This window comes from Populus alba, chromosome 14, assembly GCF_005239225.2.
Source record: "Populus alba chromosome 14, ASM523922v2, whole genome shotgun sequence".
NCBI classification, from domain to species: domain Eukaryota; kingdom Viridiplantae; phylum Streptophyta; class Magnoliopsida; order Malpighiales; family Salicaceae; genus Populus; species Populus alba.
Window position 1 is genome coordinate 13483073 of NC_133297.1, and position 52748 is coordinate 13535820.

At 31.9% G+C, this 52748-nt stretch overlaps 5 protein-coding genes and 1 pseudogene across 5 annotated transcripts; 4 read left to right on the forward strand and 2 right to left on the reverse strand.

Moving 5' to 3' along the window:
- Positions 1–2493: 2493 nt before the first annotated feature.
- On the reverse strand, positions 2494–9953 carry LOC118058328 (beta-galactosidase 16). Its single transcript, XM_035071066.2, is given in 20 exon segments — positions 2494–2758; positions 2901–3252; positions 3403–3548; positions 3637–3741; positions 4057–4161; positions 4301–4410; positions 4620–4711; positions 4816–4997; positions 5106–5270; positions 5393–5511; positions 5587–5671; positions 5748–5853; positions 6291–6398; positions 6505–6514; positions 6651–6798; positions 6901–6993; positions 7087–7153; positions 7277–7389; positions 7597–7692; positions 9466–9953. Coding segments are annotated over 20 exon segments (2478 nt in total). The 5' UTR covers positions 9631–9953; the 3' UTR covers positions 2494–2647.
- Positions 9954–11510: 1557 nt separating this feature from the next.
- LOC118058247 (proteasome subunit beta type-3-A) lies at positions 11511–14908 on the forward strand. The gene is made up of 7 exons (XM_035070992.2): positions 11511–11670; positions 11780–11961; positions 12290–12397; positions 12639–12728; positions 13338–13422; positions 13998–14092; positions 14243–14908. Exons 1-7 carry the CDS (start codon positions 11665–11667, stop codon positions 14289–14291), a joined length of 615 nt encoding a protein of 204 aa, XP_034926883.1. The 5' UTR covers positions 11511–11664; the 3' UTR covers positions 14292–14908.
- Positions 14909–18711: 3803 nt separating this feature from the next.
- Positions 18712–20086, forward strand: LOC118058157 (uncharacterized). The gene has a single exon (XM_035070891.2). The coding sequence runs from the start codon at positions 19322–19324 to the stop codon at positions 19952–19954; it is 633 nt and encodes a 210-aa protein (XP_034926782.1). The 5' UTR covers positions 18712–19321; the 3' UTR covers positions 19955–20086.
- Positions 20087–33030: 12944 nt separating this feature from the next.
- Positions 33031–34868, forward strand: LOC118058059 (NAC domain-containing protein 2). Its single transcript, XM_035070797.2, has 3 exons — positions 33031–33299; positions 33400–33674; positions 34111–34868. Exons 1-3 carry the CDS (start codon positions 33137–33139, stop codon positions 34546–34548), a joined length of 876 nt encoding a protein of 291 aa, XP_034926688.1. The 5' UTR covers positions 33031–33136; the 3' UTR covers positions 34549–34868.
- Positions 34869–39674: 4806 nt separating this feature from the next.
- Positions 39675–43692, forward strand: LOC118057961 (protein CELLULOSE SYNTHASE INTERACTIVE 3-like; annotated as a pseudogene).
- A 406-nt stretch (positions 43693–44098) lies between these two features.
- Positions 44099–47705, reverse strand: LOC118057875 (replication factor C subunit 3). Its single transcript, XM_035070636.2, has 9 exons — positions 47396–47705; positions 46929–47145; positions 46510–46589; positions 46275–46434; positions 45641–45722; positions 44949–45078; positions 44788–44851; positions 44644–44712; positions 44099–44403 (listed from the first exon to the last, which is right to left on the reverse strand). Exons 1-9 carry the CDS (start codon positions 47583–47585, stop codon positions 44304–44306), a joined length of 1092 nt encoding a protein of 363 aa, XP_034926527.1. The 5' UTR covers positions 47586–47705; the 3' UTR covers positions 44099–44303.
- Positions 47706–52748: the final 5043 nt, after the last annotated feature.

The window sequence follows — 52748 nt, forward strand, 5'->3', positions numbered from 1 at the left end:
AATAATCAGGAAATAGCAAATGATTCACAGCCCACGTCCATTTTGAGTTTTCCTTTTCCTATTTTAAGTGCACTTTTTAAATTGAATGTTTTTTTTTAGCCTCACTATTTCAATTTTTTTCTATCTCAAAACAATAATCACGATGACTTAGATACTTTTACAAGGTGGACTAAATATATAGCTTATTATTGAACCATCTCTCTATTGAGGTATATACAACCATTGCTGAATTTTGAGACTTTAACGTCATATGAGAAAATCTTACGAGATAATCTAATGAGAAATTTTATGGTATTTAAAGATTAATTAATAATTATTCTCTAGGGCTTAAGAAGAAGAGAGAAATTATATGTGAAGTTATTCATTTTTAATGAGTCATATATTTTATTTTATTTCTCCTTGTTTTTGTTTCTTTCTTTTTTCAAAGTGGACTTCAAGAAATAATTAATAAGATATCAATGGTTATTTTTTGTACATCTTAAAACTTTCTAAATAATCTTGTTATTGATCTTATTGATTTGGTCCATGTAATAAAATCTTCATATTAATTATCCCAATAACATCTTTTTTTACCGAGTTTTCCGTTGAAAAATGGTTAAAAAACAAAAAGAGGAATGTGCAGACCAAGAAACAAAACATTATAGTTTAAAACAATATTTTTTTTATGCTTTTGCTATTCTCATCAAAAACCAATAGCCTTATTGACGGGGTAATAACATCATTTTCATGTGACCCATTGGTCATTGCCAAATTAATTAAAATAAATTAGTCTTTTCACTTTAGCACAGCAAAATTATTTCAATACCTTTTAAAAAAGATTATTAAACTGGTATCTGAGAGCTTCTTCGCCTTTTTTTTTTAAAGTACAATGAAATAATAGAAGTTACATTTATAATAAAAAAATTACTAAGATGGTGTGCAAAGTGTTTTTTGTATTTTCAAGCTGTTATATATATATATATGTATAATCAAATTGAAAGAGGAACAATATGATATTTAATATATAAAATATTATTTAAAAAGAAAAGGTGGTTGACGCGTGAATAATATACCAGCAAGTGGAAGACGCCCAAGCTATTCGAACGGCCTATGATGGATTTACGATGGCTTCTAAGGAGATGTTCAAATTGTCTTGACTTCCTCTTTTGTACTTGGGTGGCGCATGTGGATTTCGTGCTTGCCCCTCTAATTTTTTCAAGTAGTTATTCAATTTGTTTTTCCTTCAACTTTGATTCTTTTTTTTAGTTATAATTTATTTTATTTGAAATAATTTATAAAATTAGAATTATTTTTTAATTTCATCTTCTAATTTTTTTTATCTAATATATTTGATCATAATTCTTTTTATTGCTATTTGTTTTTTTATCATTTTCTTGATTTATTTAATTTTTCAATTTTTATCCCTTTGTTGTTTTATTTCATTTAATTTTTATATCATTTCTAATCCCTTTTTTTTGTTACTATTTGTTTTTTGTTTTTAATTTTAGATGATTGAGAAATTTTTTTCGTGATTGTTTTGGGTTTGCCTTCAATGAGGTAACTTAGTTTCATAACTTAGGTTACAGGTTTCAAAGATTAGCTTGATTTGATTTTTAGGTTCTTTTTTAACAATTTTTTTGTTTTTCTATTTCATTTTTAATATTAGATTATCAAGCCTCCAACCTCGTGATTTTTTGCTACTTTTCTTTTTATAGGGCTAATCTTATTTAATATCCCGGGTCGAGAATTAATCAGGTTAACTCGAGTTGACTCATATTTTCTTAAAATTTTTTTTTTAATTGGATTTTTTAGTTTCACTTTTTATTATTTAGTTTACTTGAGAGTTAATATCCATTGTTTTGTTCAATTTTTTTTTTTTGCATGAGGTTATATTGACTTTGAAACCGAGCCATGAATTTGACATGATGACTTGAGTTTTGTTTTATTTTGTTTTATTTTTTTTATAAAATTGATATTATTTTTATTTCATCTTTAGATGTTTGATTTGTTGGTAATGGAGTTTTGATTTTTTTTTCTTTTTATGGCTATCATGTTCTTATTTATTTTTTGCTTTATTATTAAATAAGATATTTAAGATAGTTTAAAAATATTTGAATGATATATTTTTTATAATATTGATACACAATTTTTCTTTTATTAGTCATTGTTGTTGTTGGCTTGCTTATTTAACCCATTCAAATTAACGGTGTGAGTCCTAATTTTTGTTAACTTTTTTTAAAATGCTATTATCACTTGAGTATTATTTTTTAATTTTATGAAAATTTTGATAGGTAACATGTAGCACAAAGCACCCATCTAATTTTACCTAGAATTAGCACTCATATTTCTTTGGTTCTCTGGTTACCCCATCATTTATAAATCATCTTTGGTGTCACCATTTGCGCAATTTGTACAATCTCTTTCTCATCTCCTTAACAACCTGTCTCCCGATTTTCTTCTCTATTTATGATTTAAGACTTTATCTTACGCCCCCCCTCCCCAAGAAAAAAAATAATAATAACAAGCAAAGTTTATACAATTAAATTTTGACGGTGAAACCATCAAGTTATTCATTCTAATCCACTAAAAATTACACTCTTAACAGTAAATTGAATAACCAGTGGATTTCCTCGGAGGAGCTGTAACAGAGGTGACACTAAAGTGCCCCTTAAGCGCACTTGGCATCAACCAACAAAGATTTTGCAATGCCTGGACATGGATCACCTTTGAAGTTCTTGCTTGACACAGGAATGGAACATCTTTCCTTACCAAGACAAGCCTGCAAAACATAGGAAATCGAAAAGATTATACTAAATAACTAGTGATATTGGAGAGAATTGGAGAAAGTCTGATTAACAATATATACTTACATTTTAATATTCCGGACAACCATTAATTAGAGAAAGGAATAGAGATCTCACCTTCTCTACAGTGGCTCGAGAATTAGATGCATGGCAACTTCCAATGGCATAAGTTTCACAGTCACCAGAAGGAGTTCCAAAGCTCGAGAAGAGAACGCTTGAAATCTTTCTTCCGCGTGGACAACGAAGCTGAACTTTAGGCCTCCTGCCATATTTCCTTTTTCTGGTCCCGTTAATCTGGTTTTCTCCTTGCCATGAGATCACTGGCGGTGGATGTGAAATGGACACGTAACCACATACTTTCGTAATTGACATAGTGCCTAAGGAAATTCCGAGAGGGTTTCCCCTTTCCTCTTCCAGTATAACTAATAGGTTCCCTGAAGGTTTGAGGAAAGATCGAGGTATATGGTTCCTTGAAGAGAAAAAAGGTTGACCATATTGTAAGCAAAGATTACAATCTAACTGCTACATAAATAATTCTGATCGTGTTATGCGAGAAATAAAAGAACAATTACGTTGATATTTGCATTCATGAAAAACAAATATTATTTCTAAAGCTTACCGTGTCTGATAGGGATTCCCATCAGAGTCAAGAAATGAGACCCAGTATCTGCCAATGCTTCGGCCGTTAACCCAAGCTTCGCCCTTGCCCATGGATGCAAGGTTCAATGCAACAGGATCATTTCCTGCTGGTGCATCAAAAACAGTCTGCAAGTTTGCAATAAATTAGGAGGTTGATAAGGACTAAACATAAATCTGATTCAATCAAGAATTATCATTGACCAAATTAATGTACCTTGTACCATGTGAGTGGCTGAGATGAGCTTGCATACCGGCTCCAGTAAGCTTTAACGCTTGCGTTGTTTCTATGAAGTTGGATATTCTCACCTGACAACCCAACCTTGGGAAAATCATACTTGTATCAGTTTGACTTTGTACAGGAATTACATGGAATAATCGATAATGTGAAAAATATGGACCAGCCAAGGATAAGAAACATAGAAAAGGAAGGGATTTTCATGAGAAAAAGGTGAAAATGGCTTTGATAAAAAATGATGGCAAGCCAATTTCACTAATGAGAGGAAATGTGTATCTCAGAAAATGAAAGGGACTCAGAAAATGAAAGGGATACAGCAATATCATAAATGTTGAAAATATATAAGACTAAGCTTGTAAAGATTGAGATCTACTTATTTGCTAGAAGACGATTACGTACCTTGTATCCCCATAGATAAGTAGTAAAATCATGAAGTTCGTGTTGGCGCTGAATGGTCACACGACGTAGTCCAGCAACTCTTCGTTCGAGATATGCCCCCGCATCCTTAAGGCCAATGCACAAATAAAAGTGAATTAACGTTGGGATTTTGTCGATGTAATGAAACATTCTTTCACAGTCAGGTGGACCACAACAACAGTTCAAGACTGCAAGTTTATGAAGAAAAACTACGATAGAGAAGTACCGGCAATCCAGTCATCACACTGAGCAAGGAAACATAATTGGTTCCACGTTTTAGAGGAAGACTCCTCTGCAGGGTGAAACTTTTATTGTCATGACTTCCATGAGCAGATCCTAGAAAACAAGATCTATAACATTATGTCTGGAAAGTTTGATTATCAGAGAGAAAGTTCTTAAAATCCCAGGAAATTCAAGCTGTCATGGTCTGTGTGAAAATTCTGTGCTTTAAAATGATTGTATTTTAAGAAAATTCTGTGGCAAAATATTTGGGTTTCGCATATGAGATCCTTCAAAAAATAAACAGAATGGATGTGATAACCTGCCTATAAATTCTCCATTGACAAAAGCATGTAAATTGTGTCCAAGGGAGTTCACCGTAAGTACAGAATGAGCATTAGAGGAATTTTGGTGAAACCTGCATAAAAACATCATAGAATGCAGTGCATGAAAACGTGGTTCAGGCATATATAACCAGATTTCAGGTCTATTTGATCTTATCATATCATCATCTTTGTTTACCTGAAAGTGTACCAAAGATAATCGGATGAATCTTTGGTTGTATTCATGTGCTCTAGTAGCATGTTTGCTCTCAAAGAACTTTCATCAAAACTGGGAATATATTCTTTATATTCTTTCCATTGTTCAATTGAATCAAATTTATGCCTTCTTGTGGCCACTCTTGTACCATATTGTGTGCTTACCTGTCCAAAATAGAAAATTAAAAATGGAGAAGAAACGCATGATTTCTTGTTTTCAGCAGGAATATCGTATGCGAGTGGTAAAAATTAGTACTTGCGACTGAACCATACTTGTGCAGTGTTGAAGGCAACGGTTTTGCAGTCTGGTAGGATGCTAATTGACTTTGGAGGTAATTTATACGATGACCCTTTGAAATGTACCGTGGCATTGCTTCTCCCATCATGGTTCACGAGAAATGCAGCGCATTCGTCTGAATTTCTTTCGAATGCAAAGGCCTTCAATCAACGCAGTCGTGATATACATTTTTCACTTTGCAAGATTAAGATAACTGGAAAAAATGCATTCTGAGGAAAATAGGAAATTAAAATCACTACAAGCTATTATACCGAGTTCTTACTTCTTGCAGTTGGCCAAGAGAGAAATTTATCCCTTTTCTGGAAAGGAGAGGCTTCCTGCATAGCTTTATTGCAGCGTGTAATTCCTTCAGGTGACCATGCTTTGGTTGCCTCAGCAAACCTATGCACCCACTCAGGAAGTCAAATTTGTCCTTGATAAGATAAAACAGGTACTTGATATTAAAGCAGAACTTACCATACTCATCCAGAGGGGCTTGATCGTAATAACTTGTGGGTACATACTCAGCAGCTGTTCTTCCGAAATTGGTTCCTCCATGATACTAGAATAAAGGAATGATTTTAAGAAACCATGTATTGTTGAATGATTTTAAGAAACCATTAGAATGAGAAGCAAACCATGTAATAATTCACAAAGCTTCCTCCCTTCGCAATGAATAGTGCAGCATGGAATGCTATGTCTTCAGCAGATCTCGATCTAGTTTCTTTACCATATGTTTGATAGCTTCATGAGATAACAGAGTCATTAGGTGGAAGCAAGCTATTTAACAACCCTTTAAAATCGATTATCAAACAGACATGTTCTTTTACGTTGTAATTAGCATAAAAGCCAGAAGTAAAGCAAGAGAATCAGATCTGCATTGAAAAGATGACAGCGTTGGAATATAAGTTTTTCAAAAGCAATTTTTTTAATTTACAAGAAATCTTAACTCTGATAGACACTATCTCTCCTGTTCCAAGCAAGTTTCAAAAGGGTGTCTGGATGCCAAAAGATGTAAATTTGAATGACTTGCTTTTAAGAACTGGCAGAGAATTCAACAAAAAGGGGATCTTCTATGCCTTCCATTTTTTGTATTTGAATCAGGAAATTATATTCCAAGATAAATCCAAATTCAAAGTGGTGGTTTTATAATGAGCACAGAGGATTTGATTAACACGTACACACTTGTCCAGTTCTCTGTCCACATTGCAGGCTTCCTTGGTGAATTTGGTCCTGAAAATGTTTCTCCACATCGCAACAGTCAATATTGAAATCATTTAAATTGCATGCTCAAGTGAAAGTTGCTTAATTTTATCAGCTTTTACCATGTCAAAGAACCAATTCAACCAAAAGCTTAAGCCACCTCCTCAAGTGAAAGCCCTTTGGGCTTGAAACTTGCACAAGCCTACATTATCTTGTGCTTAATTTTATCAAATAAATGAGAATGGTGAGATTCGAACTCGTGACCGTTGGTCATTAAAGCTCTGATTGAAGAAGATTTATATTATTCTCTAACAATATGCTGTAGGCAAAAGGGAGACTAACCACCGGGTCAGGAGCATCATCTTGCTTGCACATTACCCAGGGAACACCAGTATGTAGCCCCACAGCCATCTTTGCTGCCCACTTAACATAAGGTGGCCCTTTCTCATGGAATGCTGCTTCTACATTTCCATATTCATTTTCAATCTACATGTTTACAACTCTAAATATCATTAAAATGGGATTGCAGAGATGTTGCAACATGGAAATAAGAAGAAAAAAAACTGCATAAATTCACGAACTGGAAACCTGTGAGAGTATAATTGGCCCTCCTTGTGAAGCATACAACTTCTCTGCTTTCAACATTTTTACTATCATCTTCGCATACCTTTTCATATGATACTGCCAGTTAACAAATGGAAATGAGCTCAGTAATTTTATTCTTTTAGTCATCAACCACTGATTGATAAATAATTAGCAGTGCTTTTATAATACCTTGAATGGCTTGTTGTCAGAACGAAAAATGATTCCTGGTACATCATGCAGCCAAAATGGCAAACCTCTGCAAAGAAATAAATATTCCTCAGGTAAAACACTCTTTGCTTCGACGATGAATACTGTATTTATATTCAAGGGAGAAATACAATTTTTAATATATCTAATATTTTTTTCCTAATTTACTTACCCATAAGTCCATTCACTCTCGATGAAGGGTCCGATCCTAAGACAAACATAGAGTCCCTGCGCATGAACTTCTCTAATGAACCTCACCAAATCCTTTCTTCCACTAAAATCAGACTGCATTGGCACCGCGAATGTTGGTATCAGTACAAATAATTTAGATGATACTGCGGTATTTTTATTATTTTTTAAAAATTATTTTTAATATTAATACATTAAAATAATAAAAAAATACAAAATAATTAATTTTTTAAAAATACTTTTTTAAAACAATACAGCCACGCTATGACTTTGGATCATGTTGAGAGATTAATCGATGGTCACCTGTCCTTGTTGGGGTTCGTGGAGATTCCAAAATACGTAAGTGTCAATGGCATCTAAACCTCCTGCTCTGGCCTTGGAAATTAAATATGGCCACATCTGCAAATCCACGTCATCATAACATTACTAACGTAGGCTACAGATCTTTTATGAGAAATTCATTTTTCCACGATATGTGACATGTCGTTTGTAATTCGGACGTGAGGTCGTGCTCTTTACGATCCAACATGTAAGACTCGTCGTCTACATGGATATGATTGTTGTTCGCAATCCAACAGATGAGCGCCATCTGTAAGGCTGACGTTCATGTTGGAATTTTAACTACTATTGTTTGACCGTGACAAATCTCCATTTGTTATATTTATGGAATGTGTAATTAGGGGATTGGTTAAAGAGATTTTGGTCCACGAGTTGACAGCGAAATTATTGATGTGTTTGAAATTATAATTTTAATTATTTTTTAAATGTTTTTTAATTAAAATAATATATTTTTTTAAAAAATTATTTTTGATATCAGCGAATATCAAAATAATTTAAAAATATTAAAAAATATATTAATTTAAAAGTGAAAAAAAATTTTAAATTTAAATTTTTTTAATTTTTTTAAAATATATATAAAAAGACTTAGAATGAGTAACCATAAAATATAAAAACCAAGAGGGAAGAATGTGGAAAAGTAATAAAACAAACTCAGCGCATTAAGGGAAATAAATATTGTATCTCATGAAATTCAGCTTTCAGAATATACCGTAGGGTTGAAGGCGGGATTAGCTTTTATTATTATTGTTATTGTTATTATTTTGAAATTTGTTATGCTTTATTATATTATAGACTGATAAAATCATTTAAATTGAAGTTATCATTGAATATATAATCTAAATCAGTTTTTTTAAAATAAATTAATTTAAATAAAACTAAATAAATTTCTTAAGGGATGGATTATTTTCTCAAAAACACACAAATATTATAAAAAACATAATTAAAAACGTAACAATAGTCAAAACATTATACATATATATATATATATATTTTTAAATAATAATATTATATAATCTAATTAAGATCCATACAAGCTAATGTCGAATATACTTAAAATGAAATGACTTCGGTGGTTAATTTTAAAATATTTTTAGGTTAATTATATAAAAGAAAAGGTTAATTTTATATATATACACTCAAGGTTGTTTTTATTTCTTAAATAAAATTAATAAACAACCTTACATATCAAAAGGCATCACTTTCCATTTTTTTTTTTAAGTGTAAGCTAATATAATTCTGAATTACTGTTATAAAAATCACCTTTCACTCTAAGAAATTAAGCGATTTATTTTAAAATTCTAACCAAACATTCCTTTCAAAGCAAAATAATTAATAAAATCTGGGAGACAGAGTATTCCATTTTTTATTCAAATATAAGAACGCCAGAAATTAATGATTTCTTAGTTAAAAATATTATAAGCCTTTTTTTAGAATAAAAAAGTACTCGTTTCTTTTATAATCCTCTTTTTTAACAAATTAAAAATATATAATCTCTGGTGCTGATGATTTTTGCTTAACATTTGAAAAAAATTATAAAAAAAATACTTATTGAAAGAGAAAAGAAATTGCTGATCCTCCAGTCTAGCTTCGGGTTGAATTCAAAGGAGGCCGAGCAAGAAAAATTGCAGTGGTGGTTAGGTAAAAATTCATTCACGCTAGAAATTGAAAGCCTCAGACCAACAAGGTTTCTTGAACAGCAATTAACATATTCTTTTAAATTAATTAAGATTGTGTTGGATCGAAAGGCCAAGATTCTGTAACATCATCCTCCACAACAAAAATTATAAACAGATTAAAACAAGAGATGCATAGAAGAGAAGGATACAAAAGTACCTGAGGAGTGCTGCGAGGATAGTGAATCGAACCAGAGAAAATGATCTTGTGTTTCCCATTGATGACCAAAGATCTTGAATCGTACGTCACGTTGCTGCCTCCATGAGCCATAATGACTATTGCACTTGCAGATAGCGATAAGCTCCACCATAGCATCCAACTCATCTCTATATGCCCAACTCTACTCCTCAGTGACCAGAGAAATCTCAAGCAACTCTATCGCCGATCCGGTATATATTCACCGGAATAAAAAAATGGTTGAAATTTACGGCACTGGAACTGATCTTTTCTCTGAGTATACAGGGGCGACGGTTTTTACGTTCCTATCTAAAACAAACTTCTTTTTTCAAAACAAACCTCTATATAACCTTGATCCATCAATCTACCTTGATTTTCTCTCTTTATCTCTCTATGAAAATGAAAATACCACTGAGTAGGCTTGCTAACACTTTTCTGTGGAGATGTATAGAAAATGAGTTGACAACCGAGGAATCTTACCGAATCCAGTTTCTTCCTTTTGGACCATATGGAAAATAGGTATATTATTTAAGGAAATAGCAATCTTCGGGGAATTCAAATCATTTTCATGGATTTAATATTAATATTATTATTATACACTGCTGCTTTGAAATTAAGAGAGGTGCATTATTATTAATACACTGGCATGTAATTAAATGTAATTTTTTCTTTTTAACAAGGGGGGAGAATTTGTTTCAAAATAACTAGAGAAAAAGAAAATTATACTGTAAGTTTTCACTATTTCTCAATGCAAAACACGCAGGATCACTTTTCAGGAGATATGCGTGACTCAACTGACCTGCATCTCTCGGGAAAAAAAAAAACTTTGCTCATGTATCTGACATGTCTCGAGTGCTACTGGAACTAGAAGTTGAATTTGTCACAACACAACTTATAATAAATCTCAAGAAAAAAAAAAACAAGTTGTGATAAAAAGATCCACATCCTCTTTTTGTCCATGTATGAGATTTTTTTAAGAATATGCTCTTAGAAATACATTAAAAAGATGCCAACTTTATTGAAATATTCTTTATTGTAAGAAAAATTTTATAGTATTCACACGATAACTAAACAAAGAAAAAAAAGAAACAAAAAGGAATTAATAACAACAACAACAATAATAATAAATTTAATAGGAAAAAGAATTCATACCACTTTTTAGTAGGATCATGTATGATTTTCTCTTTTCTATGCTATGAATAATCAATTATTAATTATAACTTAAGTAATATAAAATTCTTTACATTAACCATTAATAATAAAAAAATCCAACAGCAAACAAAGAAAAATGAGATTTTTTTTAATTTTTTTTAGTAATAATCTTTAACAAAAAAAAAACAAAATGAAATAACTAACTTATATTTAAAATTAAAATTTGTTAAACTAGGGTTCAAGGTATTTTTGTATTTTCATGTTATTTTTTTAATAATAATCAAGTTAACTGAAGAATATTATGATATTTTAATAAATTTAAAATATAATTTAAAAACAAAAATTGATTGATGCAAGCATTGGATGCACTCGTACATCAAATATAACACAACATATACGAGTTAGACCATGTATGATGTCTAAAGGATCTTCTTTGACGTGTTTGGAATTGTCACAGCAACCCCTCCCTCTCTAGACAGAGCTTTTGACATACCAATTACTGGTTTGACAATAATGATTTTTTATTATTATTTTAAAATAGCTTTTCAATCTGTTTTTCTTTTAAATTCTGATTTATATTTTTTTATTACTATTTGTTTTATTTAAAATAATCTATGAAATAATATATATTTTAAAATTTAAATTCTTCCTTCGAATTTTTTATCTATTAAATTTAATTCAATTTTTATTAATAAATATTTTTAAAAATAAAAATATTAATAAATTATTTTGTAACTGATTTTATATTTTTATATATATGATCTTCAAGTTTGTATTGCGGGCTGTCCTGTCCTGGGAGACAATTGCTTGCAGAAGAAGAAGAAAAAAATTCTAAGATTGGGTTTACTAATTAGGCCTATCGGGCCCAGTCCATCTTAACTTCTTGCATCTTCCCCAAGCCAGCCAGCATTCTATTCTACATGGAACTTCCTCTACAGAAACAGTAAAAGAAAAACTCAAAGATCTCCTAAATACTCTTTCATTCTCTCCTCCTCCTCTCCACTCTCCCCTCCAATCCTCAGTTTTCCGATGTCGGTACGTTGTTTTCCGTTCTTCCTTAAATCTCCTACTGTTTCTTGTCTGTGAAACTCTAATTTCTGCATGCTGTTACATTTTTTCTCTCTTAATTTTGTTTGGTTGGCAGATATTCGAGTACAATGGAAGTGCCATAGTAGCTATGGTAGGCAAGAACTGCTTCGCTATAGCTAGCGACCGACGACTTGGAGTTAACCTTCAAACAGTCGCTACTGATTTCCAGCGAATCTACAAAATCCACGATAAGCTCTTCGTCGGTCTCTCTGGCCTTGGCACTGACGCCCAAACTCTGTATATCTCACTCACGCACCAATTATCTTCTATTATTTTTTTTCCATATGTATTTTTAATTTTTTTTCTTGGCGTTTTTTTAGAGTTTTGTTATTCTTGCATAAATTTTCAAACTTTGTGATATACGGTAAGGTTTTCGAATTGTAGAGATTTCCGTAGACTAGGTTAGGCTTTATAATTCACCGCATTAAAGAAAAAAGAAAAGGATTGAGAGTGAACAAAAAGATTAATTATGCTTCAAGTCATGGGTTTTTTTGTGATTATTGTATGGCGATTTGGAGGTTGGATTGATTCTTGGGTTTGTGGGTGTGGCTGTAATAATATGTAGGTATCAGAGGCTTGTTTTCCGTCACAAATTGTATCAGCTGCGAGAAGAAAGGGACATGAAGCCTGAGACTTTTGCTAACCTTGTTTCTGCTGTACTTTATGAGAAAAGGTTTGTTCAGTCTATGCTTGTGTTAATTTGATTTTAATTACGACGAATGAAGTTTCGTTGGTGTAACAAGTAACAATATTATCTTTGGTCGCATATCAAGAATGCTTTGTGATGTTCAGGCATCACAACTAGGAAAAAGATCGATATGTCTGTAGCAGTCTGAGGTTCTCTGTGTCACATTTCATATAGAGCACTATTTCGATATGTACATGAAAATGAAATGCAATTGATTCTCTCTCAGGTTCGGTCCGTATTTCTGCCAACCTGTTATTGCTGGATTGGATGGTGATGACAAGCCATTCATTTGCACAATGGATTTCATTGGGGCCAAGTATGTTATACTTCTTTCATATTTTCTATCTTTTCAAACTTTAGAAGCGCTTTTATGGTTCTGTCAGCAACTGGAAATTGCTATGACCCATAGTGAAGGTAGCAGATCTTTTATCTTTTTATTTGTGGATTGGAAAAACATGGAGAGCACTATTTAATTTTTCTCTAATTTCTCCTGTTTATTTCGAGTAGTCTTTTGTAATTACTTCTTGACATGTTGGAAACTCTATTTCAAGATCAAAAAAATAATTGATGTTTTCTCTTATATTTGCTTGTCTCTCTAGCTTCTTGTTGAACCATTGACTTTTAGGTTATTTCGTGTACACCGGACAAAACCTGTAACTTGTCTTGAAAACCTTGGTTATGGATGTTCTTGGACTTTGTTTTCCAAGTTGTTCACGTTGATTATTGAAATTATGTGAATACTGTCTAGGTACATGCCATTAATTACACTACATATCTTATTGACATCAATAGTTGCCGTGTTTCCCATATAAGCAATAGCCTTGTGAAATAAACCAAAGTGCAGTTTCCCTTAAATAAATTTATCTTCTAGATGTGGTGCTATCCTTATTTTAGTTGTAATATTTTCATTCTTTCCCAAATGCAGGGAACTTGCAAAAGATTTTGTTGTTGCTGGCTCAGCCTCTGAGTCCCTTTATGGTGCCTGTGAAGCATTTTTCAAGCCTGACATGGTTAGTTAATTTAGCTACTTATGATTTGAAGCTGATCTAAAGAGTATGGATTTTGTGACTTGACACCTATGGCATATCATTCTGCTGTTTGTGCAAGACAATATCAGCAACAAATTGATATACTTGCCAGTTAAAAATATAATCCTACTTAAGTGAAAACCATAATTCAATAATCTATGTACAACGTCTTTTTTTCTTGGTGAGTGTATAAGCACTGGGCTGTAGCATAATTTTCAAGTTTAATTTCATTACAAGCCAAGTTTGAACCATGGTCTAATAAAAGAAAAGTTTACAAACATAAACTGTGTAGTTGTCATTAATTGCATCAATTGCCAGTCTAATGCATGAGATTTGTTATGTCCCTTTTGCAAAAGAAGCTACTGGTATAATACTTAGATCTGGTTTGTGACTCTAATGGACATCTATCCCATATGTTTAAGTTCCCCAGCTGGTTACCTCAAACAAGCAATCAGTGATGTGGTTGGGCATTGCTATTATGATTTCTGTATGAAAGCTTCTTCTTTCTACCCGATCATGAAAATATTTATTAACTGTATGTTATGTTCTCTGATCAGGAACCAGATGAATTATTTGAAGTTGTATCCCAAGCGTTGCTAGCATCAGTAGATCGGGACTGCTTGAGTGGTTGGGGAGGACACATCTATATTGTGTAGGCCTTCCATTAATTTCTCTTTCATTGCATAGTCAAATAGTTTATCAAATTGTACATCTTTATGATAGTGTAGTGTTGGATATAGCTTTCTGGCATTGAGTCTTTCAATTGTTGCGAGTCTTAACAAATCTTATGTTTATGCTTCAGGACCCCTGATGATATTAAAGAGAAAATCCTGAAGGGAAGGATGGATTGACAGCACCCCCCCTCATGTCCCAATTGGGCACCAGATCTTTCTTGCCAGACTATATACTTGGAGTTTGATTGGAAACATTCTGGTTTCTTTATTAATGAAAGCCATTATCTTGCAGCAACGGTTAAATTATGTGATTTGGATAAAATTTCGAAGTGCATTAACGAAGTTTAACTTTATTGCCAAGAAATGATGTTGTTTTGAATGCGGCCTTTACTTCTAAGATTGATGTGCTAATTATTGTTATGTTAGGTGGGCTTACCATTCAATCTCATCATATGGATCGGTTATTTCCATGAGCCTGAAAGCCTAGAGGTGCGCGTGCATGGCAGCTATTTTGGCTGAATGATTGTCTGAATACTCGTGAAGGCTTTCTCTCTTTTGCACTTGTAAGCAGAAGCCGGGAATCCAAAATTCACATGTTGGCAAACCGGAGGATGTGGTGCAACTTGTAAGTAATCATTGTGACAATCAGTAACGGTCCATGTGGCACTTTTTGCAATTTAACTAGGTTCTCACGCGTGATCATCTGAGTCCGTGGATTGCCAATCTGTTATGATAATTTCATAGGATCTGTGTAGACTATTGAGTATTTGATATTATTATTTGAGATTGTGTTATATATTGATTTTTAAAGTGTATTTTTTTTTAGAAATATATTAAAATAATATTTTTTTATATTAATATATCAAAATAATTTGTAATTAAAAAAATTAATTTTTATTTTTAAATACGGTTGAATTGCATGCTAGACACCTTCTAAGCTTGATAAAGTTTTTATCTGGATTGGGTCAAAGTAAAATGGATAAAAAAATTGATTCTGTTGGGTGTGGGTTAGGGGGTTCACGGTTCGGTTTGGACTCAAAAAACCAACTGAACCTGAATTACATTAATTTTGTGAAATATTAACCGGACCAAAAACCGGTTCAAACTGAACCGGTTCGGTTCGGTTAAATCCGGTTTTTTTTTGCAAAAAACCGGGAAATCTAATCCCTTCATCTAGATTCCCCCAAATCCCCTCCTCCCAGCTCTGAAAACCCGAACCCTGACCTGCCAACCCAAAAATCCACCCGGTCTTTTGGCTCTCTCATCCAAACCTTAGCAACCAAATCTGAATCCGTCATCAAAATCTACAAGAAAGACCTAGACAAGCCATTGGTGGTATTGGATCCTTCATGTGGAAAATCATTGTCCCATATGGCTAGAAAACAGAAACTATTTCAATTTTTCAGTGGAATTGATCAAATATGTGCCAAGTTTCCATATGCTTGAAATAAAGATAACTTCGAACCTTTAAATGTCCATCGCCAATCTTGCAAATGGCAAACAGTAAAAGCAAAAGGAGATTGGTACACAAAGGACATTTGAGAGGGGAAAAGAAGTGGGGCAGCCATCAAGAAATGGGGAAAAGAAGATTAAGAATTAATTAAGAGGGGAAGGAGGCGGCTTTTTGTGAGAGGCAGGAAGCTGATGTTAATTATTAGGGTTAGCTAACTATTTATACCAAAAATTTATATTTATTGTTTAGTGGGTCCGATTCGGTTTGGGCCGGTTTCTGGTTCAAAACCGAAACCGAATCGGACCTGCTAAAATTTATAGTTTTGAAAATCGGTTTAATCGGTTTTTTATTTCGGTTCGGTTTTTTCAGTTAATTTTTCTTCGATTTAATCGGTTTTCTCGGTTAATCAGTTATTTTGAACACCCCTAAGTGTGGGTGATGGATTTACTCAAATTACATGTGATTTGGTATTTTTACTATTTTTTTTATTAATACATATAATTATTATAAATTTATAAAACAAATTTAATCTTGTAATCTTCACTTATTAATTAAATTTTACATAATGAATCATAAAAATTGTTATTTTTAATTTATATATATATATATATATATATTAATCTTTGTAAAAATCAATATAAATTTCCATCTTTTATAATTTAAGTTCAATTTATAATCATGAATATGTAATGATAATAATAATAATAATAAACGAAGAACATATAAAATTATTATATTGGTTTCCTTTAGTATTTGTATCTAATATTTCTATATCAAGTATCAAATAGTATATAATGTAAGTTTGATAGTTGATATATCTTAAAAAAAAAGTATATATAATATAAAATTATTTAACAAATAGCAAGTGCATGATTAAACAATATATATTTGATTTCTAAACATAAGATGTCTTGATTGATTTGTATACACAAATCATAATAATTATGAATGATTTACTATTCAATATGGATCACTATAGTTTTAATGAAATGATTGTTGCTAAATAACTTATAACATTAATTTTAAATGTAATTTAGAAAAATAAAATTATTGACGGGAAACTAGTGAGAATTTTTGCACAAATTTATTATGATGTGATTTGTGTGGAGTGTTAAAAAAATAAATTAATATTTTTTTTTAAAATAAAAATAATTAGATCTAGTATTAATTGGTCTTCACTCGACTCAACTAAATTAGATGTAGATCTAGTGCGAATAATAATTATAGATATACCTAACCAGATGTTAATACATAAAAAAACCTAACCTGATACGACCTAACCCATTTACATTCTTAATAAGAATTGGGGATGTCGTTAATAAAAAATAAAAATAAAAATTAGGATGAGTCGTTAATAAAAAATAAAAATAAAAATTAGGGTGACTCATGGATTGATGTTTGCTCATTGGTCATGTTGATCATGTCAGCTGGATGTTCTTTAAGGCCATGACATCTTGTGCGCGCGTGCGGGCGGGTGTTTTGAAACAAATCAATGTTTAAATAGAGACCCAAAAATAGCACGTTGGCATAAGCGAACCAACCTTTTAGCCATTAGATATGACTTGTGATCAATTTTTTATATAATTTAAGAAAAAAAATTATTTTAGTGTGTTAATATATTTTCTAACATAGAAAAGATTTTAATTGCGGAGGCAAAATCTGATTCACATGTTTAATAAAAAAAATTGAGGATCATATTCCTCCACAAATATTAAAGAATTGTTACTAATTCATGAAAATAAAATAAAAAACATATATATGCAAAGTTAAGATATCATATTTTTGTGAAGACTGGTCGAAAAATCAAGATACGGTTTTATTAACCTAAAAAACCTTTTTTTAAACCTTTTTTTCAAAAAAAAAAAAAAAACAAAAAACTTCATGACAGACTAATACAAAAAGCTATGATCTAAGTAAAACAAAAAAAAATGAATGGAATTAAATAAAAAAAACTCTTAAATTCATTTTGAATGGATGCTTTTAATGAATCCAAAACAAAAATCCAAGAAAAAATAACAAAAATAACAAATGACAAAACATGATAGGTGAATGAGCCTAGATAAACACATTTATTTAACTAATATAAAAGAGTCATTGCTTATTGGTAAGTAGGTCAAGCCTCACAAGCTAGACCCACATACCTAATTTATATGTGTGTGTTGTTTCCCTTTTTAATTTTCAACAGGATTGAATGAAATTATTTTCAACTTATTTTTTATCTAAAAACATCTTTATAATCTAGATAAACCAACTTATCAACTCAATATAACCAAAAAATTATAAAAAAACATGGCCTGTTAAGACAATCTAAAATCATGAAAATATTAAAAATATAGGTTGTTATGACAACCTCAATGTGTAAAAACTATAGTCTATCATAACAACTTATATATATGTAAATGTGAGCTGCTATGATAGTTATAAATAAAAGTATTTGTGGACTATTATAACATCTGTAAATATGTGTTGTGGATCTTAAGTTAATTATGTATATTGAAAAATAAAATTTTAAATAGGTTCATACAAGTAAACACTATCAAATTTCATTAAATTTGATAAAATTTGTTAATTTTAAATGAAAGATCCCTTGCATGTTTGATATGTATGCATAGAGTACAATTTATGTTTTGTGTGTTTGTTGAGAGGATCTTTGTGCAAGGAAGGCTTTGTCTAGATTTTAAAAAAAAATACCTCATTTTCCATGAATATATATATCCGCTTGACGTATGTTAAATTGTTATGAAATTCCACATCACTACAAACTACCCCAACTGCATCTTTTTTTGAGCGATTTTGGTGATTAGCTAAACAAAGAAAAACATTTCTTCCAATATATTTATTTTATTATGTTGTTCTTCTGAACAAGTCTTCTTCTTTCTAACATGTTTCATCAATATTAATTATATATCTTAATATCTATTCCATAGGATTGAGATCCATCACGAACCACGCTTAGGCTCAAGATCCAGACCGATATATTGACTGGATGTGAGTTTCATATAATTATAGTTTATTTTTTAAACTTGGATTTTTATTTTTAAAAAAAATTGATTTAAAAATAAATAAATAACCAAGTTAGGTCAAGTACCATGTGGGTATTTGTCGGGAGGAGAAAGCCTTCCATCCAGAGTGAGAGGCGGATAATGGATCTAGATATTCTGAATTAGAGTCTGGTGGATAAATTTATCCCGTTTTGCTTGATTAGGAATTATTGTTTGTAAGACGGTGCAGTTTTTGGCATCTAATCTTTGATAGGCTGCCACAACAAGGGAAGGATTCATTTGGTTTTGCTTGTAGGACGGTGGTTTTGGCATCTATACGAGTTTCAAATACATACAGCTGCTTAGAATTGGGAGATTGCCGATACATACAGCAAGGTCTCTACAATGCTTAGCCGATAGAACTTCGGAATAAGATATCGTATAACTTACGGGAAATGGTCTTCAATTGCTTCAAGCACGTACGAAGGCTTCCTCCTCCCTAAAGAAAGCACAAAGCTGCCTGTGTGTAAATTTGAGAAGAAAGAATGGTACAAACTTTAGTGTCTGAACTTTGAGCTTCCAGGAATCTGGAATTTTATATCTAAAACACGAGGAATGGTTTTCCATTGCTTTGCATGGAAGTTCCCCTTTGTCTAAAGAAACCATCTAAATAATTCCTACCCCTGATCTATATATGTCATTTATCCTTAGCAAAATCGATATTTCTCTCCCTGACTGCAACTATTTCAAGATATTATCAGTAGCCTTATTCGATGGACAATGATGAGAGAAAAGAGCCGGTGGGGGATGAAGAGAGAAAACAGGCATCGAGTAGGGTCTGTTATACCCAACTCGAACAGGTTCACTCAGATTTTGCAATGGCAATGGTTTTGCAGGAGCAAGAAAGGGCTTTCACAATCCTCACAAGCATCGAAAGCGATAGTGACGAGGAAGAAAGTGATGAAGCTTCAAGTTCTGAAAGCGGTGCTGATGACAATGACTTTGAGTTCTTTGAAAGCCAAGAATTCGAATCTGAAATGGAATTTCTGCAGGAAGGACAGGATAGTAACAGCGATGAAGATATGGAAGAGGATGAGGTTGACCCAGACGAGCTATCTTACGAAGACTTGATGGCGCTGGGAGAGTTTATAGGGCAAGAGAAGAGGGGGCTGTCAAGAAATGAAATCTATAGGTGCTTGCGTCCATGTAAGTATGCGTCTTTAGCAAGCAAAACTGGGACTGATCGGTGTGTGATTTGTCAAATGGAATATGAAGAAGATGAATCATTGGTAGCTCTTTCCTGTGATCATCCTTATCACCCTGAATGCATAGCCAGCTGGCTTCAAATCAAGAAGATCTGCCCCATTTGTACCACCGAAGTATCATCGCCTTATAAGAGTGTTTAGTTATTATCCATTTGATATGCGTTGTAAAATTCCTAAGATTCAAGATTAATTTGATTGTAACATTTGCGTTCATGTACTCGATTGAAATAATTGTAAATCAAGAATTAAAGGTATGATAAGGTTTAGAATAAATTTTTGAACGAAACTCATGTATTCTGATGTTTAGGGTGGCTATACAATAATCTTACAATTACTACTTACTTTGATTAAGATTTTAATTTCTCCTTATCTAACTAAAGTTTGTCTTTATCTGACAAAGAATAAAACTAATCAACTAACTAGCTACTAGCAATAATAAAATTTTAATAAATATTGATATAGTATTGCAAATCTCTAATAATATTAGAACTCCTCTAAGCTCTAAATTTCTATAAACTTAAATCCTGGTTGATATTGAATTCTAATACTTTATTTCAATATCAATTGTAATCATTCTTCCACCCTTTTGTTTCTTTTCAGGACACCCTACATGTTGACATAATAACATTTATGAGAATATTCTTTGTTTTTTTTTTAAGAAAATAACAATTTTAAATTTATAATATACTAAAAAACACATCCAACTAAAAAAAAAGATGTTATTTAAACTTTATTATTTAAAAAAAACAAATGATTTTTTTTAATATAAACATAGAATGTTCAAGCTATGAGAAACTCTTTGACAATATTATTAAGTAAGGGTAGCAAAAAGTACCCGTGGGTTGGATTTTTTTATATTCATTCTCTATCCATTATTTATTAGGTAAAAAATTTATATATCCATAAGCTATTCATCAAGTTTTGGCAAGCCATTCTTCTCCTTTATTTTTTCTTTATATATCCTCCTTTCAGATTCAATTCATGATTTCTTCTAATCTTCTAAAAAAGGTTTAATTTTTTTTCTCTAATCTTCAATTGTATTCCTTTTATTTATAATATTTTGAAAAACAAAAGGATAAATAAAAATTTGCAAAATTAAACACTAATTCAATGATGATATTTTTTTAACTCTGTGTAAACTACATATTAATTTAACCAAAACAAACCATCAAGTTTAATTTTTTTAAAAATCAATGTTAAAATGATTAAATTAAAAAAAAATACATGAATTAAAAATAATAATATTATTCAAATTCATAGCCGCGATGAATCTCTCTTAATGTTTTGTTAATTTTTGAAGGAGCTAACTAAGGTCAATCGATTTCCATTTTCTATTTTAATGAATTAGAATTTTATAGTACTATTGTACGGAGCTCACTAAGGTCAATGGATCTAGGTACATTGTAGATGAAACAGTGTTTTACTTGAGCCTTTTCGGTGTTTTGTTAATGTTAATTTCTCAAGGAGTTTTAATTTATAATATTATTTATGTCGGTATGAGTCATGTTTTACCCATTACCCATGAATGAGTACCCTCACCCGCTTGACCTTTTCTCAACTCACCTATCAGTCCATTCAAATGTTTGACTAATTTTGATAACTTTTACAATTTGACATCCAAAAACTTAATTGAAAAACTTTTTTTAATGATAGACTAAATTGTAATTAAAAGTTTATAAGGACCAAAGACTTTCCTTATAGGGATTAATTTGTAATATAAAAATAAAATGAAAGCATTAAAACAAAATTTTGAAAATTCTTAGAAGCTAACTGAAAATATCAGTGTGCTGTTTAAATTTTATATTGATTTTATCTTTAGTCGACATTAAAAAATCAAAACAGAGAAGCTATTGATTTTCTGGGGTTGAAATATCTGGACCCATTTGAAGTCTGCTATTAGTAATACACCCCATTTGCTCTTTAAATTAGTTTTTCTTTTAAAAAATATATTAAAATAATTTTTTCAGATTTTTTTAACACAGAACATTATTTTTTTAATAAAAAAAAATTCAAAAACAACAGATTTAAACGAACACCCTTGACTCTAGCGTGTCCCAGCCCTCCTTCAACATGGCCGGAAAAAAAACAAGTTATTTTGGGCCGTAAACATCACTTTCACACACCTCCAAAACAAAATGCTATCAGCACAACAAAAGAAGCATGCGAGGGGAGCGGAACTTTCATGTCTTGTAATAGAGCATGCGGCATGGAGACGATGTCGACCATATAACGACAATAGAGTTTCAAAATGGGGAAGATCCATGTCTGAAGAACAAAGCAAAACTATAGGAACTTGCATTCCGTTTTTCTCAGTTAATTAATAATTAAGATTCACTTTCTCTTCTTACCCTCTCCTCTTAAATCCAGGTACAGACATGGCGATTTAAGCTGAGTTGGACGGGATTTCCTTACGTTAAGCAAAAACATTATTTGCGTATTGTCTTTTTCATATAAAAATTATCTCGTAAGAAGGGATAAGAATGTTTGATATAACATTTCTCTTAAAAGTTGGACACCAATTGTATTAAAATAAAACCACCTGTCTTTAGACAAATCGGAATTATAATTTTGAGAGCTTCAACCGATAAAATTTTAGATTTGTTTTTTAAAATTAATAAAAATAATTTTAGAGTATATAAAATTAGTCGGAATACATGAGATTAATCGAGATATATATAAATTGGTTTGAATATTTATATTAATAAAAAAATAGCATAGCATGGGAGAATACAAACCTTAATGAAAGTGAAAAAAAGGGAGAGTATAATTTGTGCTTTTTTTATTTTAATAGGGAGGAAAAGATTAAGCTGTCTGCGCTATTGCCAAAAAAAATTTGGTTTACACTGTAGATATCTTTTCAACTCGTCTATAGCATATAAAAATGATATATATCCCGTCAAAAAAAAAAAAACGAAGATCACGCTCGCTTGTTATGTACATAAAACAAAACAACCGAAAGACTTTTATTCGTGGGAAGTGCTATCCAACACCAGTACTTCATGAATGATCAAGCATGAATGTTGCGACATATTTAGTATGATGCAATATACTATAATGGTATGAGTAATGCCCTGCCAGAATTTTTAAATTCACCAATTAAATTTTCTATTAGTATTTATTCTCATAGCCTATCAGCACAAATTTTACTAACGAGCTTACAAATAAAAATAATCCATAAAAAAAATTCTCGTCGATGATTTGTGGTCTGTTAGTAAGTCTGTTAGTTATAATTTTACTAATGGACAAAACGTGAAAAAAAAAAATTCCCTATTTTATTCCGTTATTTTTTTCATTGATGAATATAACATATCACTGACAGGAAAAACTATATGCATTCCATCGATGATTTTTTTATCTATCGGTATTTTATCGATGAATTTGACATATAACTATCAAACATATCATCTGTTATTCTGTTGGTGAGTAAATAGTGATAGTGACATTTACAGTAGTAATTCTTTTTCAACTCTCTAAAATATACTGACAGACTAAGTTCGTCGTTAACTCCATTAATAATAATTTAAAAATATATATATTAAAAAATATATTAAATAGAAATAGAAAATAATTAAAAATTTAAATTAACATAAAATTCAAATGTTTATTACAAATTTAAACATTTAAAAGTTCAAATACAATTAATATAGAATACAGGTACTACAAGAGGAGGATGCAGGTCTTCGCATGGACCATAAGGTGAATAAGAGGAAACGCATGTACCATCAATTTGTGATCTCATCTCTATTACCAATCGACAAAATTCAGCTATCTTAGTATTGAATCGTTCATAATCAGCAAAAAGATAATTGTTTGAACTTGAACTCACTAATCTAAAACCACCTCGAACTTTAAAGTTTGAGTGCTTAAAATTGATTGTGAGCATCTAACAATTGAAAAATTACATGTCATCTACAAGTTATTGGTCATATATTATTAGAGAAATCATATATTTAATTTTTCATCGAATTCACCGAATGATTCTGCTACCAACCATAAATTTGAATCGAAATCTAAATATAGTTAAAGTAAGGATAATTAAGTGGATCTAAAATCGATTATTAAGTAATTATAATTATATGAAAACTGATGGATTAAAAGAGATCGTTAAAATACTAGGATTCAAAAAAAAACCCATGTATTAAAATAGATCACTGAGTGATTAAGATTTTTAAAAAAAATCAATGGATCGATATAGATCACTAATTAAGAGATTAATTAAGGTTTTTAGATAGAAAAAATTAATAAACTACGAAAGGTCTAGAAAAATTAGGTGGTACACTAAGAAAAGGGATAAATAAAGTAATAAAAATCATAGAGATTGGAAAGAGTTTGTGAAAATGTAAGCTTAGAGAAAAATAGACTTTATTATATACTAAGTAAACTTAGAGAAAAGAACCAGACTAGACATGAAAAACACCACACTTGAATAAATTTTTACTAGATGAATATATTTCCCAATGAAAAATAAATTATTTTTTCCCGATCCCGTTGTTTCTTGAATCTGCATCCATAAAATCCACGGCAACCTCTTCAAAATTTAAGGTTTTCCTTTTCCTTTTCCTTTTTTTTTCTACTTGACAAGTTAAATTTTTCAAAAAGTAATTTGTAAGTTGAGACATATTTATTTTTATGTTTTAAAAGTGTTTTTTTTTTAAAAAAATAAAAAATTTTAATATTTTTTTACTTCAAATTATTTTTTTTTGGTATTTTCGTATCTTTTAGATATATTAATATGAAAAATAATTTTAAAAAATTAAAAATATTTTTTTAATATATTTAAAAAAAAATACTTGAAAAATAATTATTACCAGAAGTAAAAGTTTAACCTGTCAAAAGAATTGCGGTTCATTGAATAGTGCAGTGAGACAAGTTAAGGTTTTCCTTTTCCTTTTCCTTTTCTTTTTCTACTTGACAAGCTAAACTTTTCAAAAATAGTAGGAGTGTCGTCCTTTGAAAGAGTGTTGCATGCAGCATTAAATCATAATTAGGTACCTAAATATTTATTTTTTGAAAAAAATGAGAATGACGCACAAAACAACAATTTAATAAAGAGAAGTCTAGCATGTGTTTAAACATCAGTTTTATTTCTTAGATTTCATTTATCATTAAATTATATATAAAAGAGAAAAAAAACTAAATACTGAAATAAAAATCACTGATAGTTAATGTTCTCAATTATTTATAATAAATTAAAAAACATACAAACTCATTAAAAAACAAATTATAGGCTGTATAATAATAATAATTTTTCAAAGTGTTTTTTTTTTAAATACAATCAAATAATATTTTTTAAAAAATATTTTTTTATATCATTATATTAAAATAATTTAAAAACATCAAAAAATATTAATTTAAAATAAAAAAATTTAACTTTTTTCAAAAATATTTTACAAATATACTATATAGTAATCTAGATGGCCGCCCCTGTCAAAGCACCAATCACGGTTCCCAAGCTGTCTGCACTAAATGTCAAAAACAAATTGATCCAGACCGTGGATCTAACTTTAACGCCCCCCTAACATCCAAAAATGGTATCCCATCAAGAGAATTCGATCCTGTCGAATAATGACAGAAAAGAAAAGGCCACTGAAAACGAGTAAACGAAACAGCTGGAAGAATTCCTCCGGTTTATATTTGGGTATTTGTCGTCAACCTCAAACCTTGAAGTGGTATTTCAGCAGTGCGGTGACTGTAAAAACGATTTTCGGGAAACCTTTTTTTTTTTTTTTTAAGGAAAAGGGTTAAAATGTTTTTTTTTATGTTGTAAGAAATAAATATAATATATGATAATTTAAAGTCATGGAATACCTAAAGCATTTTTATTTTCTTTTGAACCACAAGCATTGGGTTTGAGGAAATATTCTTTTGCCCCCAATCTAAACCTTACAACATACGGTGCAAAATCGCACTTCATGTGATAATGAAAATTTATTTCAAAACTATAAAATTATCACCCTTGAAAAACGAGTGGATTACACAACTTGATCTATCCAGCAAATAACCGTAAAGCATTATATATATATATATATATACAAATTATATAGATTATGAATTTGAATCTTATTATTCCTATTTATATGATAAAAATTAAATACAATGTAATATAGATATGTGTAAGTTTTAAGTTCAAAAAATTTTTACTAAAAAATATATATTAAAGAATAATATAAATTATATCCTAGAATTTCATTTAATAAATTAAATTATTAAATTGAGATTATTTTTTAACACACATGCATATTCTTCAATATAGGATGTTTTTTTCTGGTGAGGGTTGCATCAAAATTAATGACGGGAAAAATACAGAGAATTGTTCATTTAACCTGGACAAAAGGCAGGCACCGTAAGAAAATGATAAAAACAAGGTCACGCCACCCCACAACGAATCTTGTTGATCAAGTTTTGAGATGATGTGATGTTTGCAATCCACATTCTTCCAGTACACACCCACCTTCATGGACGTGGTTTTGAATCTTATAGCCCAAACATTAATTTATTTGATTATATCCATGATCTCGTCTGGCTCATTGGATCGCAGTTTAATGTCAGATACTCCACTAATTATGAAGTTGACAGCCAACTTTTGAATTCAAGAGCTATCATAATCTTTCGTTGCTGAATATTGTTCATGGTCTAATTAAAATCTTTGATTTCAGACTATAATGTCTATGTTCGATGCATGTCGGCTGCCGGAGATTTGTAATGAAAAGGTGTTTCGACCTTCCCCAGGTGAAATCAGAATCAACCATCCAGGCTTTGGAATTGTCTGCGTAAACAAGGTAAGTTGAAGAATTGAGCGGAGGAAATAAGTAAATTTCTTTCATCTCGTGTCCTTCATAGTTTCATCATTCGTACGTGAGAGCAAAAGCCGGGATATCCGAACGCTTGTTGTTCAAAAAAGGAAAAAATGCAGATGCGAAAGATGTGATATATATATCATACTAGATTGGTGTCGGTGGTACACCATGTGCATATAAAAAAAAATAAACATAAAAAAATTGTTCACACACAATTACTATTATTAAAAAAAAAATGAGAAAAATCTGTTATTTGACTTGTAGATTCATCTGAATTTAATAATATAATTTTATTTAATTATATGAGTGTGCGATAATGTTAGGGGGTTCTTTTACAATGGAATCTATGTATTAAAAAATACAAGGTTAAGCAGAAAAACAATCTTTCAATGTAAATTTAATTACTCTTTATATCAACATGTTAATAATTTTAAAAAAATAATTTTAATTAACGAATGTAATTTTATATTTATAAATATTAAGGTTGTCCAAACCACAACATCGACGTTAAAATCCTCAATGGAAGTTCTTTTATTTCAATTAGGTCAGGTTTTCAAAAATCTTGAATTAATGAAAATCTATGATTGATGCGCGGTTTGGAAGGTTTAAGGTTAATATTAACTTAAATATTTTATTATTATATTAATTTAGTTAATTTATTAATATTAATAATTTTTTTATTTTATTACAGATTTCATCCATGAGCTTGAGGCGATTTTAAACCAACAAGTTGAAGCTCGGACATCCCATCTTACTATTTAGATAGAATGATTCACTACTAAGGCGGCTAAACTTCACTAATTATACATGGAACTAAAATCACATACAGGTGGTGTGCATGTGCTCTTGTTTATTGACTCCACGGTCCAAGCAAAGATCATCATCCTTCTCCTCTAAAGTCTCTATTTTAAATCAATTGTATTTGAATTTATAAATTTTTTTATTTTTATATTTATTTTAATTATTTTATACTTTTGTTTAATAGATTTTTAATATATATATATAACATTAATTACAGTGTTAACGATTGACTAAGCTTGTCAGTATATTCTAGAAAATAAAATAAAAAATTACTGGAGATATCACTCCTATTTAATCATCAACTGAAAGAAGGAAAACTGGTCATTGAAGTGGTCAGGTTATTTGCGATATTGATAGTAATAACACATGGGAGTTCGTAAAATTGGAAATTCTAAGAAGAAGATTTATCTAGATGAACTACGTTATAAGATTAAATAAAGAGTACATTTTTTCCTTTAGCAAACTCATAAGTACGAAGCGACATTTGAAAAATACTGAAGATATGCAAAATGAATTAATAAAAAAAAAATATAGAAATGGTAGAAATAACGAGTTGATTTTAACCTAGTCCTTGTGAAACTAATTAGATAATCCTTGTGATCGAATTCATCAACAACCATACAATTAATCTTTATGTTTTAAAATTTATTTATAACTTAGTCCTTTCTTTAATATCATTTGACTTTTAATAATTTTTGTTCCTTTCGTTTTTTAAGCAATTGGAAACGGAAGGAAAAGCAGATGAGTTGAGAAAACTAGATTTAATTTGCAAATAAGTATTTTAGGGGAAGAGAACTTTCAGGCAACTATTGATTACTTCCCATACTATTGGCGTTGGAGTAATTACTTAATCTCAAGTACTAAAGTATAATTAGCACATCTAATTGTCTTTGACCGGTCACCTTTCTCTTTCTCTTCCTGATCACATGATCTAATTAATAATTGATCCTGGTCGTTTAAGCATTGACTATTTACTATTCATTGTCTTGATCACTTTTTACGTCCCATTCTTTTTATATTATAAATGGTCAAATAATTACATTTAATATTTAGAAATCACGTTTACAAGATGTACTTTCAATAAAAAAATAATTTCAAATAAAACTTTATTTTTATTATCAAACAAGCGAGTGTTAAGAAACATTTATGTTTTCCACGATAGCTAACCCAAAATCCTCAAAACCCATGTGATCAGTGGCGGAAGGAGGGGGGCTGGCAGGGGCCCCGGCCTCTACAAGAAAATACACCTCCCTTTATAAATTTAATAAACATAACTGGATTTTTTTTGGCCCCCTTAAAATATGATATATCCCCCCTAAATGTTTTTTCTTGCACTGCCCCTGCATGTGATCCACTCGCTCGTAGGATCGTTTATCCGTTCAGGTCCCTCTACGGTGGTCGGTATTCATTGCATTGAATTGATTAGGATTGTCATAAGCATAACTATGCGCATCTTCATCATCCAACCAATGACACATTGCCAAGTCATGAAAGAACGGACACTTTCACCGTAAAGGACCTTTTCTAAGGTCACTCATTGCGCCTAGGGTGGGTCACTAGTTGCTCTTTCCTACACGTGTCAAACAATAAGATCATGCACCGCACGTATCATGATTCATGAGGAAGTAGAGTACAGTATTATGGGTCCCATTTCAATGACGAGAAAGTCCTCGAACAACTGCGTGTCGCGTTTTCATTGGAAAAGAATTCTTTGTCTGTAGCAAGCTACGACACATTGGTACCCTTAACGGCCACCGAAAGTTGAATTTCATATGTCCACGTAGGGAACTAGTAAGGGTGTATGGTTGTGGAACTTTCATGGTTCGTATTTTGACGCAGAAGAAGAAAATTTGATAGAAGAATGAGAAAAGGCGAGCGTGGAAGGAGGCATGATTTGGCGGTTTCGGTGATTGCCGAGTAGCTTCTTGCTTTATCTTCATCCACATGGACGATTTACATGTCAAGATTGAGATACCTACCAGAAAGTTGTATATGATTCATTTCAACTAAATAAAAAGAGGCCAAGTTTTTATGTGGTTCGTGTTCCTATGCGTCTGTTGCAATCGGCCGCCTTGTGGAGTTGTAATTAGCTAGCTTTTCTTTTCCTTTTTCTTTTCCTTTTCTTTTCATTTTACCGACGTGTTTTATACATGTTTTTTTTAGCTTAAAATCCATGTCAAAAGGTTAAAGATAAAATCATAACCTAACACTTTGTCAAGCCTAAGCTTAAATGGATATAAAACTAATTAATAATCTTTTTAGGACTCATATTGAGCCACAAGACTCATCTTATTTTTCATCGTAATCATTAATATAAAATATTAAGGTCAAGGATACTAATCTTTTTACACATTTAGATGCACAAAAATCTTCAAAAGAACCTACTATTTATCCCTTATTAATGAAGTATAATGAATATTTATCCATCGTTAATGATGTGTAAGAGATATTTGTTTATTTTTAATGAATGTATCAAGCCTTCATTAATATAAACAGGGCAAGATGACACTTCAGTCTATCTTCTCTATAAAAAGATAAGATTCGTGAGTTATAAAAGACCCTATAAATCCTTCAATGAAAAGGGGTTCATAATCTTTATTTTTTACTGTATATTTATTTTTCAAAGTCTCTCTCTAAGATATCATTATATTTTCTCTAAAAAAAAAACAGTTTCTTAATCATCATATAGTCGTTAACTCCATCAAAATGGACTTTGTGCAAATACTAGCCATCCTGGTTTATTATTAATGACGTGTAAGGATATTTATCCCTCTTTAATAAATGTGTTAGGGATATTTTCCCTTAATAATGTTATTAGGACAAGATGACATTTCATCTCTTTCTCTCCATAAAAAAAAATGACTCAAGGGTTATAAAAACCTTGTGAATCCTTCAATTAAAAAGGTCCGTAATTTCTATTTTTTACTGCATGTTTATTTTTTAGATTCTCTCTCTAAGTTTTCATTGTTTTTTTTTTTAAAAAAGATACCCATTTAAACATCAAAGAGTATCCAAATCTATCAAATGAGATTTTTTGCAAGTATCAACCACTGATCATTTTGGCTTATTTGGCACCAAGCATTAACTATCAACCATTTTGGCTAAGAAGAATTGATTAGATTGCTAAAACCAATAGATTAATTGATTATCTAAGACAAAAATTTTGCTTCTAGATTACTTGAATTTTATAAAACATTATTAGGAAATAAATGATTATTTACTTTTTTGTTCAACGAACATTGCAATCAAGATCATTGCTCCAAACCACATAATAACTCCATACACAACTCATCACAAAAAGAAATTCATTCATCAACAAATTCATGAATTTTTTTAAAAAATGTGTTCTATTTTAACTTTTTGACTTTAAATTTTAAAACTAGCATATAGAAAAATATATTTATTTTAAATATATAAAATAATCATGATAAATTGTTCAAGAGAATTTTAGTTTAAGTTCACACATAATAATTTGATGCGGTAATATTATCAAATAACAAAATAGTCTACCATGCTACTTCACTTTTAACTAATTTACATGTTCCTATTACGTTATGAGTCGAATAAAAAAAAATTAGAATATAATAAATAATATATAATTTGTAATTAACTATTTGCATTGTTATTAATTTTGGTTTAGCAAGTCAGCCTTAAAACTACTCAATTTGAGTACTTTATCAGTCAAAGTTTAAAATTAAATCATATTTAACTTGATTGCTAAAAAATAACTCAATCAATTGATAAAAATAGATGATGAAATTGAAAAAAATACAAATTTGAGACACAACTCTTACATGACTCGAATTTAAAAATTAACTAATGTGAAAGTTGTTTTAATGTCACCCAGTCAACTTAGTTGGTTCAAAGACAACCTGGCCAACTAGTAAAAAAATAAAAGTTTAAGCCTAAAATTGAGAAGAAAATTGATGAAATTGGTAAGAAAAAAAACCTTTTCAACTTGACTTCTTGTTGATTTGAATTTAAAATTAAACTATATGAAAATTGTTTCAACGTAATTTAGTCAATTTGAATGGTCTAAAAATAACCTAGATGACTGTTAAAAAAATCCAAGAATTAAATTGAGGGGGGAAAGGAAAAATTAAAAAAAAAAAAAAACTGAATTGATGAATCTCCATAAAGTTTCCCAAATTGTTTAGTATAGTAGGGTAAATTATTTCATACAAATTCAGTGAACAAAATTGATTACTCGATCGAATAATTAATCTAATGGTTCAAATTGATCACTCGCTGTTAATGCTACAGGTTCTCCTCTTCATTTCCGTTTTATTTCTTCCCAACCAGAGAGAAGAACATAGTCTTATATAACAAGAACAAAAAACATAATCTTAAAGATCCATAAACAGAGCAATCCTCTGAGAGTCCACCCAAATCCACCGGTCAAGTTCATGCTCTCGATCTTCCTTTTCAAGCCCGTGCCCAGTGCCTGAACTTGAAATCAGGTGGGAGGTCTTCCCGGAGATTGAAAACACATATTTATCCTTTGCTTATGATTTAGCCAAAAACGCAATAAATTTTACAAGAAGCAATGAATCTCCAACGATTATCGTCATGTGTCGCAAGGACATCAATTAAATTGACAAGTCAATACCATGAATCTCTCCCGTGTTTTTCTACCATATCAGGATGCACCAAATCCCCCTTATTTATCAACAATTTTAATTTTGTTCGCACTCACATTCATGCACGTTCATTGTCACTGAACACACTGAATTACCAAAAACATGCTTGGAAGTTTATTTATAATTTATAATTCCTTTCTAAAATATTTTTTACTTAAAAATATATTATAATAATTTTTTTTTATTTTTTAAAAATTATTTTCTACATCAACCATCAAAATAATCTAAAAACACTAAAAAAATATTAATTTAAAAAAAATTTAATTTTTTTAAAATTCAAAAATAAATAGAAACTTTGCCTTGTATTTCAAAAATATTTTTAAAAAAAATTGAATTTTTTTTATTTTTTTATTTTAAATTAATATATTTTTAATATTTTTATATTATTTTAATATACTAATATTAAAAATAATTTTTTAAAAATAATAAATATTTATTATTTTAATATATTTTTAAATAAAAAATACATTAAAAATTAATCATAACCACACTTAAACATATCATTTCCTTAGCTCACTCTTTTCTCAATGCCAAAATCACCCGTCCTAGCATGCTCGCACTCGCACGTGGCTCTTCCCCCCTCTGACGTGTACACTCACCTACCGTTAACTGTCGGCTCCCGATCCAAGAGAGCGATAAGGAGCAAGAGATTTATAAAAACCCGGCCGATCCCAATAAGATAGATCCCGGGGACCAAGATTTTTATTTTATTTTTTATTTTTATTTTTTTGGCTCGGACGACTGGGTGTATAGATAGCTACAGTCTACACTAACACCACAGTCCAAAACAAGTGTCGTAAGCAGTGACCAAATCACCCATCCTCTGTGAGCCATTGACACGCACGCATCCCCACTTCGTTACCTGCCACGTCTCACGCCAGAGTGGAAAAGAAAAGAAAAACTGATCACTCACGTGTGTTCTAGAAATCATCCTTGCCACGTGCCCCTCAATTTCTCCTATAAATTCATGCTTCTCCCTCGAGTTTTAAAGTTTCAAGCGCCGTCACAGCATTAGACCACCTACAGCAGACAAGAAGAGCAACCAAGTAGAATAGAGAAGGAAGGGCAAAAAGGTCAGCCAAAAAATGACGGCGGCTACATTAGAGTTACCACCAGGTTTCAGGTTCCATCCAACGGATGAGGAGCTCGTTCTGCACTATCTCTGCCGTAAATGCTCATCGCAGCCCATTGCTGTGCCTATTATTGCTGAAATTGATCTCTACAAGTTTGACCCATGGGATCTCCCCGGTAATCAGCCTTTTTGCTTTAATTTTTCTTTCAATTTCCTGATTTCTCAAAAAACTAGTTTTCATTTTCTTGTTTTATTAACTGTTTTGTCAAATTACAGGTATAGCCTTGTATGGAGAAAAGGAATGGTATTTTTTTACTCCGAGAGACAGGAAGTACCCTAACGGATCGAGACCGAATCGTGCTGCAGGGAGGGGCTACTGGAAAGCCACGGGAGCCGACAAGCCGATTGGGCAGCCGAAGACGGTTGGAATCAAGAAAGCTTTGGTATTTTACGCGGGGAAAGCTCCCAAGGGAGAGAAAACCAACTGGATTATGCACGAGTATCGTCTAGCCGACGTGGATCGCTCGGCTCGCAAGAAGAACAGCTTAAGGGTACGGTCTGTCATCTAGGCCATCCGTAGGGATAGTTTAGACATTTAATGGTTGAAGATGCTTCCAAATATGGACGTCGAGGTTGAAATGACTTTTTTGGCCTTTTCATGACGATATTTGGATTTAAAACAATTATTAACCTAATAACATACTTGATGAATTATGCTGATGAATCCCTAAAATCAAATAGACGTGATTAATCTCATCAAAATTGCAAAAATTGTGTTTTTAAATCTAATTGACTAAAGTTAAAACAACAAGTGTGTCAATAGTGACTGAACGTGACTGTTGCTAGCTGTCACTCTAGCAAGTTGAAGCCATCGTTTTTATTTCTTTCCAGTTAAGGAAAATATTCCTTCTTATCTCCGGAAAACACTTCTTTTTGCTCCGACTTAGATGATCATTTAACTATAATAACAGTCTTGATTGTTTGCAGCTGGATGATTGGGTACTCTGTCGCATATACAACAAGAAAGGTACAGTTGAGAAGCAAGAACAGCATCTTAGCGTCAAGAAAGCGAATCCGACGGAGATTGAGGAGGATGAGAAGAAGCAGGTTGTTTTGCTGCCGCCGCCACTAGCTCCGTCCTCGGCGACACGAACGGTGAATGATTACATGTACTTTGACACGTCAGACTCCGTGCCGAGGCTCCACACGGATTCGAGCTGCTCGGAGCATGTGGTGTCGCCGGAATTCACGTGCGAGGTGCAGAGTGAGCCTAGGTGGAAGGAATGGGGAAACGTAAATGCCCTCGATAATCCCTACAATTACTTGGATGCCACAATGGATATTCCATTTGCGTCTCAGTTGCAGGGGGATGATCAGATGTCGCCGCTTCAGGATATATTTATGCACCTGCAGAAGCCGTTTTGAAGTCAGAATGGGAATTGATTGTGTTAAGAGCAAATCGCACGGTAACACGAGACTGAAGTCTGTGAGTGTGCGTGTGCGAGTGCTAGTGCTACGTAGTAATTGGAGTAAGTAGGGTGATCTGACGGTCCCTGATGGATTTAGATTTTGGGGGTGTGTATAGGGCAGTAGCATGTGTAGAGTACTGGTAGTTTCCTTGTTGCTGTTGTCGTTGGGATTATAATTGGATTCATATTTTGGAATAGCAGACTTGCCTTTCTGGAAACTTATTGTAGTTTAATTGAAATTAATATGAATATATGTCCACTTTGTGCTTTTTTTTTTTTTTTTTTTTGTGAGAATAGCTATTTATGAAGCAATTAGACTCAGTTCAGTAACGTATTTAGAGGCATTTGGACACTTTTACTTTAGCACATGTGTGGTTGAGTTTTTTACCGGTTCAAAACCATTAAAAAATCGTGCTTCGTCAATCGATTATATTGGATAATTCATAGTTGTTGACGTTTATTGCACTTAACCATTGGATGTGAGTGCTGGAAAAACGATCCCATTGTATGTGTGCCTATGGTGGGAAAAAAAAAGGCACCTTTCGAGGGTGTTTTGGAGTTTGTTTTAGTTTTTATGGAGGTGGAGTAGAACTCAATTACACACAAAATTCAATCACATTTTTTTTATATAACTTTTAGTTTTTTTAATGGCCCTGCACGCAAATTTCAATCTCAATCTCCATATCTCTGAAACAAACACTCCCTGACCTTTCTAGATGAACACACAGATTTTTCCGAGGGGCAGTAGACTACTCGACTGTACTATATCATCCCGTTGTTAAAGCGTGGAACGTGAGAGCCGCCCACATGGGCGGCTGGCGGGGAGAAATTACTAGCTGGTATTTAAAAATACCACGTCTTTTGCCTTGTAGAAGTTATATACCGTTTTTCATTTTTACCAAGATTTCCCTTTGTTTAACAAATTCGAGCTACAAAAACTAAAAGTTCAAAAAATATGCGGGTAATGAATTATTCAGTGGACGCGATCTCTCCTTGTAATAAATTATCAGGTATTTTCGGATAGTTCTTTTATAATTCACATAAATACGGAACTTAAAAGGTGGTTGTCATTATCCATCCTGTGACCCACTGTAAAGTCGACGGTGGGAAGGAGAAAGGGAGGGTCTTCGGAGTTGGGACAGCTGTATTGGTCGACGGACGGATTGTGCGTCTCATGGGCCGATTTTTAGAACATTTAGAAATATGGGTTGTATTTTTAAAAAAATTAATTTTTACATACTTTAATTTGTTAATATTAAAATTAATTTTTAAAAAATAAAAAATTATTATTTTAATATATTTTAACATGAAAAACAACCATAAAAACACTCTAAAACAGCACTTTTATATGACTATACAATACTACCTAACTTTATTTGCTCGACCCAACAGCTATAGTGGTCTTCTGCGTGACCTTGAAAGAGCTGAGAAACTAAGATCTTGGCTCGGATTCAGGATGCCAATACCTTCTTGAACAATTCCGAGAGCGTAGGGGGAGGGAGAACTGATTTTATCTCCATATGAGATGTCCAGAGGAAAAACAAGACGAGAGGAGGAGGAGGAGGAGGAGTGGATTGTCAAGAATAAGATTTGCTGGTGAAAAAGGCCCAGGATGATCGTCGTCTTCTTCAGTTCTAATAATCTCATTTTGTCCGTGGATAGGATGCATGGAAGAGCTACTTTCTGATTCGGAATGCTATCCCGATGAATGCACTCTTCGTCATCTCACTGTGCTGCCGAGCCAATGTGCTTCGTACAACAAATCATAACAATCACAGAAGAGAAAAGTCAATATTTTAGTCCAAAGAAATGTTAATGCGCTCACGATACAAAGATCTTCAAACCAACCACCCCTAAAGAATTCCACAGCGCATCCAGCATGTTTGAAAGGGAGTGGAGATTATTTTTTAAAACATTTTTTATTTTAAAAAATATTAAAATAATATTTTTTATTTTTAAAAAATTATTTTTAATATTAACAAATTAAAATGATCTAAAACTATCAAAAATATATTAATTTAAAATTAAAAAAAATTAACTTTTTTTTAAATACTTTCAAAACAGAATGACCACACTGCTAAAAAAAAGTTATTGCTGCTTCAATAAAGCTAGGAGACCTCTTGAATGAAATAAATTTCCTATTAGATCTGATGTTATTGTCATTAATAACAAGTATCCTATTAATAATTTATCTCTTGTATTTACTTTGAAAAAAAGAAATTCATAACATCTTAGCTACTCTCTATTTTAAAAAAGTTAGATGCTTGTTGTTACTGTTAATGTATGGATTAGCCTATTTTAAAAAGGATGGATGCTTGTCAATGTATGGATTTTTATTTTTTTTAGTGTCTGTGGAGTAAAGTACGAATTTTTATCTTTTTATTAGCATATTAAAATTATTTAATAATATTTAAAATTAAAAATTTAATATTTTTATAAATAAAAAATAATTTAAAAAACTTGTTGTAGCACAAAAATAAAAACTCAAGCCAGCGAAAGTAGGTCACCTAATTAAGTTCCACGTTTCGTACTGTCCTATAAATGCGGACAAATCTGCATTTACATACATTTTCTTATTTCTTGTATGATAAAAAGTTTAAAACCCTCCATGTTGAGTGGTTTTTCTGCCGAAACGACAATGTGAAAACAGCCCAAGTGTTTTCTTCGGCTTCTACGTGCATCCTCGGCTTCTTCCATTTGTAGAATTAAATCTCTACTTAAAGTCTAAAACCCTTGCCCAGATTACTGTAAATTGAGTAATTTCAACACCATTTGGGGTAATCTCTATTAGCCCAGTGTTATGAGCTACTGCATTGAAAATATTGATTCATATTGCACACTAGTTTTTTTACTAAGCTAGTTGCAGGTAATTTTTAAAATCTATTTTTATTTAATTATTTATAATAAAAATAGATATTTATATGAAAATCAACGGGAGTATATTTTTTAAAACACATAATATTTTACTAGATATATTAACTATTTTTAAAAACATGCATTTCTAGATTATATTGATAACTCAAAAAAATCTTTATATTAGATTTATAGTAAAAAAATAATTTATTGCACTAATTATATATGAAGATATGATTAAAAAAGTAACTTTAATGTTTTACATTGCTCAAAAGCACTTGTATGTAAGAGAAGAAAATTGTATCATTCATATATTTTTTTCATTTGGAAAATAGATAAAAACTTGTAAATAAAATTTATTAAGAACTTCTAAAATGTGTTTTCCATATAAATTTGGAGAAATAGAAAACTAGTTTTATAAATGGATAAATCTTGCATATGAACAAAAAATTTCATTTTTTCCTATTTTAACTCCAGTTTTTCAGAAAATTGGAGTATTGCTTTGATTTTGAACAGTTCCTTCATTTTTGTTGTTAAAAAAAAAAAAGCTTTGGACAAAAAATGAGATGGATCTTACAAAAAATCAAAAACTACGTGCATAGATAAAAATATAAAAATAAATCTAGAAAGAAAAAAAAAATAAGCCGTTATATTTCAACAAAAGACTCATACCCAAGTTTCATAACTTTGAATTTGATCTCTTAATCATGATTTTTCTATCTCTAAAGGATAGGGCCCTAGCTCCTTTTTTTTCATTAGTTGTGGGCGAGGAGGGATTCGAACCCTCAGCATTATGGGTTGTAGCCACATGTTCTAATTCATTGAGTTATATGTTGTAAATTTAATTTTATAAATATATTAGACCAGTGAATATAAATATTTAGTTTATCATCCCAAATGCATGTTAAATAAAAAAAAGTCCAAAAAAATTATAAAATTTTATACATGTTTAACACTATAAGTATGCAAAAACATAACTTAAGGAAAACATGCTTTTAACATAAATATAATAAAAAAAAATATAGCATACATAATAAATATATATTCAAACTTGAAATTGATATTAATTCAAAGTTATAGCATACATACTAATAATATAAAATATTTATGTTTAAATTAAAACAAATAAGAGTACTCACAAAACACTTTAAAAATAATAAAATTTTATTGTTATCAAGAATAAATCATTTGTCTTTCAAGTTGTATTGCTCGTAACTTGTTCAATTAAGATACTTGTATTATGTCTCCCAAGATTATAATATCATCACCTTAGTTTAGATGTATTTGTAAATAAGGTATTTGAACAAAAAAAATATAAACTAAAATATTTCTCAATAATATGAAATCAAACTCTAGATTTAATCAAAAGAAAACATTAAAAATATAAAATGAGAAAAAAATCTAAAAACTTCAAGTTAGAAACTCTTCCTTCGGCTCCTTTTTATAATAAATTTTGAAAGTAAAAATGTTAAGAAATCAATAAAAAATAATTTTCACCATTATTAACCTTTGATTAATTATCATAAATCAAGAATTAAATTTAGAAAAGTTAAGGGTTCTTTAAGTAGGAAAAAAAAACGGATCTTTAAGATTAATTTTTTTATTCACCCATAATTTGTTTAAATAATGTTAACTAAAATAAATTACATCTCATTTCTACCAGGTCTATTCTCGAAAACACTAAAAAAAAAAATTTTCCTCTTGAACCATTTCATATCAGGCTAAGAATATTATTATTATTATTATTATTATTATTATTATTATTATTATTATTATGCACTTGAGGTCTTGGTCCAGCGGTTGAAGGGGCTTGTTCCCTTCCTTTGCATCCTGCCTTCAAACCTTACCGTGCACGTCTGTCATCCCCGCAGTGCCTTACATGCTCATTGGGTTTGCAGGATGTTCAGTGAGCTGTGTGATTAATCGTGGTGCGCGCAAACTGACCCGGACACCCACATAAATTAAAAAAAAATTATATATATATATATATATTTTAATGAAAACAATATAGTTCAAGGCATGAAATGATTTTTTTTAAATGAATTTTTTTAATTTTAAAATAAAAACAGGAACATGTTACCTATGTTTTAACCATTTTTATTTTTTCAATCCATAATCAACCTCACGTGACATACAAAATTGGAAAGGTCGATAAAAATGGGTTAAGAACATGGACAACCAATCAGCTCCTCATATAAAAAAGGGGCTGGGGGCAAGAAACCAATTAATAAAACTTATCTGTCTGTCAGTCATGGTTAAGTTTAAAATCCAACAGAAATCCCAAAATTAGGAAAAACGGAAAGACACCCTCTCTCCTCTACACTCTACTGGGAGAGGAGAGAAAAAGAAACGAGAAGACCCTGACTCCTCTCTCTCTTGACTTCCGTTGACGGTTTCTTCTTCTCTCACACTCTCAACTTTTCGGGTACCGTACCGCACCGTGTTTTTTTTTCTGGTATCAATTTGGAGTTGTTTATATATTGATACAATTTCGTAGATACTAAAATAATAATTATATATAGCGAGTGATGAGAGACGTGATAATGACGTTTCTCTTGTCCTAGGTTCTGTGACATGAACTTCCGATCCGATCTCCGTACACTGTTCTCTATCTCTACTATCATGATTAATAATTTTTTTAATGAAATGGAGACGTGACATCTGTACAGAGAATTAGCTTGTGCTGTAACCCGAGGAGCTTGCATTGCCGCGTATATTCAAGATTTCGAATTGGATTGTGATGATCGGAGCAAGAAGGCTTGTTTTTGGATAGTAAGAAGTGAGTAAGGGAGCGACTCTGGCATCTGCATTGTTGGCGTGGCGAGCGAGGTGAGCTGTTGTGTTTGATTCCAAGCATTTTGATTGTGGTTTGTCAATTCCAAGTGTTTTTTTCCATTTCGTGGGAAGATTTATTGTCATTAATGCGTGTATTTGTGCACATAATTTATACCGGTGTAGTAATTGGAGAGCTGAGGATGCATAAATTTGTAGAAGTTGGAAAATAATGGTAGGTGTTGGTTTTCTAGTTGAAAAATGAACTATGGGAACGAGTCTAATTGGGATTTTGTGATTTTCTTGAGAAATTTTGGTTGTTATTATTATTTATTTATTTATTTATTTTGCGTAGTGGGTATTTACTCTGGGTGATCTTCAGAATTGGGGTAGTTTTCTTGTTATAATTTTGGGGATTTTAGCTCAAAGGAGTTGGTGGTCGGTGTGCCTATTATAAATGAAATTTCAGAAGTTTATTAGCTTAGATACTGGTTCCAATTATTGCAGGTTGCCTAGAAGAAAGCTGAAGTGACGTGCTGGTGCAAATGTCAAAGTTTCCCTCCTCCAAACCAGAAGAATATGCATCCTCATCTACTTCTGAGACTAAGTCAGTATCCTTGTCTCTAGTTAAGTTAGCTCATAAACTATACATCACTCTGCTAATATTTTAGCCACGGGTTAGCTTTTTATTCCCTTCCTGCTATGAGAAACACACTGCCATAACTGTGTTAATATTGAGCCAAAAAGAAAGGCAAGTGAAATGAAATTCAAAATAATATAATTTAAAGAATATATAACTGTGTTAACTGCTCTAACCTGTAGTTCTTGAGAAATAAATACTAATTAATTATGAGCTAATGGATTGGCTGATTACATGTAGGGAATCAAATGGAACACTCCAAATGGATGGCCCTGAAGATACGATTGCTGCAGTTGCTCGCTTCATTGAAAAGCTGCATTCCAGGATAACTTCACCACCTGAAAAGGAACTCGTAACAGCTTGTCTGCTTCGTCTTGCCAAAGCAAGAAAGGAGACAAGGACGGTCATTGGTTCTTATGCCCAAGCAATGCCATTATTCATATCCATTCTCAGGAGTGGTACTTCTGAAGCAAAAGTTAATGATGCTGCGACTCTCAGTGCTTTGTGCAAAGATGATGGTTTACGAGTGAAGGTACTTCTTGGTGGGTGCATACCACCTTTACTTTCACTTCTGAAGTCTAAATCAATTGAGGCTAGGAAGGCTGCAGCAGAAGCTATATATGAAGTTTCCTCTGGCTCGGTCTCTGATGATCAATTCGGTATCAAGATTTGCCACAGAAGGTGTGACACCGACCTTATGGGAACAGCTTAATCCAAAGAACAAGCAGGACAAAGTGGTTCAAGGGTTTGTTACTGGGGCGCTCAGAAATCTTTGCAGGGACAAGGATAATTATTGGAGAGCAACGCTTGAGGCTGGAGGAGCGGATATCATCGTGGATCTTCTCTCTTCTGACAATGCCGCTGCCCAGTCCAATGCAGCTTCTCTATTGGCCCGTCTAATGCTGGCATTTGGTGATAGTATACCAAAAGTAATTGATTCTGGAGCTGTGCAAGCTTTGCTTCAGCTTGTGGATCAGAATAATGATATTTCTGTTCGTGCTAGTGCTGCTGATGCTTTGGAAGCTCTTTCCTTAAACTCAACAAAGGCCAAGAAAGCTATTGTAGATGCTGGTGGTGTTCCCATTCTCATTGGAGCCATGGTTGCTCCTTCTAAAGAGTGCATGCAAGGGGAGTTTGGCTAGGCTCTGCAGGGGCTGGCGACATGAGCTCTAGCAAATATCTGTGGCGCGATATCTGCCTTGATATTCTATCTTGGAGAACTATCAGAGCCTCCTCTTCTTGCTGCGCCATTTGCTGATATCACCGGATCACTTACCGATGCTTTGATGGTCTTTGAGCAAAATGCTGGTGCAGATGAGGAAAGTTTTGATGCAACCAAGATAGAGGATATACTAGTAAAGCTTCTGGAGCCGCATTAATAAGCTGGTTCAGGAACGTGTCCTTGAGGCCATGGCTAGCCTCTGTGGCAATATCTGCCTCCCAAGATGTATTGATCATGCAGAAGCAAAGAAGGTCCTTGTTGGGCTCGTAACAATGGCTGCTGGGGATCCACAGGAGTGTCTAATACTTACTTTGACCAGCCTATGCTGTGACAGGGTAGGCATCTGCGATGCCTTTGGCAAGAGAGAAGGATTCAGGTGCTAATATCATTACTGGGATTATCCAGTGAGCGGCATCAAGAATATGGTGTTTGTTTTCTGGTAATCCTAACTGATCAGGTTGATGACAGTAAGTGGGCTATCATTGTTGTTGGTGGGATTCCTCATCTTGTGCAGATGTTAGAGACAGGGTCTCAGAAGGCAAGGGAGGGGGCAGCACATATTCTCTGGAATCTGTGCTGTCATAGTGAAGACATCCGTGCCCGTATTGAAAATGCTGGAGCCGGCAACAATCTGTTCTGCCACAACGGGCGAAGATATCACAACGATTCCAACGACAAGATGAAAAGGCTTTTTTTGGTCACAGAGAGGTACCGCAGCGCCTCCCATATAATTTGCATGCTACAACTATTTTTTATTTTACTAATATTTTATATTTATTAAAAGATCATGATAATTAAAAAACACATTAAAAAGATGAAAAAGCATATGAATGCAAGCTTTAAAAATTTTGTTTTTAAAAGCAATTGAGTCATTTATTGTTCTACAAAAAAAGTAAAAAAACTACAAAGTTTCTAAACACAAGTTTTAAAAATTTTGTTTTTAAAGGTAAATTAATAATTTTATTGTTTTTAAAATTGAAAAATACAATTTTACCCACAATTAATGTGATAATGATAAATTGTGATAATGAAAAATGTGCCTTAAAAAACATAAAAATACAACACCAAAATTATTAATTTTTTTAAGAGGTAAAATAATAGTGAGTAGTGAAATATAAATGCATCCTTCAGTTTAAGATGAGGTCGAACCTGCTTTTGGACAAATTTTGAAAGATCGTTTTGATCCATTATTGGCATGCTTTTTGACACAGTTCTAAGCTTTATTTTAATAATTTAATATTTACAGACTTCCACATTTACTTTCATAGAAGCAAAAGCCGGCAAACGAAGACAGGCTTCCACATAGTCTGGTACAATTGTCATTCCTACCAATCACCTAACAGCCATGATAAACTCTAAACATCCGGCTCTATCAAGACTTCGAAAAAAATATGCAGAAAGGAGGGCTTAAAAATGTCTCTGCGTCTTCACAGATGAGGGGAACGTAAAGTAAAGCTTCGATTTGGTTGTGGACCTTGTGGCCACGGTATATCATGAGGAAAAAGAAAAGTTGACAGTCCATGTCTTGAACCATGCCCGTCCCTAACAGCGCCTACTAATTTTACTTTCATGTAGAAACTTACAGATTTAAGAAAAAGAATTCTAACCATCATACACATCTCTTCATGGTCCAGAACGAGTTCAGAAAATCAAACGGGATAAAGGGCAAGAGAGGATTGGCGAAAAGTTAATTTGTAAAGGAGGTCTTGTAAATTCTGATATTGTTATTTTATAATTATTAATCCGAGTGAGTTTTTTATGAGATCAGTTAAGAGTTTGCAGCATACCAGAAGCTAATCTCCAAGACCATCAGCCCTTTGAACAGGCAGTACCACATGCATCATCCTTTGTCAGTTTCGTCCAAGAATTTTCATGCAGCGGAATGTCCACAGCATCTTAGCTTGATTATCCTTCTTGTGCTTTCACATCCTGTTTCACGTTTTATGCTCTTTATGGTGAGAGAAGAAAAGGGCACTCAACAGATGATGGGGGACACTGGAACTGTGGCAGACATTCAAAGGCAATAAAAAAGATGTGGCCATCAACTAAAAAATATGACAATCAAACAAGCTAAGCTGCGAAGACGCATGCATTTTAACTTGCTAGTAGCTCCAAACTTTACATTCTTACATATCCATAACTTGAGGACTGCATAAGCAAGGATTCAATGTCTCGGAGCAGAATTCAGAAGAAATACCATAGGGCAAACAGAAGTAGCGTCAAACTAATTTGCGGCTGCAACCAATGCAGATCGAGCCCTGGTAAAGGAAGCAATAAGTGATCCAAGTTGTAGCTTATCATTGCACCCAAAGCTCAACCTGTATCTGCAAGATTATAGGAACAGAGATTAAAGCAAAAATATAACTATGTTCATTTGTTTTTTTTAATGGGGTAAAATGTGTATTCAGCTTCCCGATGTGAGTGCATATGCATGTCAGCCTGCAATGGTTTAATGCACAATGTGGTGCTCACCCTTGCAACAAAACAAGGATACCAAGCCATGCATCAATCCACATATAAAAGAAAAAAACGCAATGGAATAAGAGAGAAAATTGTGTACATACTCTATATCAGCCAAATCATTGATCAATGGCACTCGGATATCTGATTGCATCTTAATCTTGAAAACAAACCTGCTGGCATAATACAGTGAGATGACATCGACCAATAATAATCAGAGTGGTACCTAAATTATGCATAGCACTTACATGGTCACTTCTCTTACAATATCAACCAAGGCCAAACCTTTCCTTGTCTTAATTTCAGAAATTCCTGTGGAGCATAAGTAAAGAAAAATGAAAAATAGAAAATCAATCATAATTTGCAAATTACAACAAACAATCAAATCACAAATGGAAATTATACATACGTTTATAGCTCTCTGCAAAAGATTCATTCAGAAGCCAGTGGGTTATTTGCTGCACATCTTGGGGCAATGGGTTTCCAGTGCACAGGTATACAGTTTCTTCTGTAATTTGTTGAGAAGCCATGTGAGTCGACTGCATGCATCAGGAAAAAAACATCAAGAATTTCATTTTGGATTCGTTAACAATCAACAGAAATTTGGGGCCAAACAGAGGCCTGCCAGAAGGACTGGGCCCCAGCCCTTGGCCTTTGTAAGGATTATAAAAGGCTTTCAGCTTTCCCTTTGCCTTTTGGGTTGAATTTTTTTTCCTGCATAATTACAGTAAAGCATGCACTCACACGCTCAGAGCAAATAAAGCATCCATGTGTTCATATTATGCATTTCTACGATATTCTAGAAAAAAACTCGACAGTAATAATGAAAAATCCCAATGGTCAGGTTCAATTAAAGGATAATGCAATTGCAGATAACATATATATAAAACAAACTGACGATCATTTGCCAAGTTAGTCCCATGTCCACAGTAAACTGGGAATAGCCAGCACTTCTTAAAACTGTAACATCAAAAGAAGAATGTTCTGAATTCTCTGATCCATGTATCAGAAATGTAAAAACATAGCCACACCATCACCTAACCATGCAGACACACTGATGCAGAGACATGAAGGGATACAAAGAATAAGTAATTTTAGTACCTGCAGTATATTCAAAGCCTTTCTCATGTCACCATTGCTAAGACATTTAAGCGCCTCTAGGCCACTCTCTGGTACATCAAGCCTGATCCAGGAGCATTTTGTTAAATGTACTGCTGCATTAAGTCTAATGCATTGCATGAGTCAAAAACCTATTATTCATTCCCAGTTTCCTTTGAATTTCAGAGTACAAAGTAAAAAAAAAACATGAAGAGCAAGCAGTTCTCACAAGCAAGCTTGAGTTCTTGTTTCCTCTGTGAACATAAAACATTTACCATATCATTCATTGACCCCTAAAATCAGGGCAAACGACTTTAAAAGGCAACCCCAGTTTTTGCCTTCATGCTAGCAAGCCTTCAAATTTTTCATTTGTTTTCATTTTAAAGTCCAAGTATAATTTCAAGCTTGAAGAAGCTATATATGTTCAACTGTAAGAAAAGTAAGATACAAGCCCCTGTCTGAAATGATTTATAGAATAAGTAAGAGCTTTGTCTAAAAATGGTGAGAAATGCTAGTAAGAAAATAACAATACAGAAGTGAGAATCTAAAATAAATCTAGGTTACAACCTACAAAATGGGAACAAAAAATGAAGCAATAGAAACAGATATCCGTGAGAACAAGGAATATCATGCTCACCCTTCAGCCTCTATGACATGTTTAAGTCGTTCACCAACATGCATTGGATCCAGAGGAGCAAATCGAAATCGAGTACATCGAGACTGTAGTGCTGGGATAATCTTGTTCACATGATTGCAGATAAGTGCAAACCTGGTGTTCTTCGTATATTTCTCAATCACTACACAAAAAAGGATAAAAAAGTCAGTGGAAAGATTAAAGCTGGGAAAGAACAGAGTGCACGATCAACTCATACCTCTACGCAAGGCAAATTGTGCATCCTTTGTCATTGCATCTGCCTCGTCAAGTAAAACCAACTTTACAGATATCTTTGCGCTGTAAACATAAAATTCTTAAGTGATCAGCTCCAATAATAAGTTGTCATTGAGCCATGCTTTTCAAGTTGATCTACCTTGCAAATTTTGAGTTACAAGAAGAAAAAATACTCTATAAACAACACAATATCCCTCTTGACAGCTCAAAACCCCCTCCCCTACTAAGGCAAATCCACAACTAAGTCAAAGCTCACCAACCACTCAAAACCTACTTCAATGATTGCAGCCACGCTAAAACACCAAGCACACAATTGCAGGCATGTAGAGTAACATAGCAATGACAAAAGGAGGCTGGAAATATAAAAAACACCATAATCATGTGCATTTCGTCAAATATTACCCAAAAGAGAAGCTCTGAGTGCTAGCGAAATCTTGTATTTGCTTCCGCACGACGTCTATTCCTCTATCATCTGATGCATTCAACTCCAAAATCATATTGTGGTACTGCGCTCCGTAAAGTTTACGCGCCACAGCAAGAATTGTTGACGTTTTGCCCGTGCCAGGAGGGCCATATAACAAGAGATGCGGCAATCTGTTTTCACTGGTCAGCCTATCAACTATTCACAAGGACAGAAAAATCACAGGTTATTAGAAACATCTTGCAAAATAAAAATCAACACTAGCACTAGTACCAATTTCATAATTATTAGCTAACACACAGAACTGAACCTGGACCCTGAACCCTAGATGAAGAGTTATGAATTAGTGAATTTAGAGCTGAAGCCCTGATTTTAGAATCCAATTAGCTTTAAAAAATGGCACGCGTGTAAATAACTGAAACCCTGGATAGAGAGAGGAGGTAGTAACTGGTATCGATAATGTCACGGTGAGCGGCGACATCGGCGAGTGATTGAGGACGGTACTTCTCAACCCAGGGAGTAGCTTTACCGCCGGGTGGTGTGGCGGGTACGACGACGTTTTTGCCTTTGTTTGGTTTCGATAAGTGGTTCTGGTTCTCCTCTTCGTCAATGTCCATGAGTGCGATCGCCTCCGCCATGTCGCTTGCTCTCTATCTTGGTTTGTTCCGCTCGCCCTGTGTACTGACTACTGAGGGGGAAGAGGGAAGCAAGGCTTCTTTTTTTTTTTTACTTTCTCTGTGAAAATGCGAGGGATGGCGCCAGGCAGATTTTGGGTGTTATATTTTTTATATATATATATATATAAAGATATTTTTTTTTCAAAAGTTTTTAATATTATCATATTAAAACAATCTAAAAAAAATTTAATTTAAAATAAAAAAATTAATTTTTTTATAAAATTATAATTTCACCATTATCTCAAAAACATGTTTAGAATATTCTATCAAATTGAGTAGTACTTTAAAAAACTTAATTAAAAAATATATTTTTATATATTTTGAAATAAAAAATAATTTTAAAAAACAATTTTTATCATGATATTAAATACCTGAGTTGAGAATTTTAAAAATATCTTTTTTTTCTGAAAAAATATATTAAATTTTTTAAAAAAAATTATTTTTATTATGAATAAATTAAATTTTTAAAAAAAAAACTCCAACAATTAGTTATTAAAAATAAAAATATATATATTTTTAATATTTTTAAGTAAAAAAAAAACTTATAAAAAGCACCCAGTAACATGAGCACTCCCAAAAAATATCTTAAATCCAGTATAAATTAGTTGATATTTTTTAGACAAGGTAAGGTGTAAATATTATTAAACCTTGACTCAAAACATTGGTGAACCTAATTCAAAATATACTAGGTTATTTTTATTTTAAATTATTTTTGTAAATAGTATTATATATATATATATATAATATTTATAGTTTTATTATTTAATATATAGACATGTATATATTAAATATTTTATTTTTTATTAAATAATAAATAATAGTTATATAATATATACTCATGTTAATATCTATTATAATTGAATGAGTAATTTATAAACATCTAAAAAAACTACCTATAAATAACAACAAGTACTGTATACGTCTTAAAAAATTTGAGTTGTAGAAACTCATTTTCATTCTTGTATTCTGATCCGGTGTCTTGAGTTTGAGCCAGTGCAGTGGATAGCCCAGACTTCCGGAAATTGGACCCGGTTGGATCTTGGAACTGGGCCCCTTCTTGCATGATTACAGACAGGCCCGCTTTCCAGGCTGAAATGGACCTGGGCTTTTACTTCTTTTGTTGAGTTCTTTTTTCTTTCCTGATCAAAAAATTGAATCAAATACGGCGATTGCCTTTATTTAGTTTAACTGGAAAATCACATGCGCTTACACGTGTCTCGTGATTCCATGACAAAGGAAGCCAAGCTCATTCCGGAGAAGGATTGCACATTACTCGGGATCCGAGGCATTTCCTCAGCTTCCCCGTTTCCGCACCTTGAAAGAAGATGTTTCTCGCTTTTATTTCAGGTAGAGTTTCACTGTGAAGTTCGACCATACTTTAAAAAATAATATTTAAAAAAATAGAGTTTTTAATCATTTTTAATATGTTAATTAAAAATGTTATTTTAATATATTTTTAAATTAAAAATACTTTAAAAAAATATTTATTATACTCTTAAACAAGATCTTACAAAAAGTTAAGATTTTTTAAAATTTTAAATGAAAATGAAATTTTGTTCGTCTTCATCTTCTATTGAGGGATGCAATTCTTCTCCGCTTGTATAAAATAAAATCCAGTATAATATTTAATATTTAATATATTTATATATACGTGTTAGAATTCTTAATTTATTTATAGTCAACTTGCGCGCACCACGACTATGCAAACCCAGTGAGTAATGTAAGGCATCACGGGGGTGACAGATATGTACAGTAAAATTTGAATCCCGGTGCAGGAAAAAGAAAAAAACCCCTTTCACCACTAGAGAAGTGCATGTGTGTAGAAGTCATTGTAGTATCTGTCAATGTTTTATGATAATTGAAACGTTCATTAACATCTTGGTATTTCCATCCTATTAACAAAACAATTAAAATATACATGTCAGTTTCTTATTCGTATAAACATTGAATCTTCTGACGTTTTTTAAAAAAAAAAAAACTTTTTTGTCATTTCAATCAAACCTTTTATAGCATAATTAGAAAAAATCATACTAAGAATACAAAATTTAAATATATGAGGCTATAGTATAAAGCCCAAGAAAACATGTGACTAACCCCACATTAATTACAATTTTTATTTTGATATAAAAGCTTGTTTTTTTAATTTTACAGTCTCTGAATTTGAAAAAAAATAAAAAGAAACTAGCTTGAAAATATCATAAAAATAAAAAAGAATGGCTAATTAAACTAGTTACCACTATAAAAAATATTAATTTTAGTATCAAATAGTTCTACACGACAAGTACAGGTTTTTTATGGTCATTCATCTTGTTTAAGATGATGAATTTGAACTTGAAAATTTGTATCAATTTGATTTGATTTTTTATTCCTTGATTTTATAAATGGATTTATATAAGTTTTTAAGGTTTTTTCTTAAGTATTTTCGGGTAAAAGAAGGGCTGTAAATAGATTTTTCAGTCATAAAATCAGATCCTCTGATTTTTCAACCACCCTGTGTGGTGTCTTGATTCCAAGAAGCAAACAGCAAATATTTTCTCACAGCAGACAAACTACCTGAAAAACAAGAAAGGATAAAAATAAAAAAATAAATAAACAAAGATTAGGAGTGCAGGCCTGTGCTAGGAGGACTGCATGCTTGGGGAGGTCCATGTGTGCTGGGCCACTTGGACCTGACCTTTATTGTTTTATTTTTTTTCTATTTATGTTCTTTCAAGAAGTTATGATTTTAGATTTAAATACATAGTAAAAAAAAATTATTCAATTTTTTCATATTTTTCCAATGATACTATAGATTTCCATGGAAATCTTAACTCTTTCCTTTTTAATTAATACTTGCTAATATGGAAAAAAAAACTGTGAAAATTTAATTAACATGAAATTTAAGTTTTTTAATGTTTTAAATGCATTTTTTTATATATTTTTATCATGTTCGTCAATATATTTTTCTTTAACTGTATACAAAGTATTGTGACTGTGTTTGAATATTTTATTTTAAATTTGCCTCTAGGATTGTAATGAATTTTTATTTAAGAAACAATGCTTGTAACTTACAAGATATCTTGGTATTTAATCAATCTTTAATTTTATGAATGCTGAATTATTTATATTATTAAATAAAAGATAGTTTGAAAAAGCACAGGTTAAAATTTTTTAAATTTAAATTGCTAGATTAAGTTTAACATACGAAGTTAGAAGAATTTTTATGGCATGGACATTCTTTTCCTAGGTTAAAAGAAAATAACCTAGTATTTCACCTAAATCAAACACGTAATACTTTCCTGGAAAGTTTCTAAAAGCAGTGAAGCCTCGGCCTCTCTGCCCCATCATCCATTTGGCACTATAAAAAAAAAATTATCAATTCAAATACATTAATATTAATAAAGAAACTAAAAATGGCGAATATTTTATGTAGAAATGTCATTTTTATAAAAAAAAATTATCATTCCCTGTCTTTTCCTTTGCTTTTTCTCCCAGGCATCTATCAATTTTCTCTTTGTCCCAAGCGTGTCATCACTAGAGAATCCTAAACTCTTGGTCTTTTTTTTTTTTTTTACAGTTGCTGCACAATTGTTGTGTTGTTTTTTTCTCCAGACTCCCTTCATCTCCCACGTGCTTTCTGCTAGCCACTTGTTCGTTTTCTCTGTTGTTGTAAAGGACGGCTACTGCCCCATGTTTTTTTTTTTTTCAATGCAAGGCTACCTTGCCACCGTGTTTTTTCATTTTTATCACTTCTCCGGTGCCCCCCTTCCTACGACTGATACAGATTGATGCTTGTGTTTCTTTCTTTTCTCCCCTCTCATTCCTAGCTTTCCTTTCAATGCCATTAACACGTCCTCTCTTTGTTTGTTTTTTTTGCATTTTTTTTTAGTTTTTATCAGATGATATCGACTGGTTTTATGTTTATTTTTTCAGACATGGATGATTTGTTCTATTAATGATGAGTGGAGACAGGATGAGAGATGGGGTGATGAGTATTTTATGTTTAAAAAATATATCAAGGTAATGTTTATTGTTTTAATTTTTTTAATATTAATATATTAAAATGATATATATAAAAATTAATTTTAAGTAAAAAAATTAATTTTTTTTATAAAACGTTTTCACAAACAGGGTATTAAGGAAACAATGCTTTTTAGGCAAGTATCTTTCCTAGTTGGCTTGACTTCCCTTCCCCTTGTTCCTTTTTTTTTTTTTTTTTTTCTGGGTGGGCTAGAAAAATAGTCGTCTGATTTTCTTTCCTTCAATATTAGATGGCTTTCGACGATTTATTTCAGATACTGAATGTTTCTTGTTGCTCTATCAAGATTGTTTTCAGATACATAAAAAATCGTTGTGGGTATGACTATAGTTGTTGTTTGTTGTGTTCTCTGTAACTTTATCCTCGCATTGATAAAAACCAGTTGAATTAGAACTGATCTGACTGGGTATCCGTGCGGTCCTAAAGGTCTCGATGAAGGAATGAAATTGAGATGAGATACATGTAGTTTTATTTTTTTTTAAATGATGTGGTCTTCAAGTTCTTTTAATTAATTTATTTCTTTGCTTATTAGCTTTCTTGCTTGTTTGGATCTATTTATCTACTTGAGTTTTCTAGAATTTTATAGTTTGTAGATTTTGTGGGTGTTTTTGGTGAATGTTATCTTTAATGACTATTCATGTGATGTGACTTTGTGTGTGAATTCGGGGATCGGGGGTTTCCTGAACTGGGATTGAAATCTCAAAAATGTCCTAAAGTTTTTTTCTTGATCAAATAATAGCACTAACGAATCCAAAGAAAAACAAGAATAGTGAATTTAATGAGTATAATTTAATTCATAAATATTAAATTTATTTTTTAAAAATTATCAGTTTAAATTTTATAAACCTTAAAATACTAGAAGTTTATATAATCATTAATTTTAAAATGTAAAATTAATTGATGTACGCTTAAATTAATTCAGATATCTTTATTAATATAAAAAAAAACTTGAAATCAGGGTTTTCTTGCGATTGAACAAATTATATGTAAATGAAGTGGTGGCAAAGTGAAAGAAGGTCAGGGAAAAGGACTCCATGCCATATGCCCGTAATGTGCATTGCTTATTTTGTCAGTTTTGATGTTCTTCCAGTAATGTGGTACATCAT

What these genes read in the sequence shown, in the direction of transcription:
- LOC118058247 (XM_035070992.2), top strand. An exon ending in GGCACTGACGCCCAAACTCT is followed by an intron (nt 11,962 to 12,289) that starts GTATATCTCACT and finishes AATAATATGTAG; the next exon opens with GTATCAGAGGCTTGTTTTCC. An exon ending in ATGGATTTCATTGGGGCCAA is followed by an intron (nt 12,729 to 13,337) that starts GTATGTTATACT and finishes TCCCAAATGCAG; the next exon opens with GGAACTTGCAAAAGATTTTG.
- LOC118058157 (XM_035070891.2), top strand. Translation starts at nt 19,322, where the DNA reads ATGGACAATGATGAGAGAAAAGAGCCGGTGGGGGATGAAGAGAGAAAA.
- LOC118058059 (XM_035070797.2), top strand. Translation starts at nt 33,137, where the DNA reads ATGACGGCGGCTACATTAGAGTTACCACCAGGTTTCAGGTTCCATCCA. An exon ending in TGACCCATGGGATCTCCCCG is followed by an intron (nt 33,300 to 33,399) that starts GTAATCAGCCTT and finishes GTCAAATTACAG; the next exon opens with GTATAGCCTTGTATGGAGAA. An exon ending in GCAAGAAGAACAGCTTAAGG is followed by an intron (nt 33,675 to 34,110) that starts GTACGGTCTGTC and finishes GATTGTTTGCAG; the next exon opens with CTGGATGATTGGGTACTCTG.
- LOC118057875 (XM_035070636.2), bottom strand. Translation starts at nt 47,585, where the DNA reads ATGGCGGAGGCGATCGCACTCATGGACATTGACGAAGAGGAGAACCAG. An exon ending in CATGTCATAGAGGCTGAAGG is followed by an intron (nt 45,723 to 46,274) that starts GTGAGCATGATA and finishes CTCCTGGATCAG; the next exon opens with GCTTGATGTACCAGAGAGTG. An exon ending in ATTGTAAGAGAAGTGACCAT is followed by an intron (nt 44,713 to 44,787) that starts GTAAGTGCTATG and finishes TTATGCCAGCAG; the next exon opens with GTTTGTTTTCAAGATTAAGA.